This window comes from Elaeis guineensis, chromosome 7 (genome assembly GCF_000442705.2).
Source record: "Elaeis guineensis isolate ETL-2024a chromosome 7, EG11, whole genome shotgun sequence".
NCBI classification, from domain to species: domain Eukaryota; kingdom Viridiplantae; phylum Streptophyta; class Magnoliopsida; order Arecales; family Arecaceae; genus Elaeis; species Elaeis guineensis.
The window spans coordinates 68,066,293-68,138,381 of record NC_025999.2 but is presented as its reverse complement, the minus strand read 5'-3'; the positions used below and the strand labels follow the sequence as shown (position 1 = coordinate 68,138,381).

At 35.2% G+C, this 72,089-nt stretch overlaps 2 protein-coding genes and 1 non-coding gene across 4 annotated transcripts; 1 reads left to right on the top strand and 2 right to left on the bottom strand.

Annotated features, from left to right (window-relative positions):
• Positions 1–35,246: 35,246 nt before the first annotated feature.
• Positions 35,247–48,166, top strand: LOC105035235 (uncharacterized). The gene is made up of 7 exons (XM_010910715.4): positions 35,247–35,458; positions 36,511–38,295; positions 38,411–38,662; positions 41,387–41,467; positions 46,777–46,912; positions 47,015–47,493; positions 47,971–48,166. Exons 2-7 carry the CDS (start codon positions 37,009–37,011, stop codon positions 48,025–48,027), a joined length of 2,292 nt encoding a protein of 763 aa, XP_010909017.2. The 5' UTR covers positions 35,247–35,458; positions 36,511–37,008; the 3' UTR covers positions 48,028–48,166.
• An 8,158-nt stretch (positions 48,167–56,324) lies between these two features.
• Positions 56,325–58,300, bottom strand: LOC105035236 (leucine-rich repeat protein 1). Of its 2 annotated transcripts, none has more exons than XM_010910717.3 (7): positions 58,144–58,300; positions 57,893–58,025; positions 57,734–57,805; positions 57,491–57,634; positions 57,091–57,171; positions 56,693–56,745; positions 56,325–56,580 (listed from the first exon to the last, which is right to left on the bottom strand). In XM_010910717.3, the coding sequence occupies exons 1-7, from the start codon at positions 58,214–58,216 to the stop codon at positions 56,534–56,536; spliced, it is 603 nt and encodes a 200-aa protein (XP_010909019.1). In that variant the 5' UTR covers positions 58,217–58,300; the 3' UTR covers positions 56,325–56,533. The 2 variants fall into 2 exon arrangements, with proteins under 2 accessions (XP_010909019.1, XP_073117523.1); XM_073261422.1 differs by having other exon boundaries at positions 56,325–56,571.
• Positions 58,301–63,915: 5,615 nt separating this feature from the next.
• On the bottom strand, positions 63,916–64,022 carry LOC140859533 (small nucleolar RNA R71). Its single transcript, XR_012143070.1, has one exon. It is a non-coding gene; the product is annotated as a small nucleolar RNA R71 (small nucleolar RNA).
• Positions 64,023–72,089: the final 8,067 nt, after the last annotated feature.

Genomic DNA, 72,089 nt, shown 5'->3' with positions numbered 1-72,089 from the left:
TGATTTTAGCATTTAATCATGCCATCATTTTATCATGCTCATTCCAATCATTTTTAGGTTTGGAAAGGGACACTCCATCAACAATAATTGTAGATGTGTGTAGACCATTAGTTATAACTCCCTACATGTCATAATCTAAAGTTTGTATAAATATTTTTATTCTAGCTTTTCAAAAAATGTAATTAGTGCCATTGAATAATAGTGGTCTAGATGTAGATTGGCCTTCGGCAAATGAGAAACCAATAAAGATTGTGATGATTTTAACTTAAGATTGCTAGGTCAACAAATAATATTAGAGCACCTGCTCTGATACTAATTGTTGCCTAAAAATATAGTAATCCAAGAAGGAGAGTGAATTAAGTTATTTAAAAATTTCTATCGAATTAAAATCTAAGCAATGATGTGCTTCAGTTAACTTAACTAAAGTGCTTATGATGTGTTTGATATATGTAGTAGTGGAATCAAGATATAAGAGAAGCTATATAAGAATTAAAATAATGCTAAGTAGGAATTGACAGCAAAGTAAAGCAAGGAAAATCTGATTATAGTGGGTTTACTTTATCTGGGATCACAAACAAACTCAGTTAGTTTTTTAAGATCACCAACTATATACCAATTATTTTTCAAGATCACAATTCTCATACCTCCGATTCGAGATCGTGAGTCGAGGGTCATGGCAATTGTTGTATATTTATGAAGAACTCTTCCCACAAACATGCAAGGCATCTTATCATGATGTCACAAAGCAACAGTAGAATAAAATTTTAATAATAAATATTCAACTTTAATTCAAATAACTAAAATAAATATCTTACAAAATAAAATTTTATGGTCTTACCTCAAATCTCTATAAATCTTAATCTAAAATAAAATATCAAAGTCTATCTCTAATTCACTTTCCTATTTCGAATTCCTAAGTCAAGCTAGATCTCTAAATCTGTAAAAATAGTAAAATAAGGGTAATGACCTGATAGTCCAGTAGCAATGCACACTTTAACTAGATAAATCAAATAAAATAATATACTAAAATAAGTATGCAAGATGCATCAATTCAAAATATACATCACTAATCAAATAAAATTCATACAAATTCACTTTCATGCATAAATCAAATTCTTTCAAAATATCAGGTTCATCTCGATAATCATGGACTAAATCAAAATAACTAGTGCATAACCTCCACTGGTAGGATGTCAAATTTTTAGTATTTAATCATTCCATTGGCAGGGTATCAAAGTACCAGTGTTTAACTATCTCACTGGTAGGGTATCAAAATAATCACCAACATTTAACCACCCTACTGATAGGATATCAAAATAATTACCAGCTTTTAACCCCCACTGATGGGGTTCGATATATAATTAGGCTGTAAGTCAAAATCCATCTCAAATCAAAATACTATTTCATATTCCAATTTAGAAAGTTCATAAACCATGCAATAATGAAATCAATGGAACAATTGATATCCAATTCACTATGTACGATCATAAATCATTCAACATTTCCAAAAAGAGCATAACTAATAATTCAAAATAACATGCATCAAATCCATAAATCATGTATATTTTAAAATAAAAAATATTTAATAATTTATTGATAAATCTAGAAAAGTAAAGCATTACTTACCTGATATGCACTCCAACAAATCCACATAAGTCTATAATTTTTTTTTTCAAAATCTTGAATGCATAAATCAGATCATAGTATCCCTCTATTGGATAGTTTTTTTTCGAGACAAATACATCCCTAAACATAATTGAGTCTAATAATCAGAAAAAACATAAATAATCAAGAAAGACATGATGAACAGAAGTCATATCCTATGGTCTGGATCGGATTGATCATGTTAACTTTATCTAATTAAGGATGATCAAATCTAAAGATACCCAATCTGATCAAGGTGAGTGCCGGCATGCTGTCCGATAATCGCAAATCATGACTCTCTTTATTGGGATCGGATCAGAATCATTAAAAAAACCCTTCATTGGCTAATTTTAGAGAGAGAACTTCTAAACAGAGAAATCCATCAAGAGAGAGAAATGATCTAAAATGAGAAAATTTTAGAGAGAAATTAGAGAGAAAAATAAAATTTTAGAGAGAAAAAGTGAGGATTCAAAATCAAAGAAGGAAAAAGGAAAGAGAGAGAGAAATTTCCTCTCTCTTTTCTCTGTCTTCTTTTTTTTTTTCTTCCTTTGTTTTCTCACGGAACAAAGGACCCGCGCATCCTTTTTCTTTTCTATTTTCTTTCACGAAATAGGGGACCTTCTTCCTCCTCTGGCCAGCAATGCCCAGGACCAGAGGGCCAAGTGATGGCGACAACAGTCGGCCTGGTCCAGTGACCGACGGTGGCAAAATGGTGCCAAAAAAATCAAGACTAAACATGGAATAAATAGGGGAAATCAGAATTAGACTTTTGAGGAAAAATCTCAGCACTAATCAGTTAAAATCTAAGCTTTAACAACTATGGAAGATTAAGGGGAAGAGGTTTAGATGATTTACCTGATCTTTGACGAGAACTGGTTTAATTTCTGATAGCCAAATCAAGATATAACCATCCATAAATCAAGAAGAAAATGAAAAGAAAAAGGGCGATAAACTTTGACGATTTTTCGATGAGGAAGAATCAAGGGAGTGGAGGCCTTTAAATAGATCTTAAAGGGAAGAGTTTTAGTTTGATTTTTACTCAAATTTTCGAGTGATTTTGTTTTTTTGATTGTAAGAGAACTCAAATTTTCAATGTAGCTCTCACAAATTGATGGATTTTTTTTTCAATCCTTTTATCTTACTTTTCAATTGATTCTTTAGCTTTTAATAGACGTGAAAGAGGCTGGAGAATGAATTTTGACCGTTGGAAGTGTTGAAATAGCAATTGAAATTAAAAAACTAGCCATTGAAGTAATATAGAAAACTAACCATTAGTTCAATCTCATGCCACGAGTCGACACTAACTGCCAAACAAGTTGACTCACAGAATTCCCGAGTCAGCTCTTGCAGGGATCTTAAAAATGTAGTCTTCTATCTTAACTGAGAGAGTCGGCTCTTACTTATCACAAGTCGACTCGTGGTCTGTACCAGTGAATTTCAATGTGCTAGAGTCAACACTTCTCTTCCAACAGTCAACTTCTCTTGGCCAAATAAGTGAAAACTTTTTCTTTAAAGTGCTTTAGCTTTGCAACTTGAGAGGATTTCTTCTATGGATGATTTTTTCATTGTGAGCATTTAAAAAATCTTACATCCACCCTTGAAATACATGATTAGTATATAATCACTCAATATTTTATAATTATCAAAATCAATCATAGGGTCAACAATGTCTCTCTCTCTTTGATGATGATAAAACTTTGAGTATACGTACAATAAAACTTAATATATTTTAATTAATTTATTAATATGAATCATGAGGTGAATAACTAAACACTTATAAGCATATACTTTATGAATGCTTCAATTTATCTTCAATTTATCTTAAATTTATATTTTAATTATTTGATACAGGATGCATCCAAAATATATATTCATTTCAAGTGATTGTCTCAATGCAAATAAATGAACATTTCAAGTATGTAATCAACTCAAGCATATATTCTACATAACCTTCTCCCCTTTTAACAACATCAAAAATATAAGAGAAGGATTCAAAATTAATTCAAATAAAATGTACACACATTCAATTTTTAAAATTTGATTTGAGTTTTTTTTCTTTCAAATTTATCTTGAATTCAACCTTCAAATTCAAATTAAAAAATTAGACTTTTTTTTTTTTTAATTTTTAAATAATATTGAAAGAATAATGCCCTACAAGTCAATCGCATGGGGATGCGAAGGAACTTTTCTGTGATATTTTCTACTCATTTGCATGGTATTAGTTATTTTATTTATATGAGATATTATATTTTATCATTTGCTACATCATATTTTTATGATTATGATAAACTCCATAGATTAGGATAATAATTTTAGGGTCATGATAAGATCATGCTACTGAGACCTAAAATTTTGATAGTCTCAATCTAAAATATTTTCAGTCGTTGGATCATCGAGTCAGAGATCGATGATTTTGGTAAGACTAGTACATCCTATGTATGCTCGATGGAGAGGTGGTTGATCTCACAACTACTTGATGGTGACACTAATACAAGGATGTAGGTACTTATTAGAGAATGAGTTCACTAAACAGATCCATAAAAAAGAAATCTGATGGAGACTTACAGTATGTCGATGGATGATTCTTCAGTGGAGTGGTACATTTGATCCTTTGACCTGAGATCACCATGGTACTTTATATGCATGGATCTTTGATTTATTTTCTAGCACACCACTTTAGATATGTGTGAGATATTCTGGATATGGTAAATATATATGGAGGTTATGAGTGGCCAACAAAGAATCGATCACTCCTTATAGGAGGAGAGAACATCCTATATGATCTCATAGGATGGTGACTCTGAGAGTCTCTGACCAGAGCAGGGATGAACAGTAGAAATAATTTCTACTAGTTCATTAATCGAGTCATCATTAGTAGATCGAGATACATATAGTTAGATATTTGGTTTGACATATTTTCATACCCAGTCTTTCCGGGATGTTGTGTGATCGAAGGATTGAATTGCATCGTAACTCATCATAGAAGGATAATTTTGATATTTTTATTAAATTTTAAATCTTTCAAGTAGTCATGACATGTTGCTAGACGTCAATCTGACTTATGGATTGGGAAGAGTCCTAGTTGATTGGGACTCTTGAGCTGACCTAATCCAATAGGATTAGGGTTACGTTGAGAGTCTGGGTCCACTACTGGCTAGATTTAAAACCCAATAGGTACACACAATAAAAATTTGATTTTGATCCAATCAATTTGAATTTATTATAAATTTAATGTTTAATTAAATTACTAGCACATGAATTAACCCAAGTTCTCAATTGGGTTCAGTGCAAAGATGTTTGTGCTAACCTAGTCTTGTTGCTTGACCTAATATGATTGGGTTTGAACCATCTAATTAATTAGTTATTTTATTTGATTTTATGAAAGTGTTCATATGGTTTAAACCATATCCATTAAATCCACATGCCAAAATATTTGGCATGCCAAAAATTAATGGTGATGAGAAGGAAGAGTCCTTCTCATTTACTCTTAATTTTATTACCAATATTCCACACATTCCTTATTTTGTATGCCATCTGATGGAGCTATGGAATGTGTGGGCATGGAAGAGGATAAGGAGTCCTTCTCTTGGAAGAAACTCCATGCCATATTAATTATGGATGCCACCTTATTTTGGGTGATGAATTGGAAGGTCCAATTCATATCAAACTCTTTCCTTCCTTTAATTCTTCATGCATTTATTAATTCATCATGTCATTAGATGGCTCTTGGGATTATTGGCACAGAAGAGAAGGAAGAGTCCTTCTCTAGCAAGGAGTTTGAATGCCACAAATAAATGGAAGCCATTTATTTATGCATTGGATTGGAAGAGTCCACCTTGTCATGGACTCTTATTATTTTTGTGTTCTCCCTTTCCACATGCCATATTTTGGTGTCCAAATTTTTTTACATAGAGGAGGAGTCCTTTTACTTGTTAAACTCTTCCTATTTCACACCTTAACCCTTGGGATTCCATGCTAAAAATTATTTTTAGCATGTAAGGGAGTTGGGACGCCAAGAGTTGGCGTCCCTTGGTGTCTTGTGTGGTGCCTCTTCATCTCTTATAAAAGGGGCACCCCATATGGCATAAAAATCATCCAAAATTTGTTTTGGATGTGGGATTAGATGAGAAGTGGTAAGAAAAATTTGAAGTAAAAATAGAAAGGAAAAGGGAGAGAAAAATGAAAGGAAGGGAAGAGAGAAAATGAAAAGTATGAGATACTTGTCCTGAAATCAGATTGTTCATGTGTTGAACATAAAATCTGATTTGAGTGTGGTGAGATATTTTGGGAAAGAGCTCTAAATATATTTAATAGATGTTATGAAGGCATACAAGCAATGGTGCAATGAGTTCTTGCAAAAAATGATCGGCAGTGCACTTATGAAGAAGGGTGCAGCACCATATCGAGTTGGGAAGGGCCCTGATCAATCCTGTGTGGATCACCATTGGAGGATTTCTAATTTAGAGTCTTATGAAGATCTCAAAATTACCAGTTCATGATCTTCATGGTGGTATATGACTTCTGATCTTTTTCTCATATGCATGATTTTGTGGTTTGATTGTAATCATCAAGGGGTTCCTAAGGTTTTGAGTTCTGATGGTTGAGTTTAATTGTTAAACTTTTTTTCATTTATTGAATGCATGTTAAAAATTTTTAAAATCTATATTTACTACATCATCAAATCCAACTGTGGTATCAGAGCCATCCTTGATTGATTCAGTCAAATTTCATATTATTCTTGTGATATGGATTTGATCCAGTTCAAACTATGTCAAAATCATTTTTTTGATTGATGTTTAGTTAATCTTCTTGATGTATTTTTATTTTTGATAAAGTGTTATCAATCTATGATCGAACCTTGAATTTGAAATTCCATGGTCTATAGACTTGTGTAACAAGTTTAGTTTAGATCTTATGATCTATTTTTCGATAGAATTAAAATCAGTGCATGTGATGCACGGGGTCTTAGAATGTTACATATGGATGTACATTGCCAAGACTAAGATTTTTGCATTTGATGCATTTACCTAAGATCCAGGGCCGACTACCACGTTATCGGGCACTCACCATTGTGGGTTGACCATTTTGGTGGTTGCCCGAGGTATGTGTGGGGTCGAAAAATTTTGATCATGAAAAGAATGCATCAGACATGATTAGGGTTTGTGCCATAGATTGGTTTAACTATAATTCATTATTCTAATGTGATTAAAGTTTAATGATTATAGATTAAATAAAAATAATTATTCTAATTTGATTAGAAGCCTTGTTTAATTTTGGTTATCATATTGTCATTTACCTAATTTGATTAGGATTTGAGTCATGGTTGATCGAGTCTATGCTAACCTAATTGGATTAGGATTAATATAAGAATTGATCAACCTAACTCAAATGGATGATGAATGATTGACCTAATATTGACCTTTGGATCAAAGGTTGAACCCGAATCAAAAACCTTTGATGGGTCCTATGCCCATAATTTTGAACATCATAATTGATATGTGTTTGAATGATATCGCAATTGAAATAACATGAGTTGTTTGTTATAATATTTTATAATTATTATGAAATATTATGTTGATTTGTTATGGACTATGGAACATCCATATGATGGATATATGTATGAATACTTACATGCTAGTTGATTATATTAATGCATTTGCAAGAGTTGGAATAAAGGCTGGGTGTCCCTGATGCATTATATTATCAACTGAACCTTTTTTTCTATGTTCCCAACTATTGATTGAAATTTTTACATATTGATGTAAAATAATAGAAAAAAAATTATTTGAGAATAGATAAAATTATTTTTTCTATTTTTAAATAAAGATCAAGCATTCATGGTAGACTTATGGAGATGAAGACTGGACTACTAGGCTTTTGGAGAGCAAGGCATATTAAGATTGACCATGAGATGGTTCAATCTATAATGTACCTAGGGTTAAACCCTGAGATCATCCTATGGCTCGGATGATTTTTTCAAAGTCCATAACTATTTATTTTTATTTTATATGTCTTACATGCTAGTAATTAGTATTTAAATTTTATAGCATATGATGCGTGATTAAATATTTAGGATATGCATGAGACTTGAGTTCCTCGATTAAATTATATTAAGTCTTAATGGCAAAGTGTTAAGAACACTACCCATGCCTTCCTTCATGTTAAGTCACTATTATGTCAAGAACCATAGTAGGCTTGTTGTGTTGTCTACAAAGCTTGCTATAGGGACTGGCTTAATACTATCTTGGTGCATAATGAAGTAATGGTATTTAGCTCATATTAAGTCAATAGAGTATATTAAAACTGTAGTAAGCTTGTTGTGCTATCCACAAGCTTGCTATAGTGATTGGTATGATGTTGACCTAGTGATGCTTGTGGCATATTTGATAGTGCTGCCTTGTTGTGCTATCTACAAGGGTAGTATTATCCAGATATGACCATATAGGATTGAAAGGTATGATTTAACTAAAATGCTATAGTTTGTTGTACTACCTACAAGGCTATAAGTGTTTTAAAGACAAAAATTATGTGAGAGTTGCATGAGATGCAATTAGTAAAAAGTTACTTATCTTTGAACTCATAGGAGTTTGTTGTGCTATCCACAAGGCTTTTTATGAGGAATTGATATCTCAACCCCACTAAGAAACTTCATGATAAGATTTCTCAATTTCATACTTGAGGGCTATGAATTTTTTAAAATAGTGAGAGACACAATTAGATAAAAATTCTCGTCTAACTTGTACATGTCATCATGAGTAGTCCTATTTATTTTCTTATATTTACATTTGTATCTTTACATTCACTACTTAGGATATTTTTATATTGATCGAATATCATGGAATGGTTAAAGAAAAGAAGATGAAGAATGTCTTCACTATATGTATCTAATATCATTACAGCATTGATGAGCAATAAATTATAAGAATTGTCTCACAAGCGTGAAGCAATAACAGGATACAAAAGTTACATCTGCTAATAGTTTGTATGTGATACAAATTAATAATCATTGAGGGTTTCAACTTCAGAATTTTTAGGTATATGATATCTTATATAGGTTCCATTTATGCAAAGTGTTTGCTAGACCTATAAAGCTGAAGTGAGGTGACTACTTGCTTTTGGTACTAATGGATAGTCCATTGATGCTAAGGATGTAGAAATCTACTTATTTAGAAACTAGTAGACCATTATTTATCAGAAACATTATTTCAGTCCTTATGTTATTGTAATATAGATTTGAAATTAATGTTAAGAGTAAAAATTACTCTCCTTCTGATAAATTTTATAGCTATGATCTTATGTTTCTGTCACTCGATGATATTCTTCATGATGAGAACAAGAAATAAATATGTGATGGTCACATATCTCATAGCAACAAGGTATTAGGTCTTGAATATATAAATGTTCGAAGACTAATAATATCTCAATCCAGAGATAGACACTTCATATGTGATATGATGTATTCTCTAAAATACTTTATAAATATTATTGTCTCATTCTAGAAATGTCTTAGAAATTACTGTAGATGTTTCAAATTAGATACTATCAAAATCTGTTACAAGTACTCCATATGAGATATGGCAAAGACAAAAGGCAGGTTGCTCGCTTATGTGAAAAAGTGTTGATGTACATAAGCTTGTGCTAGAATAGATTTTTTATAAGCATATAGGTTATCCTAAAAGAATAGTATGAGATACTACTTCTATCACCCTACTGGACAAAAGGTGCTTTGTCAATAGGTATGCCACCTTTAAGAAAAGATTTTTTTTCCTAAAAATAGATAATGGAAAGATAATTGAACTTGAGAAGTTCAAGATCTGTAAACTATCATATCTTAACCTGTAGAGTGTCTATAAGTTAATCCTCAACCAGATATGTCCAGCGATGAGGCGTAACCATGATACACACCTCCTCACTGAAAGATCAATTTGAGTATATAATATACCACTCAAAATATGGGTTTATCATTATGAATGATGATACACCATACATCATTGTGAATGATATTTTTTTTGACCCATTCAGAGATTGATATGAGGGAGACTCTGATAATTGGCCTGAAACCATGTCATCCGAAATGGATTCCCTGAACATCAACCAAGTGTGGACTTTGGTTGAAGCACCTATGGGTATGACCCAACAAGTTGCTATCAGGGATACCTATTTGGATTTTTGCTATTGCCATACACCATCTAGAGAAGTTGTCTCTAGTGGGAGGAAAAATACTTTTATGATTTCAGGCAGTTTATGAAGAGTAGATACTTCTATATTTGATGAGACAGTCAAAATGTTTAACTTTATCAAATATAGATGAACCATATGTGTGTGCAAGAAAATAAGTGAAAGTTTCACTAACTTCTTCGTTATGTATGTGGGTGACATACAGAATATTGAGAAGGTAGTCCCGATATTGCACTCGATCAATGGCTTGCTTATCACAAAAATTTTCATGGAATAGACTTGGGTTAAGCATCCAATATACTTGACATCTATAGGATAAGTATAAGTGGATGCAGGGCTTGTCCCAATCTAGGTACATAGAATTTAATATTGAAAGGATTCAACATGAATGGGTGTAAAGAAGTTTACTTATCCATATATTCAATGTACCAAGCCTGATGTGAATTATGTTCTATACATAATTATTGATTTCAGGTAGATCCATATTAGGATCTTTTGAAAATTTGAAAAATATTCTCAAAATACTTGAGAAGTACTAGAGGAGCAGTGAATTGAAAGAGTTCCAAATAGTAAACTGTGTTGACTCAGTTATTTACTGTTAGTAAAGATTGCTTAGGAAAGTTGCTTGATGAAAAATTCATCATTAAGTTGGGTGTCGTCTCACCAAGTATTCATGACATCCTAGGCACTTTCATCTCATTTGTGATTTGATCATAAAATGAGTTAATATTAAGAACATTATAATGGACCAGTTCACTAAGCCATACACAGCAGCAGTGTAATCACCATCTGATTGCATGGCATCAGGTACAGGAGTGATTGGCTTTAGTGCAAGTGGAGATTGAAAGAATAGTATTCTACAAGCCAATCGCATGGGGATGCGAAGAACTTTTCTGTGATATCTTCTACTCATTTGTATGACATTAGTTATTTTATTTATATGAGGTATTATATTTTATCATTTGCTGCATCAAATTTTTTTCTAGCTGCACAAGTGTCCGATCTCTATAGGTATTCACTCGGGATCAGTCTACAACAGTCATCTTCAAGTTAAATTTTTTTCTCTGAGAAAATTCAGCCTGCTGAATCTGAACGAAGTTTGGATCACGATCAACTCTTGATCTCTTTTTTTGATCTTCTTCTTTTTTCTTCTCTTGCCTTTTTTTCTTGCTTTGTGCTGCTACCAAACACTAGGAACCAGCAATAAGTAGAACCCCAACAGCCCTTGGGCGAGATGAAGAAGGGACGCCCCAAGTACTAGGATGTGTGGACGTCCAAGGAGAGAGGGAAAGGAGAGGAAGAGAGGGCGTGGGGGTCTCCAAAGGTGGGCATGGACTGCTGGTTGGATGCTTTAGGGATCTTAGAGAGTCCCTTTAAATAGACACAAGGATTGAATCCTATTCAATCACATAATACAAGTCCTACTTGTATTAGTTTTTTATAACTTAAATTATTTGAATTTTCTTAGGAAACCTATTAGTCGCCAACTCTTGGAGCCCTTACACCTATTATTTACATCCTCTTTTGCACCCAAGGGATGCCCCATATGAAATCAAAAGGCCTCTAATCATGGGACACGCCCAACTTGATCAAATCAAGGTGGTGCCTAAGAATAACTATCAAGAAAATTAATTAGGATCTTGCACCCTTAATTCATATGATCTAAAACCTTAGATATCCAACAATTGGAGTTCAATGAATCTAATTTATTTAAGTTATTAACAGGTAATTAAGTTTGAATTATCTTATCAAATAAAAAATCCAAAAAAAAGAGAAAATTGGATCCAACCATGTGCTAGCAAGGTTACTTTGAACCCAATCGAGTTTTCTAAACCCAATTAACACTTCATAAGCTCAATTGCTTATTCAGGCCTAATCTCTTTATTGTGTGACCTCATAGGTTCAGTTCTATCTAGTAGTAAGATATACAATGATCTCTATCAAAGTATCATTGAAACTCTTTTCAATGAGTCGAATAATTTCACTCTAAATCATCAAGGATTGTCAATCCAGAACAATCCTAGTGAGCTCTCACAATCCACCAGTAACACCTAGCAGTATGTAGTAGCAATCCAGTAGAACCAAAATAACCTTTAGATGTAGTTAACGTGTGATTCAATCTCTCTATCATGAGTCCCGATTAGATGGTAGGTCATGGATAAATCATCAAACCTCAATATCAGTCACATGATAGATTCGATCAGCTTAAGTTTAATTATGATTTTTATAAAAAAAATTTCATCAATCACACTGCTGTGCCACAGACTCTTGGATTTAGCCTTTCAAATCTCATAGAACTACTCTCTATCAAGGTTGATAGATCCCATCTTGATGTACATCCTACTTCTACAGTAGACCAACTATCACCAACATCCACTACAAGGGCTTATTGAGATCCATATTTATGTATCAATCAAACTCCAGCAGCCTCACTACGAGCAGTAGTACCATCTCAGGTTAAAGACTAGTCACACAACTACAGCATCGAGATAATCATTGACGATTGAATAAAATTTAAGTAATCTCTCGTATGATCATCTCATTACTAGTTGTTCTCTAACAACTATCCGTACTCGTCGTCTAGTTCTCTACACTATAGACTAAAGATCCATCTATCTCAAAAAAATAATTTATATGTCAGTCTATCGGATCGATCACCATCCTCATGATGATCCTATGATCGAGTGCATTTAGAAATTAAATACATGTCTTAATTCTCAACTCTTTGAGAATATGTATCGAAAGCTAATTTCATAGATGATTCAAGGATACATCACACTTGAATGAAATATAAATTGTCTTTTATTGATCATATCAATGTATTAAGTATAAAATTATGTCCTGATTTATTACAATGTGTCAGCCATATTGGCTTCTAGGACATATATCTAATAAGGTTAGCACAATTAAATACTAAAGCTATAAATATTTTATATTATGTATTAGATGTAAATGAATTTAATAGAATATCTAACTATTCATCTATGAAAGAAATATGGGATCGATTTGAAGTTATCTATCGAGGTATCAGTTAAGTCAAAGAATCTAAAATAAATATGCTTGTATATAAATATGAGCTTTTTAAGATGGAACGTAGTGAAAATATCACTGATATGTTCACTAGATTCACAGATATAACTAATGGATAGAAAAATTTTGACAAAGACTATACTAATAGTGCACTTATTTGTAAAATTCTTAGCTCATTATCAAAGAATTGAGAGGCTAAGTTGACTGTGATTGAAGAAGCCAGAGATCTCAACAAATTAGCCTTAAAAGAACTCATTAGCTTACTTATGACTCATGGATTGAGCATGAACCAAAATGACGAGAAAGAAGTGAAGAAGAGGAAGATAATTATTTTAAAATCTTGACCATAAAAGAATTAAAAAGTGATACTTTAAAAGAATCTAAAGATGATAATAATGGCCATGATCATAAGGACATTTAAAAGATTCATAAGGAAGAAGAGGTCTGAATCAAAGAAGAAAGGATATTTTAGAGGATAAGGAAGCAAAGAAAAAGAAAAAAGGAACAACTGGCAACAGCTATGAATGCAAAAGGCCTAGACATTTTAGAGTTATTTCACTCTACTAAAAAGTTTAAGAAAAATCAGAAAAAAAGCTATGATGGCAACTTAGAGCAACAATGAATACTCAAGCTCTGAGGAAGAGGAAGAAATCAAGGAAGAAAAGCTAACATTTTCCTCATAGCTCATGAGGATAAGATAACTAAAAATACTTCTAATGACTTTACTTTTGAAGAACTATATGATATCTTTTATGAATTGCTTGATAACTTTAGAAGGCTATCTCTTAAAAATAAAGAACTTAAAAAGCTAAGTCAATCCTTGACTAACAAAAAGTTAGCTTTCAAAAAGAAAAAAAAATCTTTTAAAGGGACAAATGAATTGATTGAAAAGAATAAAAGTCTTTAAAAAGAAATAGATAAATTAAAGCCTATTATAGATAAATTAACTCTTAGCTGACAAAATTTATAAATTTGTTAAAAAATAGAAAATTATTTTTGGTAAAGCTAGACTAGAATTTAATACATTAATTAAACAAAAGTTTTTGAAAAATATTTTTATGAAACCTTCTTTTGAAAAGCATAGAATTACATGCTATAAATGTAATAAACTAGGTCATAAAGCTATTAATTGCAATCTAAACAAACTTAAGAATATTAAAGTAAAATAAATATAGATTTCAAAAAGAATCATTCCAGCTAACCTCAAAGGGTCCAAGCTAGCTTGGGTATATAAAAAGACAATGAATTTTTTGCAGGTGTGCTTGGCATCTTATGGATCAACTAGATAGAGATATTTTGATAGTGGATGTTTAAGGAACATGATGGAAGATAAATCTTAGTTTATCTCTCTTACGGCTAAAGATGGAAGAATTGTAACTTTTGAAGATAATGGTAAAGAAAAAATAATCCATCTCAATAATATCAAGATGACCCCTACCATTTTTATTGAAAATATTTTGCTTGTAGATAATTTGATACATAATCTTCTTAGTGTTAGACAATTATGTGATAAGAATTTTGATATTTTATTTAAATCATTTTATTGCATTGTAACTCATTCCACTGACAATGGAATTAAGTTTTCATAGAAAAGAGACATGATAATGTTTACTTGGTAGATCTTGATGATCTTGGTAAGGATAACATTGAGTGTCTACTCACTATGAATACCAAAGTCAATGAAATTAGTTGGATTTAGCATAATAGATTAAGATATGCAAGCATGGATTCTGTTGTAAGATTAATCAAAAAGAATTTAGTTATAAGTTTGCCAAAACTTAATTTTAAAAAGAATAAAGTATGTAATGCTTATCAATTAGGTAAACAAGTTAGATCTTCATTTAAATCTAAAAATATTATTTTAACTACTAGGCCATTAGAACTTCTGCGTATGGATTTGTTTGAGCCGATTAAAACTACTAGTCTTGGTGGCAAATATTTTAGTTTGTAATTATCGATAACTTTTCTCATTACATATGGGTTTTATTTCTTACACATAAGGATGAAGCTTTTGAATTATTTATAAAACTCTTTAAGAAAATTAAAAGTAAAAGAATTATAATATTTTGAATATTAAAAGTGACCATGACATAGAATTTGAAAATTATATTTTTAAAAATTTTATTTAAAAAATAAAATTGATCATAATTTTTCAGCCTTAGAATATCTCAACAAAATGGATGATAGAAAGAAATAATAGAACTTTGTAAGAAATGGTACGGATCATGCTCCATGAAAATAACCTACCAAAATATTTTTGGATGAAAACTATAAACATCTCATGCCATATGCTAAATCGAGCATTGATTAGATCTATTTTAAAAAAAATTCCCTATGAGCTTTTTAAAGGAAAGAAACCAAATATTTATACTTCAAAGTTTTTAGTTGTCGATATTTTATTTTGATAAATGAAAAAGATAAGTTAGATAATTTTGATGCTAAATCTAATGAAGATATTTTTCTTAGATATTCATCTTCTAGTTAGCATATAGAGTATTTAATAAAAGAACATTATTGTAGAAGAATCTATTCATGTCATTTTTATGAGACTAATATTTTCAAATCAAAAAAAGTAGATGTAGATCATGATGCATGTTCTCTTAAAAAGGAGATGAAAGAAATGACTTTGAAAAATCCTTCTCATGATGAAGAAGATAAAAAGCAAGAACAAGAAGATAAAATTAAAGAGACGCAAGAGCTTCCTTGATCTACTCAACAAGATATACATGATCTATCAAAGAAAGGGAGGTATGCTCATAGTCACCCAAAAGAACTCATTATAGGTGATCAATCTCAAAGAATTAGAAGTAGAGCTTCAATTAGAGATGCATTAAATCACTTTGTATTTATTTCATATATTGAACCTAAAACTATTTTTGAAGCTAAAAATGATGCAAATTGAATTATAGCTATGTAAGAAGAACTAAATTAATTTGAAAGAAATAATATTTAGAATTTAGTTGAACAACCTAAAAACTATCCTATTATTGGTACTAAATAGATTTTTTAAAATAAATTATGAGTAGAACAATATTATTAGAAATAAGGCAGATTGATTGCATAAGATTTTAATCAAGAGAAAGAAATTGATTTTGATAAAATCTTAGCAACTAAGCTTAAGACTAGTAGATTGCTCTTTGCATTTACACATTTCATGGGCTTTAAACTTTTTAAAATAAATGTAAAAAGTACTTTTTAAAATAGATATGTTATAGAGAAGTTTATATAGAACAGCCTCCAAGTTTTGAAAATTATGAATTTTTATATCATATTTTCAAGATAAACAAAACTTTATATGGTTTAAAGTAAGCACATAAAGCATGGTATAATAGATTAAGCAAGTTTTCACTAAAAATATTTTTTAAAAGAAAAAATATGGATACAACTCTTTTTATTAGAAAAAAATCAAATGATCTTTTAATTATTCAAATATATATAGATAATATAATATTTGGTGCTACTAATAAGCTTTTTTGTGAAGAATTTGATAAGCTAATACACAGAGAATTTGAGATGAGTATGATGAGAAAATTAGTTTTTTTTTTGAACTTCAAATTAAGTAAACAAATAAGAAAATCTTCATAAATCAAAGCAAGTATATAAAAAAATTTAAAAAAAATTGATATAGAGAGTGTCAAAGATATTGGCATCCCTATAAGCTCAAGTTATAAGTTTGACCAAGATTTAAAGATAAAGCAATTGATCCAAAGCTTTATAGAGGTATGATTAGATCACTTCTTTATATACTTAATTATAAGTAGGTCTGATATTATGTTTAGTATTTGTATGTGTACTCGTTATCAATCTAATCTAAAATAATTATATGTTATGGCAATTTAAAAAATTCTCAAATATTTGATTCATATTCAAAGTGTTGGTTTATGGTTTTCAAAATAATCTTTTTAAACTTAATTGATTATTCTAATGCTAATTTTGCTAGATGTAAATTGGATAGAAAAAGTATAAGTGGTATTTATCAATTTTTAGATATTAATTTGATCTTATAGTTTAGCAAAAAATAAAATTCAGTAGTTTTATCTATGGTGGAAGTTCAATACATTATAGCTGAAAGTTGTTGTGCTCAACTTGTATGGATCAAACAACAACTAGAGGATTATGGTATAACTTGTAGTAAAATTTTTATTAGATATAATAATATCAGTACTATTAATCTAACTATGAATCTAATTTAGCATTCAAGATCAAGTATATAAAAATTAGACATCATTTTATAAGAAATTATGTTCAAAATAATGATATAATGCTTGAATTTATATCAACTGATGATCAAATTACTGATATTTTTACCAAATCATTAAGTGAAGAAATGTTCTGTTTAATTAGAAAAGAATTAGAGATCTATAATCTGTGTAGTTAAATTATTTTCATACAAATTTATGAAATGGCTAAGTTGTTTTAAATTGTCTCTATGAATGTTTACTTCAATTTATTCTTGTTGAATTATATATTCGAATGTGCAATTGATTGATTTTGATGTACATTATTTATTGACATATTTGATTGCATTATTTCTTAGAAAGTCAATCCTTGAAACTTTTCCTATGCCAGACTAAGCCGACTAATCTATAAACATAGTCAATCAACCATTTGCCAACTAACCTAGAAGACTTATTCGACCCTCGACTGAGCCGACTCACCAATAATCTGAGTTGACTCAAATGTAGGGACTTAGTCCTTAAGATGGAAGCATTAGAGAATCCCATTTACTATTTCATTTCTATTCCTCTTAGTCATCCCTTTTCCAAAGCTCTTGCCCCACAAAATAGTTCCTCCTTTATCCCATTCTAAGGTCTTGTGGTGGGATTTGATCGTCAAAGGGCTCCAAAGAAGTAGCTTGCCTATCGAATGAAGAGGCCTTGTCAATTTTCACCTTCTGGAAGAGGTTCTCATGGTCACCACGGGGAAGAGAGGAGAACCAAGTTTTGAATGGATTTAAGACTAGAGTCAACTGTCAGGGATGTGTATCAAGCTTCATGGTCGGAAGTAGCACCACCGCCAACTATTCAACCACTAGCACCTACTCCTCCAGCATAGTCTACAACTCAAAATTCATCTCTTCCGCCATCAGGTCAAGTTGTTCCACTCTCTTCTAGATTGGTTTGTACAAGAAGAAATATTGATTTTGAATTTCTAAAAAGAAAGGTTTTGAAATTGAAAGAAAGATAAAGAATCTTGCTGGGAGTTTTTGTGCACCTTAAACCTTCTCATTTATCCAAATTAGTTAAAAAATTTTATGAAAATGGAAAAGTGAGAGACAGCACTATAGAAATAGAGGTGAAAGGAATTAAGATTCTTTTGAATGCTACATCGCTTGGTCATCTTCTTCATGCACCTACTGTGAGAGCTGAGCTGAGAGCTTAGAGGATAAATGCACTAGACCGAAAATCATTCTTGAAAGAGAAGATGTTGTTGAATTTGAAGAAATCCTAGGGAGTCGTCTATCAGTTGAATTTAGGCTATTGCATCATATGACAGCTAGGATATTCATCCGTCGAGTTGGACATTTTGATTTTGTGATAGAAAGGGATGTGACCATCATGCATCATATCATCAAAGAAATTTTCTTCAACTTCCAGCCCTAATGATCAACGTAATGCAAGATGTAACTTCCGTGCAAAGCCAGCTCTGTCACATGGCATGTTTCTCATAGTAATCTTCAAAGAATTTGGATTCAGCTTGGATGGGGAACCTTCAGGAAGTTGTAGCATTTTGATACTTACAATGATCATTCATTGCAACGGATGGGACGGCCATTAGAATAGGAAAGGAGGAGAAAAAGACAAGGTAGATAAAGAAAGAGAGAGTTGATATTGAGTCAAAAATCCAACTAGAGCAAGTCCCTTGCTCTACTACTCGGCCAGAGGAATCAACTCATCAAATGGTCAGATTGAATGAAGATCAGATGGAAGAGTTAGAGGAGTAGATTTATGACAGACTTTTAAACTCCATGGAGATTTTGATGCATCGGATTCTTGATGAGCATGGATTGATCAGAGTTGCTTCTGAGCCCTTGGAATCCCAAAACCCTCCATCCTTTTCTGACTGCACCATCTCTAGATTGAAATCCTAGGATCAATCACATTTTGTGTATTTTCATATAATTTCTATTTTGGTTGCCTAATCTTGTTATGTTGCTTTTTGCAAAGGATTAGGATTATATGTTTATGTAGACTTTATGCTTATGAATGTTATTATCCTTTTTTTGAAATGAATGAGCCCCTTCTTGGGTAAATATTTTGATTGAATGGCAAAATGATTGATATTCCATAGATATTACTTGTACTTTGTTTTGAATGTTTGATTAAATAGTACTTTATTTGATTTTTCCTCCCTGTTCACCTTTTTAGATTATGACAGAAAGGGCATAATGAAATATAATGATTAAATTAGAGACTAAAGACAAAGGAAGAAATAAAATGGATCACTAAAAGAAGAGAAGAGAAGCAATGGATTAAAGTTAAAAATTTTGAAATGTTGCTCATCTGTATAAGAAAGGAGAATCTTTGTTTGGCAAATTTGTCTCAAATTGCTTAAAATTTGATGTGATCTTAAAATTGGACTAAATCATTTTTCATATCAAGAACCTAGCATTTTTTACATGAGAAAGGGGGAGCTTTACTGAAAATCTAATATATACTTGTTAAAATTTCAAAATCTTTTAGTACTTGAAAGGTCATACTCAAAAGATTTTGTCACCATAAAAAAAAGAAGAGATTGTTAGCCCTAAAATTGATTTTGATGATATTAAAAATATTTGAGTATAAATTATATTTACTAATGATATTTTTGAGAGTGATTGTAAAATTTGTCAATGTGCTCGATTGGTTTACTCAAAAAAAATCCTCTTAAGAAAATTCATATTCTCAAGTTAAAGATCTTTGGTTCGAATAAAGTGACTAAGTTTTCAAAGAAAAGTCTAGTATAGAAGTACCTCTTAACAAGTCTATATATGCATAAATTAAGTTTAAAAAGATAAGTCTAGCCTCGATATGATCAATCTAGGAAAGCTATTTAAAATATTTTGTGGCATGCTTGGCATGTCATTGAGTTGATCAAGTGAGGAGCTTAGCTAATCCAGTCTCAGTCAGAGGGAAAGATAGAAATAAAAAAAAAAATTAGATAAACTTAACCGATCATATATTCATCTTAGTCGATCAAGACAAATTTTAGCCAACTCAAATTTTTAGATAGTTGACCAAGTCTCAGACTCAAGATGAAGATAAAAAGGTAAAGACTTAAAGTATTTTTCTGAGCTGATCCTGTGATCAAATTAGTCGACCAAAACTGGAGCTTAGCCAATTTAAGAAGAAAGATAGCCGACTCAATCTCAGAGATGGAAGAATATAGAAATAATATAAATTAGCAAGTCTTCTAAACTGATTAAGAGAATCAGTTAGCGAACCAAGTAATCAAGTTTGCCGACTAAGAAGAAATTTGAGCTGATCTAGTCTCAGAAAATAGAGCATACAGAATGATAAAATTTTGGCATCTATTGATGAGCTATCTCAAAGTATTTACTTAACCGACTCTATATTGAAAGTTAGCAGACTAAGAGTCTGGATGAGCTGACTCACAAAATTCTGACAAATAATAACTAAGTTTTTAAATTTTTAAAATATATCTAAAGTAATTTTAATAGTTATTTTCAAGCTTTCAATAGCTAAAGCATTAATTTAGATATTTTTAAAACTATAAATGTCAATAATTCAAGGAGGGACCAAGTTTTCAAGTTTAAGGAGTTTATTTGAGTTATTTTCTTTAAGCTAGTGGATAGAACTCCAAAAAAAAGAGGAAAGAAATTTAAAGAGTACACTAAATTCAGTCCTTCTTATATTTAATCATTTTGAAAGAGAGAAATATAGCATTAATCAAAGCCAATTACTCTTGTGCAAAAGTATTAAAGATTTACTCAATCCTCTCAAGTATTCAAGAAAGAAGTCCAAGTATTGAATAATCATCTATCTTGACTTCTTCAGAGCTTAAAAGAGTTTTATTATTTTAATTTTTATTTTTATATTTTTTTATTTGTTATTACTATAACAAGTTTTTGAGTGTAGAAACTAAGGATTGGCCTAAGTCTAAAGTTGGATGGTGTATGGTTTTGATTGATATCTCTACAAAAATCAGTTGGAATTAATTGTGAGCTCGAGATAAAATAATCCATTGTATGGTTGTGGTTGGTGATCCACATAAAACCAACTAAATTGGATTTAAACTAGAAAAAATAATTAGACTATAATCCTAAAAAGGTTATAGTTATAATTTTTAAGTGGGTTTACTGGGAGAGTGGATGTAGGTGCTAAATTTACACTAAATCACTATAAATCTTGTTATGTTTATAATTATATTTTGCTTTGCTTATATTATTATTTTTGCTATCTTTTTTTATTATCTGCTTAGCACTCCACAAACACTTCTAAAAGTTATTATTGGGCACAAGTAGCTTAAGTTTTGTTGCCCAGCTAGACAACCCAAGAGGGGAGGAATGAATTAAATTATAAAAATTTTTCAAATTTAAATAATAGTATGCAAAATAGAAGTGAATATATACTGAATGTGCAGTGAGCAAATGAACTAAAACCAAATGCAAAAGAGGAAAGAGATCACACACACAAACACACCGAATTTATAGTGGTTTGGTGCACCTCAAGCACCTACATCCACTCCCCAAGTGATCCTTTGAAAATTTTCACTATAATCATTTGGTTACAGCATATTTATTTTCATCGGACTCATAAATAAATCCAATTGATTTTAACCTAAGTCAACCAATCAAAATCTTTACAAGTCTTGTCCCAAGGTTCCCCCAAACTAATCCTAGTTTGGTACAAATTCAGTCCTTCAAGTTTGAGCCCTTGCTAAAATTTTTACAGTGAATAGAAAAAAAAAATTCAATACAACAATAAAACTCTGTTGTCGGTTGAATTGTTGTCGTTGAAGCTCTCTTATAAGGATGCTTTGAATGCTAAAAGTGAATGCTCTTTCTTTTCTTTGAATGCACTCAGAAAAGTTAAGAGAATATTGATTGGAAGTTGGTGGACTCTCTTGAAGTCTATTAAATACTCAAAGTATTCTTTTTCTTATGAATAGTACTCTTCCTCTTATTTCTTGCTTTTCATTTATCTCTTATCCATTCCCTCCAAGCTTTTAGTATTTGGACTTGATTCTAGCCATTTTAGACTATTGAAAGTGAAAAATAACCATTAGAACCTTTTTCTGGATGAAAAACATCTTCTCTAAAACTAGTCGTTAAGCCTATCAAACAGCATCGAGTCAGCTAGAATTGACCTTGAGTTGGCTCGAATGGCATTTCTCAAAATTTCAACGTTCTATCCCACTGAATGAGTGGCTCGATCTTGCTTCGAGCTAGCTTGAACTGTAGAAATTAGAATTTTGCCTTTCTATGAACTGAAAAGCTAGCTCGAATTTTGCTTCAGCTGGCTCGAACTGCATGCTTGAAAATTTATTTTTCTGTTGATCTGAGAGAGCCGGCTTGGATCTTATTTTGAGCTGACTCAAATTACAGAATCCAAAAACTCCTTCTTTGTCATCCTGAGAGAGTTGGTTTGGATCCATTTTGAACTGGCTCGGCTGCATGTCAAGCCAAAATAGTAGGTACGTACCGTGTCAGAGTCGGCTCAATTTTGGGTGGATCAGCTCGAATTCCTTGAGATGATTTTTCTTGTGTTGATGCTCTTCAAAATTAGTTTTTCTTGACTCAATTAATCTTCAATTGTATTCGGAGTCTTTCAATCATCTTTTTTCTCTACAAAAATATTCTTTGACATATTTAAAAAATATTAGTATCAAATTATGCTCTAATATTTTGTGATCATCAAAATCATTTCTGAGATAAGAAGTTTTATTTTTAAGAAATCCAATTTATCCCTCCTTTTAGGTTGTTGCCTCTGGGAAACATCCGAGGACCGAGGTTGAACTTGGTTGTCTTAGAATGCTTTTTCATGGTGTTCCTAGTAGCTTTATAGCTGCTATCAGTCCAATGTTTCATTTAGTCACTTTAATCGAAGACCTACATCGAGACTTAAAGAAAATATTTTTATTGATGTAACCAAAGGGATATCCGACATCGATGATACACTCTCATCAAAGAGGGGAGCAAAGTTCCCCACTCATCATTCCTTTGCCCCCAGTAGATCTTCTAACCCCCCCCCCATCACCTATGAGTCCGAATATCACATTGATGATACTAGCGATGGGTTGGTTGTTATTGTTCTCCTTATCAGGCTGATGCTGTGGTGACCCTTCAGGTGCTCGGACCTATCACTCTAAGATATACTTTTTGAGGTAGCCTCTTTGGATTAGGACTTCAATTTTATCCTTAAGTTGGAGGCACTCCTCAATGTTATGACCGTGATTAAGGTGGAAATGATAGTATTTCCTCTTGCTCCTCCTTGTTGGTGGAGCGTTCATCAATTAGGATCGGTGAAGATACCCCTAGCCCTCAATGTCCATCAGGATCTGGGCCTATAGAGTAGATAGGAGAGTATAGTTATTGAAGCATCGAGGAGTCACTCCACCTTGTTGGTGGAGCCTTCATCAATTGGAATCGATGAAGATACCCCTGACCCTTAATGTCCATCAAGATCTGGGCCCAGAGAGTAGATAAGGGAGTATAGCTATTGAAGTGCCAAGGGAGACTCCTCGGCTTGGATCTCTTTGATGGTCGGAAGGACTTTTTCCCTTTCCGATCTATGTGAGGTTCTTCCCAACCTCACTTCTTATGGAGATTTCTTTCCTTCGGCCTGCTTCGCGCGGCTCGAACTTCTTCTTTTTGTATGTACTTTCGAGCTCACACGAGCAGGTTGACCTAGTCCCTCGAAGATGTTTCATCGAGAGAGAGGATGAGGTGCTCAATTGGCAATCCTTTCTTGAGTGCCAATATTGCCACTGACTCATCGAGGTTACTCATTTTATAGTGCACCACATAGTCATGTAGTGACTCACTTTTTTTCTACTAGATCAAGAGGAGACTATTGATATTCTTCAGCTAGGCTAGGTTGTTATCGAAGTGGGTGAAGAACGGCCTTTCAAGTTGTTCAAATGAGTGAATGGACTTTGACTGGAGTCCCGAATATCCGTCCGCATCGATTTTTTGAGGATAGCCGAGAAGACAAGGCAGAGAAGGGCATCTGAGGTGTCCTAGAGAATCTTTAAGGCTTTATAGCCTTCCAAATGATCGAAGGGATCCAAAGAGATATTGCATAGCTCTATCTGAGGTATCTTGAAGTGTCTCAGAATCGATTTCCTCATGATGGGATGGGAAAAGGGGGGCCCAAAATTGAAACTAAGGCCATTATTGCTCTAATGCACCCCATTCTGGACTTCACCAAGATGGCGCTTGATGTTTCAAACCATCATTTTCCAAACCATCTCGAATCAGATGGTTCAAGTTGTGTTGAACCGTACCACCAAAAAACTAATCTGATCCCAACGTATAAAATGGCATAGCGGCTATCTCAGAGAGAGGGAGAAGAAATAGAGGAAGAGAGAGAGGGGGAGAAAAGGAGAGAGAGAAGAATAGAGGGCCTCGGATGGCTATTGGAGGCCATTTGAGCTCTTGTCGAGCTCGTTAAGGGTGGAGGGAGGGAAGGAAGGAGATGGGGAGAGTCTTACTGGGTGTCCAGAGGCCATCCCGAATAGATGGCGCCATCATCACGACATCCCTGACAGCCAACGAGCCCATGCTAAGGGACTTGAGAGTGACCAAGATCAGAGGAGGGCCTCCACCCTCCTCCCATATGAAATAGGGGTTCACCCTTGTTTCATAAATTTTATTTTGGCTTTTATCGCATGAAGTCGGCAACTAGATTGCCCACTTCATCTTTTTTTTTTATTTTTTTATAATTTTGATTGAAGTCGGCAATTGGACGAAGTCGGCAACCCACTTGCCGACTTCGCATGATAAAAGCCAAAAAAGTTACAAAATAGAGGCAAACTCATGTTTTGCACGAGAGGAGGGCGAAGGCCCTCCTCCAGTCTCAGCTGCCCTCAAGTCCTCCGACGGCCTTCGACGATCGTCGGAGGCCCTCTCTTCCTCTCCCTCTCCTTCTCTCCTCATATCTCTCTTCCTCTCTTTCTTCTCTCTCTCCCCTTCTTTGTCCTATCGATTCGGCCTGGCATGGAAGGATATGGACTCGTACCAAATCGTAATGCTAGCCAGCAGTGCATGGGCTCCAATTCTGATTCGATGGTTCTTGTTCCAAACCTTCCATTCAAGATCCTCTTAACAACGATACCTTTCAAGAGGCAATAAGTAGCCCAAGGTGGAATCTCTATCGGAGGAGGAAGGAGATCGTCGCCGTTGGTCTTCCTTCCTCAAGTTATGATGGAAAGATGGCTGGTAGGGAGAATAGGCAAGAGCAGAGTGGAGGGTATGCTTCAGGGCCGATTCTAGATTCCCAGGGCATGACCATCGACTATGCTAAGATGGAGCCATTCGAGGTGGCAGCTTTGAGGATCGAAGCCACTCCACCACTTGTTGAAGCTATTGTACTATATGAGTCAGCATTTGGATCTACTAGACCAGAGCCTTTAGTGGTTGCGGATCGACTGTGGTAGGGGGTTGCACAAAGGCTGACTCTTATATAGCACTACTTTGGCTATGATGAGAGGATCGTCAGTGGGAGGCAATGGAGTTATATGCTCTTGTTCTCACCATACTCTCTTTCATTTTTTGACTGGACTGGTGGCCCTTCTTCTAGCACCAAACTATTACTACAAGACTCCGATTCGATGATGATGTGGCTAAGGTCGGATGCCATCTAAGGATCAGAACACCAAGAAGGAACCTACAAGAGAAATCTATACTTGTTGGATTTTCTATGATGGGGGAGCCTCCAATGCTCAAGTCAGCGAAGCTTGAGAATAGTAGAGCAAAGAACATGTGAGGGTGGAGAGCACAAGGGCATTCTTTAAAGTTGAGCTTACCGAGGATCTCCTTGTTACCTCTTTATGTAGAGATGGTGTGGTAGGTGGTCATGCTAGAACCTGGTAGGCCATTTGGCCCCTAGTCTCTTGTTACATTGCTAGGCCACAATATGTAGGTGGTTGGGATGAGGAATCCACCCACTAATTCGAGGATTGGGGTTGTTAGTCATGGGTATCATATGTGGATCACGTCCATGTTTTGCTTAAAATTTCAAAAATCGCCTATATGGAGGAATAGTCCGATGTCCTGAGATCAGTGCTGAGCTGAGGTTCTACATTGACTTAGCACCCATGTAGGTTGCCAGACTATGTTCATCGTCGATGCTCGGGATCGATAGATATCCAATTAGGAGGTCAGACAGAAACTGATAGAAATGGCATTAGGTCAAGTTCGGGATGGGTTTCTAACCATCCAAACCTAAACCTAACCCAAACACTATCGAGATTGAATTTTTTTTGCTCAAACCTATCTCAATCGAATATCAGATAATTCAGATTTACTCGATCCGAATCCAATTGAGTTATATTGAGCATTTTTTTATTTCCATTCCATATCTCATACTTACCTTAAACAAATAAAATTCAATAATACTTAATTCTATATTCAATCAAAATAAAATTTAAACTATTTAAGTAAATAAAATTCAATAATGCTTAGTTCAATAATATTTAATTCTATATTCAATCAAAATAAAATTTAAATATAATATAAATTTAATAGATCAAGATATTCAACAATAATACTTAGTTCCAATACCTCTGAAGGATTGACAGACTAATAGCGGTGTTACTATTAACCAAAGAAAAGAATGATGGGACGGTTGATGAATGGTGGTGTCGATGTGGCCAACTGGCCGTGTGGGACTATGGGTGAGGAGTGTTTGGTTAATTGGTTTGCTATTTTGTGTTTGTGCTTGTGGGATGGCGGTTGAAGAGAATAAGGAAAGAAAGAATGAATAGAATGAATAAGTTAGGATTTAATAATTATTAGATGGTAATTAATAAAATATTATTATTATTATTTTTTTTTTTTTTATTATTATTATTTTATATATATATATATATATAATACTAAAATAGTGTAGGTCTGGTTCGGATCAGGTGCGTAACTATTCAATTCCGATTTAAACCCAAAGTTAAGCATTCAGATTTTATCCAAATCCGGTTCAAACCCAGTCAACGCATTGACCATCCGATCCAATAGAATTAGGTTGGGTTGGATATCCACAGGTTATATTTGTGTGCACTAGATTGAGTCAAAATGTACCAGACCTTGCAGATTGGTTTTGCCTTTTGTGTTATGTGTAATATATGAATGCGATTCATGCTTGTTCTTAGGAAGGACATACTAATCTTATGCCCTGCCATGGGGATTGGTGTGACTGGTTTATGGATTAATGACCATGATCCATTTGATCGTGGTAGACCTGAGTTGACCAATTTGTAACAATAAATAATTTAGTTCATCCTAGGATTTAGTTGTATTTGAGTTGACCAACTGCAGATACTGAAATCTCCCGTGGCCAAGGTTTGTATTGATAAACTTGGTCCGACAAATGACTTGTAACGCCTACAACCTGCACACCCAGCTGACTCAAGCTGAATGAAGGCTGACATATTATAGTTAAGCATCACATTAAATATTTCTATCTATAAGGGGTAGGAAGATGAAAGAACTATGAAATGCGGGTAACAATCAAACAATTTTTGCGTGTAAGGAACCATTATAAATGCATATAGATATGGTGCACTTGCAAGTGGATGTCTTCTTTTGGCTCATCTATTATGCTATATGACGCATATTAAGGATCATATGGTTGCTAAAATGTCACATCTCCAATTTAAAATATAATACGGTATGCAGGATATGATAATATAAATCAATTAACCATCTATCATAAATAAAATATAATAAAAAATTTAATTTTATTATTCATCATGTAATTAAATCAAAATTGATTTAAAGCATCTAAATCCAAAATCAAATATCAAATTTATGTCTTAAAATTCATAAATAGTTAACTACAAGTCTATGATTATCCAATAATTTTCAGCTACAAAATTTTCAAACTTGCTACGCAGACCTCCAAATCTGTATTTTTTATAATTTCTAACATCATTCCTCGATAACAGAAAAAGAAAAATAAAGAGATATAAGGTGTCCCAGCTTAATAAATAAATCCTACACCTCGTTAGTGGTTCAAATATAATTTTTTCCATGATACTATAATATTTAAAAAAAATAGATATTAAAAAATAAAATATTTTATAAAATATATAATACAATAAATCGTAAAGACAGTCATACATGTATAAATAATAAATATTTTATAAATAAGATTTATAAGTCATTTTTATCATGTGTTTTCAATAGTGAAAATAAAAATAGATAATGAATGAATCATGATGCAACGTGCTCAAATTCTAGAATGATTAGTGGAACAAGCAAATAAATCTTGATTTCTTAAAGCTTATTGTCTTTTCTTTGACATAAGCCAACGAAGACGGAGATACCAGAAAATGATGGTCACTGTTCTGTTTCTATAGCCCATTGAACACGGGTATATTGTAACCGGCTAGCCCATGGTTTTTGAGTTATATTATATTATTATTCGGCACCGAACCTATTAAAGGCTGGCCTAATCTTCATGTTTGAGGTTTGCAATCTCATATTATCTTCCAATCTAATCCCCATATCAAACAAACCAAGAAATAAGCTAAATAAACAACAAAAGTAGCATAAGAAAAGAAGAACCGCAATACTAAACAATTAAAGCTGCTTACCTTCCCATTTTTAATGGCCCGATGAGCAAGTTAGAAAAGCAAAAGAATGGGCATTTCTTTCGCATATGATGACTGAAAACTCTCCGGTCCTTTTCCCATTAAGCGGTCCTAAACAGCCGTGCAGATTTCTGCAACTTTCCGGATCCAAGAAATTCAAAAGGAAAAAAAAAAAAATCAAAGGGATCGGCCCACTTTCTTAACCTTAATTGATCTCTAGAATGTTAACTTTCAAATAAAATTGAGATATGTTTGATTGGAAAAAATTAGATTCTATGAATAGAAATAGATATAGATGATTCCTATTCTAACTATTTAGTTAGGAAGAATTTTATTCTTAGTCCCATTACAAAGAGGAATGGAAATGCCTCAATATTTTTAAGGAGGTTTTTGGTTCGCAATCGAAATCAAAATGATTGAAATCAAAATTGGAATAATCAAATCTCCTAGGATGTTTGATTTGCGATCAAAATCAGAATCGAAATAAAAATTTGAATCCTTAGGAAATAGTTGGGATTGAGTTTTAGATAATTGGGTCATATCTATTTTATCTTAGAATCGAAATCAGAATGAGACTTCTTCCGAATAAATAGTTGAAATGAGAGTCATCCATTTTCATTCCGATTGCAGAACTTAGAATTGAAATCAGAATGTGATTTCTCCCGAGTAAATAGTTAAAATGGGAGTCATCCATTCTCATTCCGATTGTAGAACCTAACTCTCTCCAATGAAATACTTTCTAAAACTCAATCCCTAATCTCTCTTGCTATTCAAATTTTATTTTAATTTTAATTTTGATCAAAAAATTAAATATGTCGAAAGATATGACCATTCCAGTTTCTGTTATCATCTATTCCAATTTTGATTTTGACCATAAAGACATGCCTTGGGCTTTTAATACGAAGGAAACTCATCTGGGCATCAGAAATGGGAGGGGTTATACCATTAGGAGCTTTATAGTAAAGCAAATGGGAGTCTCAACTCATGTAGGCATAACAGAATCAGATGAAATTTTAGAAGGAAACATAATTTTGATTGGAAGCACATTGGAATCACAAAAAAATGGAAATGCCTTTAGGCTGGGAGATTGGACCATGAGACATCAAGATGGACCACTCTTTAGTGCGCCTAACTAAAGCCTATGGCCAACGTAAAGCTTTTTTTTTTGTTTTGGTAGAGACGAACATAAAAAGTTTTCAATGATAACAGGAGTCCGGACTCCAACGTTGGCCACTCTAAGACCTCTGTGGCCTGACCTAGCATGACGGACCATTAGGGATGGCAAAATTAATCCGACCCGATGGGTATACATCCTACTCGAATCCGGTCAAACCCGAAAAATAGGGTTTGACTGGGTTTGGGTTCGGATTTGGGTAAAACCCGAAAACTATAGTACGGATATGGATAGGATATGGGTAGTGCTATTTTCTATCCGAACCCGATCCGAACCTATGGGTATGGGTAATACCTGAACCCATATATATATATATATATATATATATATACATATCCGAATATACATATACATATACATATATATATATATACATATATATATATATATACATATACATATACATATATATATATATACATACATATACATATATACATACACACATATACACACACACATATATATGGTCTCTCTCTCTTTCTCTCTCTCTCTCTCTCTATATATATATATATAATTATATATATATATGTATGTATATGTATGCATGCATATATGTATGCATGTATGTATGTGTGTTAGAAGTGTGTATGTGCGTATGTATGTATGTATATATATATAATTGGTAATTCTATTTTTGATTGATAATATGCATAAAATTATTTTACTTTTTTTTTGGGTATAGAATGGACGGGTATGGGTTGGGTATAGGGCCGGTATGGATTGGATATGGAGAAATGGGTTACCCACTGGTATCCCCGAACCCATTGGGTATGGGAATGGGTATCTCTTTTCTTACCCGATTGGGTATCGGGTAGGGTTTGGGTATAGGGTATTAAGTTCGGATTTGGGGATGGGTAGTATACTATCCGACCCAAACCCTACCCATTGCCATCCCTACGGACCATCTTTTTTTTCGGCTTTTCTCTTTTTTTTTTTGTTTTTGTTTGGGCTGAACACTTTGGCCTTTTCCTTTTTTTTTTTTTTTTTTAATTTATATTTTAATAACAAGCTGCAACCCAAGCTCGATCTGGACCCTAGTCGAGTGTCCATTCAAAGATTAAACCATTGTCACTAATTTAACAAGTTCCTAATCTCATATTACAAGCAAGAGGTTATCAGGTCATCAGCCTCTACCAATGTCTTTGGAATTAATCAAATATTACGTCAGCTCAAATTTTTTTTAAAATTATGAGAGGTTAATTCCTATCATGTTGCGTATAACCATCCCATTTTGAGTCGGAGTCTTGCTCAAGTAGAAAGAGATGATATTATTTGAACAAGACGATGATTTATTTATATAAAAAAATTGAGATGCAGAATCTTGTCTCTTTTAACTTAGTTTCTAACTTTTTTTTTTTTTTTTAATAGAGAGGAAAGTTTATATATTATATGGTATACCTAATATATACGTATCCAGCATCACCTATATGGCAACTAACTTAACTAGAAAGCCTCTAAATACAATAGGATAAATTACACTTGACCCTTCTCAAGATTTGGCATACATACAAATTTCCACCAAATATTTTAAAAATATATGCATTGCATTTACTTCTCCCTGTATTTTAACAGACCTTTCTGACGTCATCGCTCTCTAACCACTTTAAGTTTCAAATATGTTATATTTTTTATTTTTATTATCTTTTATTATTTAGATTTTTTTATTTTAAAATTTTTATATTTAATCTATTTATTTTTAAATATTAGACTTGTGATGATGACGATAATCCAGCCAAACAAGTGTGCTTCTAAAAATCTAAGATACTTGAATATCATTTATTAAATTTGAGCATTAAAATGGGCCATTCTCACTTGCAAGCCATATATTCTAGTAGGCATGAATGACCACTTAATATATTTGGGCTCTGGAAAGTTAAATCTGGTAAATTGTATAGATTTTAATAAGCATAATTTTTTGGTCGAATCCTAATTATCACCACATGTTCGGAATTTGGGAACAATATGGCCATACATACAAATATAAAGTTTGCAAAAAAAATTCAAATAAAAAGAGAAATAATAAAAAATAATAAAAATAAGGGATACAACTTTTAAGATTTAAACAAGTAGAAAGTGACGAAGCTAGCAAGATCATTAGCTTATTAATAGACAAACAGTGGAAGGGAATTACGTATCATGCACATAGTAAAAATTAAAATAGTGGAATGTATATTTTTCAAACATTAGATGAAAAAATATAGTTACCTCAGACCTAGTAAGAGATTTGTGATTTACTTAATGCAATATTTTTATCAGATAAATTTTAAAGCAAAAGGATCACCGTCTATAAGCCAGAAACCCAAGAGCCGGTCCGTCCAAGAATCTACGCAATCCTGTTTGAAGGATTCTCCATCCCTCAAGTTGCCAACTCAACATTAGATGAGCTCAACGGTGAAATGGACCTGGTTCCCAAACGCCTCTTGGTTCACAAACCTCATCCCACCATGGCTTGTGGCACTTTCCACAGCCTCAGAAAGTGGAGGAATTCTATGCCCATCCACAAAATCTCCATCCACCTCCGGCACGGCCCTCCATCCACACCTATTCCCACGCTATCCCATAAAACACGTGGGACCCATGCGGCATGGAGTGGAGCCCCTTGTGAGAGGGTGCAGAGTTGGGTGTCGACCAGTTGCTCTTCTTGGAGGACTATATATTGAAGCCATCATGCCACCCACAGCAAGGGCCGCAACTCCCCAGCGTCCCCTCCATCGCGCAGAATTTAATAAAGAAAGGGATGTACGGACGAACATCCCTAGGGGCGTGGTCCCCACGTGACCTCGTGACCTCCCAACCCCATCTCATCCCTCGACACGTTTGGCCACTCCCTCCAGTCCCTCGACACGTGTTAACCGACTTCCTCCGTTTCCCGTGGCTGAGAAGAGAGAGATATCGAGAGAGCCCGTGTTCCATCAATTGTCAACACTGATCAGACGGCCGACACGCGGCCTCAGCCGTCATCGTGGACCCCGTCCCGTCCCGTGCACCCGGATTTCCTAATGACGATTTTGTCCTCCTGCGCAAGTTTGCATCTGCTCGCAAGCGTACTAGATCAGAGGGTGGCTATGTCAGTCAATTTTGAGAAGGGAAAGGGTATACATGTCTTTTTGTACATCAGTTGGTGTTTCTAGGAGCCCCGATGATTCATGTGAATGGACGGCGAGCGAGAGACGGACGCAACCATTCTTTCCGTGTGTGGAGGACCACTTGTTCCTCCTGATCTCGGTTTGTTAAATGGTTCCCGATAGCTGAACCGGACTGGTCCATGTGACCCAAAGAGTCCGGCTGGTTTTGTTTAGAGATTTTGAATGACTCGGTGAAGCTTAATTTTGGAATTTATCAGTGCATACGCTGCTCGGAAGCTGGGTCCTTTGGGCAAGAGGAAGCGTACCTTTTAAGCAAACAGTGGGTTGTCTCTTATCGATTTGCTTAATACATTGTATCTTCAATGTGGTAGGCCAGGATATCTTGCAAATGAAAATGAGATAAGGTTCATACAATCCGGTTGGTGACAGCATCCATCATGACAAACATTTAGAAGCACCTTGGTCAAGGACTGAGTGGTCATGTAGGCCTTGTTTGATAGCAAATTAGCTAGTTTTGAAAACTATGATCTATGTAGTCATTTTATATACATTTATTATTTTATTGTTTGATATAAGAGATAATCAACTTGCTGAGCTCTTAGTCACTCAAAATAATTGATAGGAACCCAATAACAATTTGAGTTAAAAAAACCTATTGTCTTAATTTTTTTGAATATAACCTCCCAACGTTCATATCATGGCCTCTAGCAACAAGTGTTTGCCTGCTTGATTTTAGATAATCTTTGTGTCGCTCATTTTTATTTGAATTCTATAATAACATCATATAAATATGTAAGTACAAACAAAATGTCTATTCTCTTGCAATTTGTAAGTTTGTTAGAGATGATAAAATTCAAGCAAATTTTTTATAATGCATCACCAACTCTAGCACATGTCACATCATGATATTATTGATAAAAATGGTTCCAAATATTTTGTGATATATGAAAAGAAGAAAGATACCATAAGCAAAAAAGCTGATTTTAAATACATGTCCTTATATAACTTTAGGTCCATGCTTGCTTTCACTAATGCAACCATACTAAGCTACAATTTTAATGAATCAATTATGGCTTTCTCCTTTTTCTCCTTTCAAAGATAAATAAAACATCATAAAAAATGATCCATCTATATTAATTTTTAAAACTATTTTTTGTTGACAAAATGAATACAAACATAGATAATATTCATGCATTGACTTTTGATGACACTCAAAACCATAACTCCTAATTAGTGAAAATTGAAAATATGACTCATTGCTTTAGAGAGAGTGGAGAATCATAACTCTTGAGAAAGGAAAGAATTTAAATAATGTAGATAATTACTCGATAACAAATGAGAATCATAGAGTGACTATTAATATCTTTTTCTGTGTAAATTATGCCTTTCCTCTAATAAAAAATAAAGAAAAAAGTGTAATTTAGCATCCACATTCACTATTTGGATAACTATTCACAAGCATTAACCTAAAGTTTATGATTTAAAAAGTGTACATGTTTTCTATTCCTGACTCATATCTCTAAAAATAATATTTATTGGTGACACTTAATACCATGAATCCTAATTGGTGAAAAGTATGACTTATTTCTTTCGAAAAAGCGTAGAATTGTAAGTTTTGAAAAAGAAGAAAATTTACATAGTATAAGTAATTATTGGATAGTAGATAAGGATCATGAAGTGATTTTTAATAGTTTCTTTCTCTAGGTGTGAATTATGAATTTCCTTCTATAAAATATAATAAGAGAAAAATATAATTTGGTGGCTACTTCCTCTACATATGTAAATTAAATTTGGTGCATTGGAAAGTGTATGCATCTTCTATTCTTAATTCATATATCTCAAAGAAATCTCATTTTTTCATAGGAAAATATTATCAAAATTTTAAAATTTTTTATAAAAATAAGAAACAAATTAACTAATTTGATCTGAGTTAAACATCGTATGGTAATGAATCTCTGCAGTTCCTTTTCATGATCCCTCAATTTGTTTGTGATTTTGAAAACATTTAAAATCTCATTATATTATAATGATCAGATTACATGAATCAACATCATTTTTCACTTGAGATATAAAGTTTCAGAAGGCAACCTATGTGAATATCCAAAGTCTCCTTTGCATATATCGTGAAACTATCTCCTTGAATTTTTCCATTGGCAATAAAAACCGAACAACAAGGTAGAACCTCAATTTGATTGTGTTTTGTGCCCGGTTCAGTTAAACCCGGTTCAACATCAAACCGGTTGGTTGATTTTGATCCCGTGCTGGCGTACGGAGTTCTGGCGACGCACCGAAAGCGGGCCACAGTTTCTCTCCTAAAATAATACCAGAAAAAAAGTACTGGTTTTAACCAATGACTCAAAATTATTATAAACAAGGAAGAGAGAGAAGAAAGTAGAAAGAGAGAGAAACGAGAGAGGGAGAGAGGAGAGCTATATAAATGGGTTTTGGAGAAGGGAAAGGGGAGGAAGGAGAAGAGAAAGAGATAGAGAGAGAGGGAGAGAGAGAGAGAGCGCTTTGCGGTGAGGGGAGGTGGGTTCTCTGTTTTCCTTCGATTTGATGGGGCATTAGTATAGGAAATGGCCGTTGGGAGCAGGTTGGTAGAGCCGCCCGATCTCGGAATTTGATCTGTTTTCGTGTTTATTTCTCCATTTATTGTGTTTTTTTGAGTAATTTCTCGGTTTGGTGGCTGACGAGGGGGGAAAGGTGGGAGCTTGGCGGAGGAACTGGTGCCGTGTATGGCACTCCTGAGAGCCTCTGTGGAATTGGCTTCCTAGTTTTCTTTCTATTTTTCGTTATTTTTGATTTTCGTGGGGTAGAAGTGGGTGATTGGAATTTTGGATGCTGGTGTTTTATTTATTTATTTATTTTTGGAGTGTAAAGTGTTTTATCTAATCATTTCTTATTTTATTTTAGTTTATTTGCCGTGATGATCGATGGAAGAAGGGTGGTTATCTGATGCATTTGCTTTGGTTGTTAGAAGTACTTAACTTGATGTGCATCTTCGCTCAACTGAGATGAGAAAGTTCATGATTTCTATTTTTTTAAATTTTTTGTTGTTTACTTTTTCTTTTTTGCATGTTTGCAAATATGAGCAGACAAATTGGGAAAAGAGTTTTTTTATTTTTTATTTTTTTTATTTTTTGTTATGTTTTCCCCTTGTGTTGCACATGTTGATCAATCAGCAAGGAGTTGGTAGAGTTCATGCTATGCTAATGCTTTCTCAATGCTGTCCCCTTTTTCAAGTGTGCATATGAGAAAATAAATAATTATATATCTTTTTCTTGTTTAATGGGATGTAGTCAAGGTTGGTTTCACAAATATTGATTTGGGAAAACAATTTGTCCCTTTGAAATTTGGGTTTTATGAGCCAGACAGAAGAATCTCAGTTAGTTATTTTTTCTGGTTCTGGTGATATATTGCTGCATTTTTATTGTTTTATCTTGAACCAGATTCTAGAACGTATTGTTTGTGGTTCATTCTTTGAAGTGCTGTGGAAGTCTTTCTGGTAATTGTCAGAAAGGGGATCTTCGTCTAGCTTAATTCGGTTTCTTTAATTTCTTGATGAAACTTATAGTTTTCTGAGATTTTCTTCTTGCAAATTCAGCATCTCTATTTTTTGATTTGTCCTTTCTTTTGGTCTTCCAGGATTTTGATTGGTTTCTTGAGCTGCTATCAATGAATGACACCTCCTTCATAGCTGTTATGGGGTTGGAAGCTCTGCAGTTGTCATACTTGGTAGATTTCGACTCTTAGCTTCAGCTGGGGCTAAATGACAGTAATTGGTGAAAAGACGGGCCTTGTTTATGAATGGTGGTAACTTGATGGTTTATAGACATCAGACTCACATAATTTACTTCAATCTAATTTATACATTGCTGAATTATATCAAAATTCAGTTCTAGTTCTCATTGTTTATCTTTGATTGGATTGGTCATTCTGGATTTGATCGTTTAAGAAGATCATGTGGGCTTCTTTTCTGCTTCTATCCATCAAAGAGAAATGGTGTTAAAAGTGGAATGAGGAATCCTGCCCATTCTAAGGAGCTAGGGTAGATCTAGTGGTTAATGGTTATAGGAACAAAAGGGAAAAGGAAGAACCAGAAAACAAGTGAACACTAAACCATCGGTATTAAAAATTTGTGCCATGGGCTTGCCTCAAGTTTCCCCCAAAGTAACTGATGAAGTGACAACAGCACTGAGCACATTTGTTTCAATGCCACCTCGGTTTGGTGGTTTAAGCAGCTGCAATTTGGATGGGCTTCATGGAGGAAGCACAAATAACAGGATTGCAGTAGATTTTCCATGCTCCTCGATCTGTGAATTTCAGAGGAAGACCTCTTTGGAACTCCCAAAAGGAACAGATGGGCCGTTTAAATGTAGAAATGCCATTGACGGTGCTGCAAGCTTTCAAGGGCTGAAAATTGATTCTAGGGATACAAATGGCTGGTTACTTCCGAAAATGGGACAGAGTGTTCAGCAGCCTGTTGTGAGGGTTGTGGGTTTTGAATCAAATCAACCAGGGTCCTCTGTCCATGGTTTTGAGAGGAATGCAGTAGATGGAATTCATCCCTCCATAGCTATTGGCGGATCTGATCCCTCAACTGATTCTCATGGCCCACAAGTGAGGAAACGCTTGCTGTCTCCTCTGAATAGCATGCTTCATAAGCAATTCCATGGCGACCTGTTAGACATTGCTTGTGCTGATGCTAGAATTGATTCCTCTGACTCATTTAGGAAACATAATATTTTTTCATCACATGATTTTAAGAAAGCCAATTTTGGAAATGCTGATTGCTCGGAACCTCGAGGTTGGCCTGTCTCTAGATGTTCAAATTGGAATAACATGTTATTAGATCATAGTAGTATGACTTGTGATGTGCTCACAGATGGCCCTTTGCTTGAGAACAAGGAGTCCTTTTCCCACTATCATCAATTATCTGCCTGGGGTGGTGATCCTAGCAAAGAAAAAAGTAAGTTAAGACCCTTTACCAGGGAAATATCAATATCACCGAAAAAGGTACAGTCACCACCACTCTCCTTGTCTCCTCTTGGTCCTAAATGGGCTGAAAGAATGAAAATTGCAGGAGTTAGCAGGGACATAGCAAACGACATTGAAAGTGATTTTTCAGTTTTAAAGGATAGTAAAAGATCAATTGGTGGGCATGGAACTAGAATGCTTACATCATCAGAAGACAATTTTAGAACAAAAGATACATTAGAAGAGACTGGCATGCTGCATGATGAATTTGATATATTTACCCCTCAAAGAATCTCAGATATAGGCCAGAACTGGGGTCCCGAGTCTGCACCCACATCTCATTGCGTGATTCCAATTAAAAGTTTGAGCATGCTTCCGGTCAGGAGATCATTGGTTGGTTCTTTTGAAGAGTCTCTCTTATCTGGCCGGTTCTCATCTGGGCAAGTCAGTCAGGTTTGCAGTGAGGCCTATTTTATTTCTGCAATAATGTTTGGTGATTAGGATCAAATCTCTGATGCCAAATTAGATGACCATACCCTGTTATATCATATTTTCTCCATTTCTGCAGAGAATTGATGGTTTTCTGGCTGTGCTTAATGTCACTGGAGGAAACTTTTTGCCGCCATCTCAGAAGCTTCCTTTTGCTGTCACGAGTATTGATGGTGATAGCTCCTTGCTATACTATGCATCTATCTATCTTGCTGGAAGTTTGTCATCAAACAAGTGTAAAGGCCCAAAATTGAGAAGAAGCCTGAGCAATGATGATTCTCGAGCAGTCAACAGTCGCTTGCGCATTCCTATGAAAGGATGCATACAACTGGTACTAGGTTTCTTAGCCTTCAAAAATTGATTGGTGATCAAGTAAGTTAGGCCAACTTATTATGCATGCTTATTAGTACCATAAACACTTCTTTAGATTCAAAATTTAATGTTTAACAGTTGGAGTTGGTAATCTGGCTGATGACAGGATGTTGATAGAGTGCAACAATCAGGACTCGTGTAGTATTCCAAGCAATCTGCTTCTTAGCAGCTTTAAAAATTAGTGCAGGACTCCATAAGTCTTTTGTTTTTCATTTGGGGTGTATCAACTGCGGTTCCAGCTCCTGCTTTCCTAGTATTGCAATATCTCAAATTCCTGTTGCTCTTTCCTGCACTTATCTTGCAATGTAGGACCCAATTTGATAGCTTTTGCATGGAAGTTTTTTTTTTCAATTACATGTGCTGGTGAAACTTGTAGCTTTATGTTGCCCGTTAGTAATTCATGCCGTCAGAATGAGTTCCCTTTTGGCTTTACTGTCATGATGACAATAATAATCTTTGCAGTTCTGCTTGACTAGGTTTTGCTTAGGATCATGCAACTGCAATTTAAAGGCCTTTCCATTGTGCTGGGTGGCAGCTTACTAACAATGAATGCATTACTTCCATTTCGTAACTAGGATACTGTAAGGCATTTTGACCAGGCGTGTTTGCATGACTAGACACTAAATTCAAACAGAAAGGTGTTTTCCTCTTTTGTTCTATAAAACTTTCATGATCCAAGGCAAGGTTTTAAATACTAGTAGTAGATCGTGTACTGTTCTTCTATTAGAACGGTATATAATAGCAATATCAGTGGTATGTACCGAAACCAACATATTTGGAACATTGAAAAACCATTGGTATTGACCAGTATGGCCTGCATTGTACTGTTGGTATGCACCGGTCTAGATTAGTATGGCTGGTATGTACTGGTATAGCTGTCTTGACACCTGTACAGGTGCTGGTTTCGTGTTGTAATGGAATGGTATCAGTTGTACCATCCCGTTTCGACAGTTTCTGAAACCATGCTTTGAGGCCTTCACATTAGTTTGAACAGTCAATATACCATGCATGAGTTATATCTACAAACAACTGAGTATTAATTGTACGACAGGATGATGAGCCAGAAATTAGATATACTTTCTTTATAAAAGCATCACTTCACAATTTTCATAGAAAGATCAGTGTTAGTAAATATTACTTTGTGAAAGCATCAGCTTATGATTTTCGGAGACAGATCATTATTAATAATAGTTTGTGCAAGTATCAGTTCATAATTTTGATAGAGAGATCATTTTTAGTTGGACCATTTTTCATGGTTATAGAGAATGCAGTCCCCTCAACATTTAGAGGGATTAATGAACGCTAGCATTAGTTCTTTAGGTCATTTTGGCATATGTGCTCGTGAACAATCTTGAAACCGAATCAACACTTTTATCCATGGCAATCTTGTGTGCATTGAATCTATGGTCTTGATAACTATGAAAATCAACATGGTATTCATGTAGGTTTTAGTCATGAACAGAGAAGAAAGGTGGAATAGATTTTTGATACTCAGATCAGATCCATTTCATGGGTGAAACAAAGATAAAAATATCAGAAATAAATAAACAAAGTTAGTGGTTGCAATGGAGACAAAAAGATGGAGAAGACAAAGAAAACAAAGTTTATTGATTCTTTGCTTTGACACCATGCAGTGACTCAAGGCTTTGTGCAATGTTAGTAGAATCAGGTTCTGTTCTGTGATACCTTTACAAGTAGTTCAATCTGACATTTGTGTGCAACCAGCAGAAATTAGCTCCCATAGTGAGTCCACTAAAGAGATCAATAGCAGAGAAAGGAAGGCTGAGTGGGTGGGTGTGTGTGTGATGCAGCGGGGGTGATAAGAAGCAGTATGTTGAAGAATCTGAGAAATAGAAGAGATGAAAAGTGAAGACTGCAAAAGAGAGGAAAGAAGCAGTATATTATATTTTGTCATGGCTTGAACTTGCCATCTTTGTTTGTGTAGTTTCTGACAAGGTTTTCCATACTGGCTGGTATATGCTCCATACTGTACTGGTAGGGAACCTGTACCTAGTACACCCCTCATACCAAGTGTCGGTACCAAGGGATGTACTGTTCCACCACTTTGTATGGATCTATAGGATGTAGCAGTTGGTTCCTGACACTAGCAAGTAACCTTGGGCTTTGAAGCAAAAATTTGGCATGTATTCTTAGGACTCACAATTATCACCAGTGATGTGGTTGGTGGTTTTAAATTAGCAAGGATTTTTATGTTATGAGTTAGAGAAAGGTTCATATTCACAGCCCTCGGCCCAAAAAGAAAAAAAAAAAAAAGAAAAAAGAAAATTCAACTTTTATTGAGGCTTTAAGGTAGGAAGGAGCGACCTGTTATGCTTGTTTGATGTGTCTGCAAAGATGTACAGATTTTCCATGAACCAAGCATTCAAGACATGGTATGCTTGAGTTGATATTAGACAAAATTTTAAGTAATATTGTACATGTTATGCTTCCAATTGAAGTAGGAAATATATTGCATACTTATTTTCTTAATCGGCTGGTTTTTGTCCTCTGTGTTGTTTCTCATTGATGCCTGGCAGTAATACTACTTTCTTGGGTTCCGAGTTGGTTGATTTCTCACTATAAGCTGTTTGTGGCTGAATTTATTAATGTGTAGATTCTAATATAGTGAAGAAGATAGAATGTCTGTTTGAGGTTTCATATCTTGATATGTTGGTTTTAACAGGTTCTAAGCAACCCGGAAATGACTCCTCTGCACACATTCTTTTGCAACTATGATTTGAGTGATATGCCTGCTGGAACAAAGGTATGGAAAATGTGTATCTCCTTTAGTACGTGTGTCAGAGCTTGCACTTTTGTTTCCTAGCTGTTTAGGAGACTGGTAATCTGTAAAACATGAGTACCATTTTCACCTCAGAATATAAACTGCCTATAAGTTGTGAAATATTCCTGTTCAATTATAAGACAGAAGGCTAGCCTAACAAATAAAAAGCTAATTAAACATCTCTAACAAGAAGGTGAGATTGAAGGATCTGAAATTCTGCTTGAGCAGCAAATACAGCTAACCTGGAAGAAAGCTTAGATCAATGGAGCCTCCTTTAAGAGGTCCATAAAATCCATTGAGTCAACGGGCCATTTTAGATGAATCTTCCTTCGTATGGATATCTGCAATAGCCTAAGCCCATGAATAGCCAGAATTAGCATAATGGCATTTGGACTACAATACTTGATTGCTGTTTCTAGATTGATAACTTCAGCATGATAGTTCCTTAGAAGTTGTATGAAGAACTTTCTAGTTTGGAAGACCTTTGAGGATTGGAATAACGCCAATGCAGGATCCAAAGTATTGATTCCAGAATGATGGAAAGTTCATGAAAATTTGCAAACAGATCTATAGGTAGGCATAGGGTTAGAAGGCAAGCTGACAAGTTTAACCACAGAGATGGTTTGGATTTTAGTTGTAACTTGTAAGGCTGTAAAATGCCTAACATGATTCTGAATGACCATATGTTGGTGTAGATCTGACCAGCCAGATGATGTTAAGAGTTCTTTGGTGGTCACATAGAGACTTGACATCGGGACTGCTACAGATGTATGCTTGTTTAGGTTTAAGAATAGTGCTAAGAAGACACTAGTTGTGGGTGTTAGGTGTTCAGATGTCTCAAACCATCAGAAACATTAACATCCTAAGACCTGATATGGAGCGATTTTCCCTTAAGGGCCTGTTCTTTGGAGGATAAATAACTTATCTGGAAATCTCTATTTTTTTAGATAAATATTTTTTAGTTAACATTTATACAGAAAAATAATTTATCCATATTCTTTCATGCATTGGAAAATGACCCCAGAATCTACTACCTATGTTCTTTTACAATACTAGTTTTCTAGATAAGGTACTAAGATGTATCCATATTTTTCATAATATCCTTTATTATATAAATATATCTATTATATATATTCTCTAATTTATATTATATTATATATAATTTAATATATCATAATATAAATGATATATTTTATTTTACTATAATATTATATGTGATAATCTACTATTATATTATATATCATATAGTATATTAAATATATTATATGATATTATTATACATTATATTACAATGATAAATTGTCTTATAATAATAGATTAATTATAGTAAAATAATAATATATTATGTTAGAATAATAGCATTGTGTATTATAATATAATACAATATTATATTATATATTATATTTCATTATATTATATATTAATGTATTAGATTATATTATATAATGATATATAATAATATATAATATATAATATATTATATTATATATCATTGTTATATATTTTTATTTTATTATTTTGTAGTTAGGGGTATTTTGGGAACAAAATAAAAAGCTTATTTTTCTTTCTAATGGGAAAATGATTTATGCACCTCCTAGGTGGGTAAGACTTTCCTTCCACTTCATAAATAAATGCTATTCGTGGGAAAATAACTTACCGACCTAATGAAGCATAAGAACCTAAGTAAGTTGGTCAATGGAAAAGTTGGCCAATTTTCTTATGATATTTGCCCACCAAAGAACAGGCCCTACTATAAATTTGTGAAAACAAGAGATATATATAAATATATTGGTTACAACAAGTAGTAGATTATGTTGATTGCCCCTTTTTTTTTAAAGGAAATTTATCTTCATGCCATATCATTTTAGCTTGAAAAAATTGCGGTGATTAAGTAGAAGTATCTAGACACTATAGACTCGCATGTTTTAGCAGTTGTAACAATTGTAACTCAAAGCATCCTCACTTTTTGGTGTCTTTGGACTACATATTTTAAAAATTTTTGCAAAATGATGACACTTCTAGTCAATCTGTTGGGCAAACTACTTTTGGAGTATGAAGAGTTGTTGCTAGGGCTGCAAATGGGTCGGGTCAACTTGTGACCGACTTGGTACCAACTGGATTAGACTTGATTTGATCCATATTTGAAGACCCATGGGCTAGGTTGAGTTCAATATTTTGAACCAATCTAAATTCTCAGTCATGTTTGGTTTGGATTTTATATTTTTCAAGCTAATTCAACTTGACTCTCCTGTATATTATTTGGGTCTAATTTGGGTCAACAAAAATGGGCCCGATTAGACCCAAAACCCAAAACATGTAAAACTTCTTCTCTTCACTCTAGATTTCTTTCCCAACTCATTGTTTAAACTCTCATTTAAACTAATTCCTCTGTTTCATCTCCACAAGTGCATCTCCTCTCATCTATTTTCACTAATTATAATTGAACATTCATATTTTATTGTTTGTTATGGTGAATTCTTATTTATATTCCCTCAAGTATATCAAAATATATTTGTAAACTAAAGAATTATCAATTATTTGGATGAACTAAAAGTTTTTGAATGAAAATTCAAGTTTAATTTGGCTCGCTCTTTGTAGTTTTAATTAAATTATCAATTATTTGGATGAAACAGAAAGTTTTTGAATGAAAATTTCAGTTTAATTCGGCTCTTTGTAGTTTTAATTAAATTATCAATTATTTGGATGAAACTATAAGTTTTTGATTGAAAATTCAAGTTTAATTTGGTTCTTTGTAGTTTTAATTAAAATTTTTAGTGATTTTATACTTAATTATCAATAATCATATTTAGGTATAAAAGAATAGCTAGATGCTTGTCTCAAATTGCAAACCCAACCCAACGGTTCGGTCCAGATAATACTTGACTCCAAATCGGATTAAATAACCTATTGGGTTTAAAATCCTTCCATGGACCTGATCTGACCCAACCCAATCAGCTAATGGTTTGGGTCCAGATCCAAAATCATGACCTGAATATGAAATTGGGTCAGGTCAGGGTTAAGCATGCCCTGACCTAGCTTGTCTGTAGCCCTACTTGCTGCTTTATGTGTTGAAAATTTTGTGCTGGCACTGTGTTTTTGAAAGCCAAAGTAGATAGGTTAAATGAGTTTTCAGCTATCATTACTAGGTCGACAAAGCTTGTAAAAGGGACATCATGAGAGTTGAAGATCTATATCGAATTCAATGTTACTATTCTTTCGTTGTAGGTTCTGCAGTTGCTTCTAGTAGTGCACAGCCCTAGTCTTATATGGAGTCTTAATTTAAGTTGGTAAACATTGGCTCATTAGATTGGATTAATTTCATAATCATTTACTAATTTTAATAATTTAGTGGTTCTATAGTAATATAGTGCTTTGGGTTCTGAATCATGGTAAAGTTTATGGCCTACGTAATCAGTACCAGCATTGTTGTAATGGAGAAAATAATTAATCATAACTCATCAATTATACTTTAGATTCTCACACACACACACACACACACACACACACATATATATATATATACGTACATACATACATGCATACATATTTTGGGCTTCTAGATTAAGGAATCTCATTATTGGTATGGGGAACACTCTGTTGAAGGAGATAGTGGTGTTGCTTTTCTCTGTGAAATCAGAATTATATGTCTTCACGCCCACCACAATATGCTATGGCCCCATTTGGTCATTAAGAAAATTAAAATAGGAAAATAAATAAGGAGAGGGAATGAAAGAAAAGGTATTTTTGCATCTGCTTTGTGAAATTTTAAGCGTCTTTGTAAAAATTTTGGCCCAACATTTTCTTCTCAATTTTATAGTTTTGATGTTTTTCTCATCACCAACCAAAGGAAAGAAAATTCTACTTAATAAACTTTCTTTCACTTTCTGAGCAACTAAAATAGAGCCCAAGTATAATTTTTCACAGTTTTCTGGTCATTCTTCTGCCTGATCACTGATCTGTAGGTTGGTACAGAGAGCAAGTCTGCAAAAGAATTAAGCTCTACTGCAGTCAGCTAGACTAAGTGTAATAATATGATGGAGAGCATAGAATAATGCCTATTAATCTGTATGGCCCATCATTATTGTAATATACAAACAACAGGATCTTACGGCTAGTCTTTAGATAGTTGAGGTGCCTGTTTTTGATATTTTAATTAATGGAAATTGACACTGTCCGAACAGAAGAAGATGTTTATGACATAAAATATACAAAAATAAATGGCTAACATGGTGCTTGGGGTGCTATGCTCAAAATGCAACACTATGCCTAATTATTTAAAAATAATTTTTTGCATTAAAAATCTAAGGTTAGATGCTATTTGGGAACAAATAATAGCAAATTTTAGATTTGATCTTTATATCAATCATTCTATATAGTTTGTGGAACTGGTACCATGACCCATACCGGTTAGGTACTCAATTGGTGTGGTACGATGACGTACCGTGTTGGCACATGGTATGGGGTTCAGTGTCGATACAACCATTTTAGATTAGATTTAGAGAGACTAAGAGATAGAGGGTGATGGAGGGAGGCACTAGGGCTGGCCATGGGACTTGGTGGCAAGGAAGTGGCTGAAGTAGGACATTGGGCTATTGAATTCGTAGAGGGCGAATGGAGAGATCAAAGTGGGGATTGAGTGGTACCAGGCATCCTTGTCCATCGATGATGGTGTCTGTTGTTGTCAATTGGACAAGGAGAGCCTCTGGAGGGAGGAGGAGGAGGGGGGGTCGGGGGGCCGCTGTGGAGGTGGAGGGATTTTTTTTTTGGGGGTGGGGGAGGGTTTTAGGGTTTGGGATCAAGGGAAAGAGGGGAGAGGATTTATAAGCCGGTTGGTTCAGCCTAGCAAACTGGGCCAGTACGCGTCAAAATTGGGTGGAACTGGCCTGTTTGGCCTAATTTTGACTGGTACAGTCGAGTTCATCTTCTTTGCCTTTTGGAAATGCTGATTTGTTCTGATTCTCCACTGGTTTGTAAGGTATGTCATGAATAGGGTGGTTCAGGATGGTGCTGCGAACCTTGATTCTAGTTTTTAGTATCACACTTTTAAAGTGGAAAACTTATAAATTCCAGTGTAAGACTCAAGGTTGAGTTCTCTTTTGGTCCTTGGCTTTGGAGCACCTGTCTGTCATGACTGTAGTTCCACCCTTCAGAAAAATCAGTTAGCTTTCGCAACATTTTGGATCTTGAATTTTCGGACAAACAATAATGCCAACAGTTTTTAATGACCTGGTATTAATTTTTGAGGTGTTATATAGATGACCCAAATTTCTGCTTCTTGTAAAATAAAGCAGACATTCATGCGTCAGAAGGCTACTTTAGTGTCTTCTCTGGCTCCTCCAAATCCAAGGAAAGAAGAAGCCAAGGATCATGACATCAATGTTGGACCTAAAGCTATACCAGATTCAGATGGAAGTGTACATAGCAAGAGTAATGGCAAACCTTCTGAACATATAAAATTTTAAATCAAACATAGCATGATTTCCAGGGATATAATTCTTATAATCTAAAATGCATTCTCTGATTTTGCAGGTTCTGTACATAATGGTGATGGTCAGCATCATGACATGGCAAATATATCAGAAAGCATAGAAAAGATTAACTCGGCATTTTTCTCACACGAGGACTGTCTTGGAGAATCAACTGGATTTGACTGTCTTATGAATGCAAAAGCTAGTACTAAATTCAACAACAGCCAGTCTCAAAAAATTGATAAGGGTTGCTTTAGTCAATTGGATATGTGTCATTTAGGAAATAGGAAGTGTGTTAATAGCTCTTCAAAGGTCAATGATAATGCAACTGGTGCTGGTGCTCTCCGTTATGCTCTGCATCTTCGTTTCTTATGTCCTCCTCCTAAGAAATCTTCAAAGTTGATGCAGAGATGCAAATCCGATCCTTCTTCGGTACCCCAAACAAAAAACATGGGCATTGAGGAGGAGCGACGCTTTTATTTGTACAATGATCTTAGAGTTGTGTTCCCACAACGTCATTCAGATGCAGAGGAGGGCAAGGTATGAATCTGCAGTTTTTTGGTAATGTAACTTCTTGTGACCTGCGCATATTACAGCTGCTATGCTTTGCATTTTGATCGATATGGCCAGTTGCAGTTATACTAATAAATTTCTGTCCTAGACGTGCGTAATTGTAATTTATTACATGCGTCTAGATTTTTTTTAACCACATGAACTTTGGAGCTTCTTTGACATTGTTATCTATCATTTTATTATCATGGGAGCTATGTTCGTAATGGATCTATATGGACCAAATACACTGTCTATTTATTGTGATGCTTTTGTTCAGCCGCAATGTCAACTTGTAAATTCTTGTTAAATGATATGCTTTAATCTTGCATTTCTCAATTAATGGATGACATGCATTTTTAAATTGGCTAATAACATCATAGTATGGGAGGTCATTATTTCATGCTCTAGAGTTGCTGTTCTTTCTTTTGATCTGGTTGCCTAATATAAGCTTTTGTTGTTGGGCAGCTACGGGTGGACCACCATTTTCCAGCTGATCCAAAGTACTTCGACATTAGCAACTGACAGGGTTCAATGACCTTCATGGCTGCCTCGGCCATGGTCAACTGTACATGTCTCTGACTACATCAGTGGTCTTGTTGTTTACCATTTCACAATCAATCTGTAAAGAATTTTCGTTCTTTAGTGATCAGTTATCTCCTCATCTCAGTATTCTTTCCATTAGGTTGAATTTTATTGGTCTGAGGAATTTGAATGTTAGTTGAGGACTGGTCGCTTCCCTTATGCCACTGATTTTTAATCCTAAGCAGGATGCCACATAACTGAAAGTTTTGTTTAGGACAACGGTTGCTGGCTTGGTTGGTTGCTATCGGCCTCTCCAAGTGAGAGATTTTAAAATAAAACATATTTTAAAAAAGAAAAATTTCTCAAGTTTTTGACCAAGGCTGGGTGGAGTTAACAATTAGGGTCTGTTTGTTGGTGCATAAGTATCGTGGAGAAGTTAAGATCTAGGAGGTAGATTAATCATTTCCCATCAATTGAAAAATAAATTTTTTATTTCATTCATATTATATTTCTAATTCTATAATAATATTATCATTATATATAATATCTATTATTTTAATATATTATATTATTATAATAATATAATATTTTAGTATAATATTTTATTTTATTATTATAGTATAATATTAAGATCTTATGTTATTTTTATATATATTAATATTATATACTATATTATAATATATATTTTATTTTATTATATGTAATATAATTTATTATATTATATTATATATAATAATCTATATTTATGAATATATATATTATTATAATATTTTATATTATAACATACAAAATATAATGTCATTATAATATAAAATATTATATTATATTATTATATATAATAAAGAGTATTATGAAAAATATGGATAGATTTTAATAATTTATTTAAAAAATTAATAATACAAAAAAATATGGATAACAGATTTTTTTTTGAATTATTTTTTAATATATAAAAAATATAAATAAATTATTTTTTATTTAAATATTATTAGAAAAATATTTATATAAAAAAATATAGATTTTTAAATAAATTTTTTATCTAAAAAAAATAGGCATTTAGCTGAATCAAAATGTAATGAATATCCTTAATCATGTACAAGGCATCAAGAGTAAAGCTTCTTCAATCTCGGTAAATGGTCATGACAGGTGAACAGATTGAGATGAACCAAGGTGATGTCTTGTTGGCTGACATACCCAGCTGACATGATAGGTGGAAAAATCTGGAGGCAATTGAGATTTTTTGATATCTTAGCTGGTTTTTTATGAAGAAATTGAAATTAAAAGTCATGTTTAAGCATTGATTTCAAAATTTTGTTAATGAAAAATTTATTTTTTGGTAAAAAATTAAAATTTATTTAATTGGTCGAGATGCATAGTATTTATACCAATCTATTTTTCAGATTTAATTGATTTATATCGGCCGAGATGGTAGGGCTAAGTTTTTTTTGCATATATCATATCTGAAGGTGCTTGAGATATCAAATCAAGATTTTGGTTGAGATGAAAATCTTGATGGAGAGATAAGAATGTCTAATAAATTCCCATTTCATATTTTTGATTCTAGCATGGTGGACTAAGAATCAAATTAAACATGGATAAGTCTGATTAGAAATATATATATCACCAATTGGAGTGAAGCAAAGATGGAACTAATGGTCGATAAGAGAACTAGATTGGATTAATGAATTGGCCTAGAGTGGGTGAATTGGATTAGTCTCGATTCAAGTGAAATTAGTATAACTTGGGCGGATTCTTGCTCAATTAAGCTCGAAATTGAGCAATTAGGATTGAAGTTAGATTTAAGAGTGAATAAATTGGGTTTGAATGAAGTGGGATGAGAGGAATTAGATCAGAATTATAAAATTTAGGGTTGGAAATTAGTAGATTGAAAGAATTAGATACGAATGAAGGAGTTAGGATTGGAATCAATCAATAGATCCAATTGGGTGCATTTTGGCTCATCAAGCATGTCCTTTGAAGGTAGGATAACGTTGGGTATTGATCAATTTGAAGCTGATATGAAGCAGGAAGAGTAAGTTTGTGAGCTGAACATCCATGAAAACTAAAGTGTCTACTGTCTAGTCTAGGCACCAAATGATTTTGGGCCCACTAACTTTGAAGGGGATGCCCAGGAGTGTCCACACTATCAACTTGTTGATCTCTTTTAATTGGAAAAGAAATCAGACTTTAATTTGGAGACTTAGATATTGCTGGTGCGAAAAAAGATTATTAGTGAAAGCAAAAATGATTCGAAAACTTACTTTCACAATTCTCTAGATTTGAGAGGCCTGAAAGATTTGCTTAGGGTCATCATGTTTTCTTAGCCGGTCATAATATGATAGGAGTCCAAGATATCTAATTAGTGGGAATTGCATTTCATTGTAATGGTAGAAGGCAAATTTTGGCCCCTTGAAACATTTTCTCACAAGGTTCAAATCTAAGATATTGCTTAAAAAAGAAATGTTCTCCGCAAGAGAACCACAAAATTTTTAGTTAATTTTTCTTTTTAAAAGAATGGGTTAACGAAGATAAATTCAATAATGAAAATATGGTTCAACAATAGAAGATTGAGATGTTATCAATGTTAGGATTTGATGCCTCGAGATCAGTCCATATTGAGCCCACAGCGAGGTTCGCGGTGAAAAATGGAGTCCAACGAGACAAAGATCACCCGAAACGGAGCTCGGATGGAGGAGATACGAGCTTTTGAAGTTGGCACGAGATTCGAGGCAGCAAAGGACCGCCGACGGGCGGCGCAGGCGGCGGCGCGCTGGATGCGCGACCCAGGCCCGCGCGGGATGTGCGGCCCAGGCGGGCGCGCGGCCCAGGCGCGCGCAGGTCCGCGCGCGGGAGCGGGCCAGCCCAGGCCCAGCGGCCTGCTGGCCCTTTGCCCCGGTCCATCGTGGACTGGGCGGTCCACGGCTGGGCCTGTGGACCGCGCGGGCGTTTTCCACGCATTTTGCATGGTCCACGGTACTATTTCGTAGACCGGTCGCGATCGGAGGGCGTGGGTTGATTTGTTTTTTGATCCGACGGTTCAGAAACTGATTTGGATTGATTAAGGACTCTTAAACCTAATCTAATTGGGTTTTAACCCTTTAAAAAGGGCCTGTGCGTGAAACAGAGAGGGAGGTTCGGTTTTTCACGCCGTACGAGCCGTACGGAACCCGAGAGAAGAGAGAGGCGGAAGCGTTGCTGTGAGAGGAGCAGGACTCCTAGACAGCGGTCGTCAGGCACTTCAGGGGTTCAGAGGGTCTTCCAAGAGAGAGAGCTTTTGTGAGGGGAACTTCTAGTGAGAGAGAATTGGGTGTACAAGGGTTGAGGGTGAGATCTCCTCTTGTAAATTTTTTTTTTTCATAGTGAAGTTTGCATGCCCCGTGGAGGCGAGCCCTTTTGTGGCTGATCCACGTATTTTAATTATTTTTCTTTTTGTTTTGTTTCTTCTTTCTTCCTACTGCTTCGCGTGGTACTGAAAGGATCTTGGGAGATGGTGTCCTGGCCATACATCCACCCAACAAGTGGTATCAGAGCAAGGCGGTACAAGGACGCAGATTGCAGTGGTGGTGAGCAAAACTAAAGATGGAGAAGACAGGAACAATCAAGATGGAGATCAACAAGTTCAATGGTAAGAGCAATTTTTCTTTGTGGCAGGCAAGGGCGAAGGACGTACTCATCCAACAGAGGTTAATCGATGCTCTCTTGTGCGATGAGAAGCCGATCACCATGAAGGTGCGGGATTGAAAATAGCTACAGATGCAGGCGGTGAGTACCATCTGCATGTACCTGGCGGATGAGGTGGTGATCCATGTGCTGAGCGAGACTTCCCCGACGGTGCTGTGGTCGAAGCTCGAGGAGTTGTACATGGCGAAGTCTCTCACCAACACACTTTTTCTCTGGAGGCAGTTTTACCAACTGCGGATGACTGAGGGACAGAGCGTGCAGGAGCATCTAAGTCACTTCCAGAAGATCCTTACCGACCTCCTCAGCGTTGGTGAGAATGTTGAGGAGAAGACCAGGATGCTGGTTTTGCTGGCGTCGCTTCCCCCTTCATATGAGTCCTTGGTGACTGCTCTTCTAGTGGGGAAGAGCACTATCAAGATGGACGAGGTCACCGCGGCGATACTCCAGAACGAGGTTCTCAGGAGGGAGAACTCAGCTTCGAGCTCAGGTGGCGGTAGCTCAGCTTTGGTGGCTTCTGAAGGAGCAGGAGGCGGTAGACGGAGCGATAGGAGATCGCAACGAGGGCGGTCCAAGTCCAGGAGAGACTTGAGCAAAACCAGGTGTTACCAGTGTGAGGAGTTGGGGCATCTAGCCAGAGATTGCCCTCAACTGAAAAATCAGACGGTGGCTGTTGTAGCGACGGTCGGCAGTGATTCAGATGGAGATATCCTGGAGATATCTGATGAGGTATCTACTTCTTCCCAACAGTGGATATTAGATTCTACATGCCCCTATTATGTATGTTGCAGAGAGGAGCAGCTTGACTCCCTGGAGAACAGTGAGGGCACTATATATCTGTCGGATGGATCGAGCTGTGCGATCAGAGGTATTGGGACGATCAGTTGGAGGACACATGATGGTGCAGTGAGGAGATTGGGGAAGGTCCGATACATACCCAATTTCAGGGAGAATCTTATCTCACTTAGCAGACTGGATTCGAGAGGCTACAGGACGGTAGCTGGTGGAGGAATCCTGAGGGTGCTACGCGGCAATAGGATTGTGCTGGAGGGGAAGAAGGGGAGCAGAGGACATTATTACCTGACGGGGAGCCCAGTGCGAGGTGGAGCTTCGGGAGCCAGGTGGAGCCCAGAGCGAGGTGGAGCTCCAGGAGGTGGATTGGTCATGAGACAGGAGACTCGAGAGGACGAGAGGCAATGTCGCAAGGTGAGATTCCTATTGCCGTAGGATGATGCCTCGAGCAGATCTCAGGTTAGGAGGAGCACAGCATACGATGGAGATGGGATCGAGTAGCCTAGCTCGACTCCCATGTTTGCCCATCCATGATCAGCAGACGATTGCCCCAGGGTATGGGGGCGAGGAGATCCAGAAGCTCTCGGAGTTTGGAGGAGGCCGAATATCGAGTCGAGGTGGAGATTGTTAGGATTTGATGCCTCAAGATTCAGCCCACATTGAGCCCACAGTGAGGTTCGCAATGAAAAACGGAGTCCAACGAGACCAAGATCACCCGAAACGGAACTCGGATGGAGGAGATACGAGCTTTTGAAGTCGGCATGAGATTCGAGGCGGCGGAGGACCGCCGGCGACCGGTAGCGGGCGGCAGCGGCGCCGCAGGCGGCGGCGCACGGGACGCGCGACTCAGGCCCGCGCGGGATGCGCGGCCCAGGCGGGCGCACGGCCCAGGCACGCGCAGGCCCGTGCATGGGAGCGGGCCGGCCCAGGCCCAGCGGCTTGCTGGCCCTTTGTTCCGATCCATCGTGGACCGGGCGGTCCACGGCTGGGCCTGTGGACCGCGCGAGCATTTTCCATGCATTTTGCGTGGTCCACGGCAGTATTCCATGGACCGGTCGCGATCGGAGGGCGTAGGTTGATTTGTTTTTTGATCCGACGGTTCAGAAACTGATTTGGATTGATTAAGGACTCTTAAACCTAATCTAATTAGGTTTTAACCCTTTAAAAAGGGTCTATGCGTGAAACAGAGAGGGAGGTTCGGTTTTTTTGAACCGTATGAGCCGTACGAAACCCGAGAGAAGAGAGAGGCGGAAGCGTTGCTGTGAGAGAAGGAGCAGAGCTCCTGGACAGCGGTCGCCAGGCACTTCAGGGGTTCAGGGGGTCTTCCAAGAGAGAGAGAGCTTTTGTGAGGGGAACTTTTAGTGAGAGAGAATTGGGTGTACAAGAGTTGAGGATGAGGTCTCCTCTTATAAAATTTTCTTTTTCATAGTGAAGTTTGCATACTCCATGGAGGCGAGTCCTTTTGTGGCTGATCCACGTATTTTGATTGTTTTTCTTTTTGTTTTGTTTCTTCTTTCTTCCTGCTGCATCGCGTGGTACTGAAAGGATCTTGGGAGGTGGTGTCCTGGCCAGACATCCACCCAACAATCAACATACCGTAGGATAATCATACCACTAATTTGATTCTTTGGTCGAGACGTCTAAATAATATTAGCATTTTGGTTCTAATGATAATACTAGGAAGCTATCCCTATAAGCATAAACAAATAAGGTGAAAGAAGCCTGCTAGTACTACTATCAAGCAATGGTTAAAGGTTTAGCAATTACACCAAATGGTGTACTCCTATTATGGTTTTATTATATATATTTGCTTTACTTCCCTCCTCTGAGTCAGAAAATATAAATACAAAGAAATACATTTATTGACAGGCTGATTGACCACAGTCATATATGGAGGTATAATGTTGCCATATGGTCATCTAAAGCTATTACTTACCCTCTATTTGGTACAAAAGATGAATTGAAGAAAAGATGGATAGAAGAGAAAGGATAGATGAAGAGAAGGATGGATGAAAAATCCATCCATCTTATAAGTTTGGTGGAACATGAAAAGATGGGTGGAAATGATTTTATCCTCTATTTGGTATAGAAAAAATGAGAGAGAGAATGAATGATATTTGTATAACATTTTTACTACACTATCCTTTGATAACAATATTATTATTATCAATTTATAATACTTATTTATATAAAAAATAAATAATATATAAACTTATAATCTTTATAATATATAATTATATAAATATTTAATTTAATACATGATTTTATGAATTAATTATTAACAAATTTATTATATAAATACTAATTAATTTATAATTTAGTTTAAATAGTTAATTAATATTATATAAATAGTTAATTAAAAATAGTAAATATAAATAGATAAAAAAATAATATAATTATTTAATTATAATTTTGAAAATTATATATTAAAATTAGAATAATGACTAATAAAATTTAATAATATATATAAAAATATATAAATAATATAAATAAAAAGGTGAAGAAGTGTTATAATTTTATCAAAAAAATTAATGAAGAATAATTTTGTCCATGCAAAAGTTTATTTTTCAATGCTCCATCCATCCTTTCTTTATTCTCTTTATTTGACAGGATACAAAATTATGGCTAGGGTAGATGGATAATTTTTTTTTTATCCATTTTTTCTATAATTTTTGAATCAAATGGTGAATGAAGGTGATCCATCCTTCCAATCTCATCTATCCATCCTCTTATGATCCCAATCAAACATAAAATTAATGCAATCAAAATAACAGATGCGCTATAGGTTGTAAGTGGTAGCAATGATAGCATGCACAATCCTCAAAGTGCAATTTCACTTGAATGATGGTGGACAATTAATGAGGGGTGAAGCATGAACAAAGAACGTGGAAGTGTTAAGAAAACTAACTAAAAATATGTCCAGATCAATATCATCCTTAGGAGGCTTGGTATTTTTAAGGAGGGAAGGGGCAGACACTAGGGACATCAACTCCAATAGCAAAATAGATCAACTATCATGGACTCCTAGTAGTTATCTTTGGGGCTATAATCTTTAAATCTAGTGTGTTGTTGTAGTGCTCTTTGCATGCTTGTGACTGGGAGGAGCCCCATTCCCTTCCGACAATGCAAACTACTATTTGTACTACCTTTTGAGTTAGGAGCAAGGTTTATCATCTTTGTATCGAATTTCATACCAGCATCATTCTATTACTTTGTCAATATGTTGGAAATGAGTCTCGTTCAGTGTACCATACTACATGTTCTCTGTTCTATACATATATAATATGATATATTTGGTATGCATCGGTACCGATCGATATAGTAAACCATAAACTTAGAGTAACGAAGGCATCACTTAATTGCACCACTATCCCTTTGCTATTATATTAGGACCAATGACGTCTTAATTAGTTTTTCAAAAAATTTGAAGGTGATTTTTTTTTTTTTTTGTTACAGAAAAGGAAGAGGGGGAGAACCTGATGTAGCTACCTCTCCACTGAGGACCTCTCCCATCAAGGAATGTTCGATTCGTAGCGTCGGGCCGCTACTCCCCACCATGAAGGTGAGTACATCATCTTGGTGCCACATGCGAGTGCCAGTCGGATCAAATGCCACTCCACGCACCCCGATCAAGGCTTAGGGCATCCGCTCCTCCATTTAATGGACGCACGTGCGTTTCGAACCGTGGTCGGGAGAGTGGAAGTATTTGGTCCGTTCCAACTGGGCTACCGCTGAGGCGGCGGCGAAGGTGATTCAAAGATACCATCCTTGCTCACCAGCCTAGCTCATCAACAGCCTCCCATGCCTCCATAATCAGAGGGTCAACGCCATCATTTAAAATAGGTTGCATTCAATAGAAACCAAGTAGAGTTGAGAGTACTCTAAGAGGCAGAACAGAAATTCCAAATGATGCAGGCAATGAGCAAGGGATCCCAAATGCTTTCCCTTTAGCTAGTAGTACAGGTCTTTGAGTCACTTCGATGCTAAACATACAACGCTATTTTATCATTCTGCTGCAATCGGTGGAGCTGTCTTTGAGTCAGTTGGATGCCCTTCGGTCTTGGATGATCGTGGTAACTGTAAATCCTTCAAGGAAACAGCATACAACAACATTAACACAGAACTGAATTAATGATGTTGAGAGAAATTTGGAATCTAAATAAGGTATAGGCTTGCCAAAAGGGTACTTTTTCTATACCTGTCTGCTCGGATCTTCTAATTGTGCCAACCAAATAGTTACCAGAAACATTCCTACCAAATAAAAAGAGGAAAGAATTGTTAACAAAATGTATTGCTTGACTGTGTGGTAGCACATAAGAACCATTTATCATGAAACAAAACGATTATAATAATTTTGTGGCTGTGATTGTTTCAATGCTTTTCATATCTTCGCTACTTATGAGTGATATGATTTATTAGATGGGGAAGATAATTTTTCTTTTATCTTTTTCAATAAAAAACGATTTTTTCTTTTATCTTTTTTCAAATAAGAAGAAACGATTTACTGAGCCATTTGGTTTTATTAGCTTTTTATTAAATTCTCCACAACCTCTAGCAGTTAGGATTCCAGAAGGTAAAGGAGGGTCTGGTACTCACATGACACGCAAATTGCCAGTGCGGATAAGATTAAGAATCTCGATGGGTATCTCGCCAGTAAGCATGTTTCCATTCAATCTCCTGCAACAAATATTCATAGATCTCTTCAACATAATTATAAATATAATTAGTATAAAAATAAATAATTAACTGGTGAATGAAGGATATGCAATGATATGCTCCAATTTATGGCATTTTTCCTCTTATAAGCAACTAGTCAGGTCTATGTTTTAGCTTCCAAGAAGGCCTTAGTCTAGCAACAGTCTAAGCATGCCTTAAAACACCACTAATTTTACATAAATGAAGATATCTCACATAATCATACAATCCTACCGGCTGATAAAATTTAGATCATATCTGCATATCAAAGTAGATAACAGAAGAAAAGTGCAAAACATACAGATATCTCAGTGACTCAATGTTGCCAAGAGAAGATGGTATGGGACCAGATAGTAAATTCTGTTGGAGATCCAAGCTCACTAGGTGGCTCAGTTTTCCCAACTCCTTTGGTATTGATCCACTTATTCTGTTTCCAAAGAGCTCCCTACAAAGCCATTCATCTCTGATTAGCTCCTTTTTCAGGTATATATCGGCCATTGTATGACAGTGTGGGAAATTTCTTGTTGAAGAAAAAAAATCTTACAGGTATTGAAGGTTTGCCAACATTCCCAGCTGTGGGATAAGAGGCCCAGCCAACCCTGCCTCCCCCAGATCCCTGTGAAAAATTAACTGCCTTATAATCATATTAAAAAATTAAAAGCTTTTAAAGTTGCCCTTTGAGCTTAGGGTTTGAGGCACATACACCCTTATGACCGAGTTGTCGTTGTTGCAGGTGACATGGAACCATGTGCATGGATTAACCAAAGTAGGATCCCAGCTCTGAAGAACATTATTTGGGTCAGTCCAAGCCAATCTTTGACTGTAGAGTATATCAACTGCAGGTAAGAGGAAGAGGAGGATTAAGTCCAAGCTTAAACATGTTTGGCTTTGGACAATTCCAAGTTAGAGAGCACAGTTGCTTGGAAAAAAAATTGAAATATAGTATATAAATACCTTCTGAATTGCCATCTACTACTGCTAGAATAGCAAGCCCTAGAAGAAGAGAGACCATGGCCTGGTTTTCCATTGGTTTTCAAGTAACAGATAAGAGAGAACTCCCTCCCTCTCTCTTTACCTCTCTCTCACTCTATCTCTGCACATATGCATATTTATGTAGAGAAGCGAGGGTTTATATATACACTCAGCCTGAAGTGCACTCAATTGAATCAAAGCCATGGGTTATTGACTAGTCAAAGTTTGTGGTCTTGGGTAGGCGAGTGGAACGCTGAAACCTCGTTAAAGACTTGCATGTCTCAGTTTTCAATCATTAGACCAATCTCTCATGAACTTTTTATAACATTTATTTATTTGGTCAAAGATCATAACTTAAGCTAGAGAGATTCAAGACAGAGAATTCCTTGGTGATTTGGAATTCCACCAACCAATCAAAACCAACAGGCTTCTGGAAGAACAAGTGGGGAAGAAGTAAAAGATTACTTGGTCCAGCCTTTTGACTTGGACAGCGGCTCATCTAGCAGTGGAAATCGGTTCAATTTTTGTAGCTAAACGCAACAATCGACAAGAACAGACTGCACTGAATGGGTGTGAATCAGGACATGGATGAAATAGCTTAGATTAACCGATTAGCCTCTTAAAAAAAAAAAAAAATCCTCATGCATTGGTTATTCTTCTATTATTATGTATGAATGTTTGCGCTGCACGACTGAGCAAGACCACATGCATGTCGCATTGGGTCTGGTTGACCATCAAGAATTCATGACCCTGTTGTTAATGATTGACCATGAGAAGGTAAATAGGGTGGCAATCAGGGGGATTAGGATAGATATGGGTCGGACTAGATACGGATCAGATAAAAAATTTATGAAGCCGAATCCAACCTATTTATTAAATAGATTAAAATTTAAATATGAACTCCTATTTATTAAATAGTTATCCGACTCCGTTCACATAATCGATTTATTAAATAAGTTAAGTTAGGTTAAATAGATTAAATAGATTAAACAAGTTAAATGGGTCGGTTAAATATGTAAGAAATAGATGAAGCAGATTTAAAATAAGTTAAATAGATAAAATTATGGTTCGACCTAATTATTAAACAGTTCAAAATGAGCTAAACATGTCGAAGTCTAAACCTAAACCCAATGCATTTAATAAATATATCTAGATGGGTTAATCTATTTATGATTCAAATCTATTTATTTTAAACTCAAACCAACTTAAAGCTAGTTGTTCGTAGGTCGGATTGATGAGTTGGACTATAAATTACCACCCTTAAAAGGTGATAGATGCATCCAGGTTTCGTTGGGTGTGGGTTACATGTCTTAAATCCTATTTGAGTATTTTCTGGATCTAAATATGGAAAATAGTGGTCCTAAGTTATCTAATTATATTCTAAACTGAGCTTATCTAGAAGTAGAATAATGTCTATCAAATACTCATTTTTTGCTATTAAATAGAAAAGATAATGGGCAATGCTGGAAAATAATGATGCTATTTGATCATCCCATTTAGGCATGATAATCAGGTCTGATGGATCATAAACAGGTTGGATTAGAATATTCTAAATCTGAATCCAATCTATTTATTAAATATATCAGATTTTGAAATATGAATTATCCTGTTTAATAAATAGATAATATGACCTGACTTGTTTGACCTGTTTATTAAATAGGTAATCTATTAATCTAACCCAACCTGACCCATTTTATCTGTTTAACTTTTTTTTTTTTTTTTTTTTTCTATTTTTAGTATAAAATGATTGAACAGGAGATATCTTGTGAAGGCCCTCTGGCACGGTGGTGGTTGGGGGACCATTGAGGAGGATGATGAGGCGATTGTGTTGGGGGGAATTGGATAAGGAGGAGTGGGCAAGGGTGTGGCGGTCGAAGGCAGCGATGGAGTCACAAGAGAGATGAGACGAGGAAGAAGACAAGCAAGCGATGAAGGATGTGGAGATAAGGTCCAACAAGTTCCATTGTTGCCTTCGGCCACTATACCTCGATGGATGGTGGCTGAGCCAGTTGTTGCTGTGGGGGGTCCTCATAGGGCATGTAGTTGACCTCCTCAGAAAGGAAGGCATCAATGACACTATGGTGACCACCAGAGGTAAGGGGCAATCGAGGAGCACAATGAGATGGCTGCACTTGTCATGCCCCAAATGCAGCATTCGGATTGGATACATGATGGCCTCACACTCCCTAGGACAAGTCCTAAAGAATATGTAAGGCCTATAAAAGTACTTACTGTTAGAAAATCGCTACGATTTTATACATATAGTTTAAAAATTTTTTAAATCTCATGCAGCAGAAATAATAAATTAAAATATTTTTAATTTAAATACGCACCAGATCTGATATGAAAATCATAGCTAGGATCTTGACACGAATATGCTACCATGATCTGAATTCTGAAAAGAAAAACAATCATTAGTAAAATTAAATCGGAGATCAGATTTCTATATTTTGGATCCTGCAGATGCCTTGGGTTCTTATCGTAGCCATGCACGTGTCCGACCTCTTTTGATATTCACATGAAGATATCTGATCGGAGCACCGAGATCACCGGTGTGCTAGCACCTTGCAGATCTCGCTCCTCAATCTTAGATCTAGATCTCTTCTTCTAGATCTCGAAGAAGGAGATCGTTGCGCAAACTCTTTCGCATAGATCTGATGGGATTTGAACCAGATACCAAGAAGCAAGAAGAACCTTTCTTCTTCTCTCTCTCTTTTTCTCTCTTAGATCTGATCTCTATCAGATTTGGGTGTTGGGATGTTAGGAAGAAGGGAGGAGGAGGCGTTGAGATGATTTAATGTTCTAAAGAAGCCTTACGCTACATCTTACACCAAAACTCACACCCTCAATTCTTTTGGTCGCACAAAACCAACCACTTCTTCATGCCCCCAAAAGATCTTATCTCCTTTGATCTCAGCCATTCAAATGAAAACCAGGTGTGGAGATAATGTTGTGCGGCAAGAAAGAAATCCCACAAAAAGATTAGCGCATGCCAATTCTTTTTAGATTTTTTTTTGTCGCATAAAAACTTTCTTACACACCATATCAGATATGATATAATCCTATTTAAAATTAAATTCAAATAAAAATAAAATATGGAAGAAAGAGAAACCCAGATAAGATGGGGCGCCAACTATTGGCGCCCTCTCCCTTCATGCACGCAAGAAGAAAAAAGAGGCACATCTCAATGTGTGCCCTCCCTTTCTTGGCATGAAATCTAGAGAGAGAGTCTCAAAGAATCTGAGCTCTCTGAGTCATGGTTCATCTGATTTAGATTGGGTCTCAATCAATTCAAATCGAGTCCGAATCGAGTCAAATTTGAAAGGCTGTCAAGTCTGATCCAATCAACTTGAAATCCAAATCTGATTTGGATCATTGAACCTAATTAATATTAAATTAAATTAAATTAAATTAAATTTTATTTAAATTAATTAAACTTAATCCATAATTTAATCTGTCTCAAAAAAATTACAACATTTACAATTAAATCTCTGCACTAATAATTAGCAGCTGCCAAAATAGTAACGCTTATAAATTAGCAGATTCTAAAATTCAAACTATCAATTCGATTGATAATTTGAATATGATCCAAGCTATTGATCAGGTTATGCTCTTTTTGTGTGTGACCCCTCAGGTTCTATTCTGTTTGGTAGTGAGACATATCATAATTTCTATCACAGTATCATCAAAATTCTTTTCGATAGGCTGAATGATTCTAACTCACTTCAACAAAGATTGTTGATCTAAAAATGATCTTAGTGAGTTCTCACGATCCACCAGTGACGTCTAACAGCATGTAGTGGCAACCCAATAAAATAAAAAAAAATGAACCCTAGGTGTAGTTGTCGTGTGATACAATCCCTCTATCGTGACTCCTGACTTGACGGAGGTCATGGAGAATTCATCAAATCTCATCGTTAGTGATTTATGTCACAAATTGACATAAAAAGTATCAATTAATATCTAAATTATCTAACTTTATTAGAAAATTGATACTTGTTATTATATTTTGTAGAAGAAGAGGTCATCAATAGAAAGAACAAGGAAAGAAGATTCCAACGATGCAAATTTTACGCAAAACAGAGTTAAATTGACCCAAAATTGAAGAATGAAGAAAGAAGACTCAATTGGGTCAAACCCGAGTCAAATCAGGTCAAAATTGGTCAAAAATCAACTGATTTGATGATCTGGTTAGCCGTCTGGTCCACAGCAACAGGCGCCTGGACCATGGACCCATCGGCGCACCATAAACCAGCCAATCAGCGAGTCTCGGCTCATCACAATGCATCGCGAGCCCGATCCACACGCGCGGTCCAGGGCTCATGAGGAGAGAGAAGAAGGTCCGAAGGGCAACCTGGTAACTTCACATCAAGTTTTTGGCACCGTTGTCGGGGATTTGGCATTTTAAATTGTTTTCAAATATTTGTTCTTCGTGCTTTATAACTATCTTTCTTTTTCTTTAGGTTTCTAGATTTAGTTGGTGATTGCTGGAAAACTCAGGCACGCTTCTAATTTCTCTTTTATTATTTTTAGTTAATTACTTTTCTTTTAGACCTAATCATTTGAATTTACTTAATCATAAAAAAAAAATAAAAAAAAATAAAACAAAACAAAAGATATTTCATAATCGTGAAGTAAAATATCAAAATAAAAAAAAAATTTCTAAATTAAAATCTTTTACATTCTTGGTCATCTTATTTATTTGCATTTGCATTTTCATAATTAATCTAAGGGCATCAACCCATTAACAAGATAAGGTGGGATTTCATTACCCTTCTTAGCCCAGAAACTATCTCCATCATATTGCATTACCTAGACCTTTAATCTTAAAATCAATTAGATGTCAACCTTAAGGAATTCGAGCTCAATAGGACAAGGAACCCTAAGAGTTCTACCAAGTTTGAGTTGTTTGATTAGTTGGTGTCTAGGCAAGTCCCTGAGGGTGGTTTGTTAAATTGGTTCAGTTGCTGGCCTGGCCAACTCGTTTGGTGTCTAGAAAGGCAACGATGAGTGAACCTCCCACCTCTTATACTTACCTGGCTAACTAGTTGATCAATCTCTACTTGGAAGGCTTGAAGGGTCATCTTGGAACAGTTAGAGCTGTCTAGATTTAGGTTAACCCTAGGATAGATTGAGTTTAATTTATTGTTTCACTTGTTTGAAAAATAAAAAAAAATTATTAAAATTTAAATTAATTTGGTTACTTTTCTTTAGATTTAGGACTCCTTAGGATCTTTTCTTTAGAACTTTTTCTCTTTTCTTTCTTTTTCTTATACATAAAAATTTTATAAAAAAAAATTATATAAACATCGAGAACCGTACACCTCGTGTGTGGAGAAGAGTTTCGGATCGTCTAGTTAGAATTGAATCAATTCTGTTGTTCCAATGGCTGAACCAATCCAACCCATGATCCTTAAGGATTTGTGTTATCCAGTTGGCTCCATCCAACCATCTTGTATCAGGTTGCCATAACCCACAGCTAACAATTTTGAAATCAAACCTCAAATCATAAATATGCTTCTAAAATTCACAGGATTAGAGGATGCTTATATATTTATTAGAGAATTTGAGGAGGTATGTGCAACCATGAAACTGCAATTAACAGAGGATGAGGTCAAACTTAGATTAATCAACTTTGCCCTTAAGGATAATGCTAAGAAGTGGCTTTATAGTCTGTCAAACCATTCTGTCACTACCTGGGAGGGCTTTGTGAGAATATTTTTGAAAAAGTATTTCCCCCATCATAAAACAGCTAGGATTAGGAATGAAATAAATCAATTTTACCAACTAGCTGGTGAATCATTTTGGAAGTACTTTGATCGTTTCAAGAATCTTTTGACCCAATGCCCACACCATGGAATAGAAACTTGGAGACTATGCCAGATCATCTATGAGGGGTTAGATTCAAACTCAAGAACCATGCTAGAGTCCATGTGCCAAGGCCAATTTATGGACAAAGAAACTACTGAAGCTTGGCAATTCTTAGAAGACCTAGCCGAGAAAAATTTACAGTGGGAAACAACTAGGGAACCCGATAAAGCTACACCTTCAAGAGGAGGAATGCATCAAATTCAACCAATCCTAGCATCAGAGGCCAAGATTGCAATCTTAACACGTAGATTGGAAGCCTTAGAATTACAGAGACCAGCCAATGTAAATCAAATATCTGCACCCATGTGTAAAGGGTGCAATGCACCAGACCATGTCTTAGAAGAATGTTCCTACTCGAATGAGTGTGCACAGGTGAATGCCACCTATCAAGGATCATTGAACAATCCTTATGCACCCACATATAACCCAGGTTGGAGGAATCACCCGAATTTCTCATGGTCCCAGAATCCTAATGTAGGCAATCCAAATTTCAATCAGCAAAATCTAAGGTCCAACCCAGTGATGAACAATCCGTCAGGCTTCCATGATAATGACAAGAAAATTACCTATTTAGAGAAAAGCCTAGAAGCCATGATGAAGACACATACTAGCTTTATGCAAACCACGGGTCAATTCATAAATAATAACACCCAAGCTATAGCCCGTCTGGAAATGCAAGTAAGTCAGCTGGCTTCGACCATTAGTGAACGAGAACATGGTAGGTTACCTAGCCAACCTGAGCCAAATCTTAGGAACCAAAATGGTCCACGACCCCAACAAGGAAATCAAGTTAATGGTGTAAATGCCATTCATACCTTAAGATCGAGAAAATAAATAGACAATAAGGTAGTTTCACTTGATGATATAGAGGACTCATCTGTCGAGTCACCTTCTAAAACTACTACCTTTCAACCTCAAGCACCAGAAACTGAAAATTCACCTAGTCCAGTACTTAAAAGTCCTAGAGCTCCTTTTTCAAACAGACTGAAATCCAATAAATCTGAACATTTAGACAAAATTTTAGAGGTATTTAAACAAGTCCAAGTTAATATTCCTCTTTTAGATATAATCCATCAGGTTCCAACTTATGTCAAATTTTTAAAAGATCTTTGCACTAGGAAAAGGACCACTAATGTACCAAAGAAAGCATTTTTGGCTGCAAGTGTCAGTTCATACCTATCTAGCCATGTGCCAATTAAATATAAGGACCCTGGAGCTCCAACAATTTCTTGTGTTATTGGAGAAACCAATATAAACAAGGCTTGCTAGATCTAGGAGCTAGTGTGAATATCCTTCCATATTCAGTGTATGAGCAACTAGGATTAGAAAAACTTCAACCTACTGGGATCACATTACAGTTAGCCGATAGATCTCTCAGGATCCCTAAGGGAATGGTCGAGGATGTTCTGATAAAGGTTGAAAATTTTATTTTCCCTGTAGATTTTATTATTTTAGAGACTGAGCCAGTTGCGAATCCTAAAGGACATATACCTGTCATTTTAGGAAGACCATTCTTAGCTACGGCCAATACTGAAATCAATTATCGAAATGGTCTAATGAAGTTATCCTTTGGGAATATGACCATTGAGCTTAATATTTTTAACTTAGAACAGGAATCCTCTTCTCATGCTGATGTCAATGTAGTCCAAGATGGTATTTATGAATCCATTGACATTAGTGATGATGAAGTCGACCTAGAGTCTAACCCCTGGTTAATCCATGAGTTTGAGGATGTCAATGAAATACTTAAAGAAAATCAGATTAATCAGGAATCGACACTTCCTACTGAACCAATCATTGAGATGGTGAAATCATCACCTAAACCATCGATAGAGGAAGCACCCATTTTAGAACTGAAACCCCTCCCAGAACATCTCAAGTATGCATATCTAGGACCCAAAAAAACTTTGCCTGTAATTATTGCATCAGACCTAGATCTCAAGCAAGAGGAGGAGTTAGTGTCAGTTCTAAAAGCAAATCAAGAAGCAATAGGTTGGACCATAGCAGATATCAAAGGAATAAGCCCTTCTATAGTTCAACATAGAATATACTTAGAGGAAGAGGCTAAACCAACAAGAGAAGCCCAAAGAAGGCTTAATCCAGCTATGAAGGATGTAGTTAAAAAGGAGATTCTGAAACTCCTAGATAGTGGAATAATTTATCCTATTTCTGATAGCTCTTGGGTAAGCCCAGTTCAAGTAGTACCCAAGAAATCTGGGGTAACAGTGGTCCAAAATGATGCAAACGAACTTATCCCAACTAGGACCCAAACGGGATGGAGGGTCTGTATAGACTATAGAAAGTTGAATGCTGCGACAAGGAAAGATCACTTTCCTTTGCCATTTATTGATCAAATGTTGGAAAGACTAGTCGGACAAGAGTTTTACTATTTTCTTGATGGATACTCCAGTTACAACCAGATCTCCATAGCCGCTGAAGATCAAGAAAAGACTACATTTACCTGTCCATTTGGTACTTTTGCCTATAGACGAATTCCCTTTGGACTATGTAATACACCGGCAACCTTCCAGAGATGCATGATCAGCATGTTTTCAGATATGATAGAACGATTTCTAAAAATTTTTATGGATGACTTTTCTGTTTTTGGCCTAACCTTCTCCGAGTGTCTGAATCACCTGCAATTAGTTCTAGAACGATGTAAGGAGAAGCACTTAGTTCTCAACTGAAAAAAGTGTCAGTTTATGGTCAAACAGGGAATAGTTCTTGGCCATGTCATTTCTAAAAAGGGGATTGAAGTGGACAAGGCCAAAATAGATCTAATTGTAAGTCTTCCACCATCTAAATCTGTGAAAGAAATACGTTCATTTTTAGGTCATGCTGGATTCTATAGAAGGTTTATTGCCAACTTTAGCAAAATAGCACGTCCACTGACTAATCTTTTGGCAAAGGATACCAAATTTGAATTTACTCATGAGTGCTTGAAATCTTTTGAATTTCTAAAAAAAGTACTTGTATCAGCTCCAATCATTTATCCTCCTGTCTGGTCTGAACCATTTGAATTAATGTGTGATGCGTCCGATCATGTTGTGGGCGCAATCTTAGGTCAACGGATAAATAAGCTGCCTAGAGTGATATATTATGCAAGTAAAACCTTAAATGATGTGCAGCTTAGCTACACCACAACTGAGAAGGAGTTCCTTACCGTTGTCTTTGCTTTAGAAAAATTTAGATCTTATTTGGTTGGGACCCACACCATTGTTTACACCGATCACTCAGCCATTAGATATCTCCTAGCAAAGAAGGATACCAAGGCACGCTTAATCAGATGGATTTTGCTCCTTCAAAAATTTGACCTAGAAATTAGGGACAAGAAAGGCACTGAGAACGTTGTAGCAGATCATTTATTCCGAATTCCAATCGCACCATCTAGTGAACCATCCATCAATGAATCTTTCCCAGAATCGCTTCCAGCTTGATTTATTAGATGAATTGGATCCTTTAGATGAAGATCGGACAGCTGAAATAATTTCTAGGATTTCTTGATGGATTTAAGTGCTTTTTGAGCGAGATTTGAGCCCCTAAACCCCCCTAACAGCCCTCTAAAATCTCTTAGTCCCACATCTAAAGTTTTGAAAACCTTATAACCCCCAAATGCCTATAAAAAGCCTCCAAAGGCCCTTGTTTGAATGATTCTTTCTTTCCGATCAAGCTTGTAACCCTAGATAGTGGGGTTTTTAGCTTTCTTCTCAAGTCTCGAGCTTTGAAGTTTTTGTAATAATTTTTTTTTATATAAAATCTTATTTTTATGTAATTTTATCTCTTTACATTATGCAATTTATTTTTCTTGCAATTAGGATAGTTTAATTTATGCAATTTAATTTTATGCAATTAGGTTAGTTTAAATTATGCAGTTTAAATTTATGCAATTAGGATAGTTTAATTTATGAAATTAGGATAGTTTATTTTTCTGCATTTAAATTTTGCAAGTAGATTTAGATCATGTCTAGCTAAGCATCCCTTCTAGGGTTTGCGATGAAGCTAGATCATGAGTAGGAGTTTTACATAGAGTTCTTTCTTTTTCTTAGGATTTCTTTTTCTTCCTCTTTTGTCAAGAATTTTTGATGAACTACAGTTGGGTCAGAGTCCCTTCATAGTTCATGCTTGATTCAGTGCATAGGAGGAGAAAACCCTAAGGGATCCTAGTTACTACTCCCTTGTAAAGAATCTTGATGGGTTATCGTTGGGCCTTAGTCCCTTCATAATCTATGCTTGGAAAAAATAAGAGGAGTAGTCGTTAGGATCAATAAGAAAAATTCTAGGTAGAATTCCTAATCTAGATCTAGTGGATTCAAAAACCCTAGATCCTTAGTCTTATTGTCTTTAGCAAACAACTTTCGATTTTCGATTTTCGTTAAAGCTCGCTTGAGCATAGATTTGAAAATTTTTTAAACTGAGTCTCTGTGGGATCAATCCGTACTCGCTGGTCGTGCTACTCTGCACACTGTGCGCTTGCGATTTTATTTACAAATTTTAAGATTTGCACATCAAGTCATATGCAAGATTGGCTTGACTCGAGTTTATTTGTGAATCTCATGAAAATTTTTTTTCAGTATTCACACTTACTTTGGTTAGAGATTTTCTGAACTCAATCATGTGAATCGTATAGGACTTCTCTTTTTCTATCAAGATCGATAGATTCCATCTAGGTGCATCCTACTCCAAATAGTAAATCTAAACCTACAATAGCCAACATACATAGCAAGGATCCGAATGACTAGGGACCAAGAAAATGTACAGTCAAACTAAATAGCTTCGCTGCAAATAGCCAATACATCACAGGTCAAAAGACCAGTCACACCACTGCAGCATCGAGAAAATCACTGATAAGTGAGTAGATATCCAAATAATTTTTTGTATTGATCACGTTCAGTATAAGTTGTTCTCTAATAACTACCCGCACTCTCACCCCAGTATCTCTATACTGCAGACTTGAGACTTATCTGCCCTAAAGAGAGGTGATCCATGCACTGATCTTAAATGGATTGATCACTATCCTCCATGATAATCCTTCGATCAGAAGTATTTAAAAATTGAGTACTAATGATGTATGTCTCAAATTCTCAACATCTTGAGAATATATAAAATCATCTTTGTTAATTTTTAAGATAAATTATGGACACAAATAATATAATTGGTTATAAAGACTGCCCATCAAGTACAAAATATGCCCTAGAAAAAGATATATGTCAGTCAAGATTGGCTTCTAAAGTACACATCTAACAAACTTTTACTTGCACTAAAGCTAATCTGCCATATTTTTGAGCCCCATCTTCTAGAGACATGCTTTGGTATTTAATTGGCTAAGTGACTCGGGCCTACAACATCTTATGTAGAGTTTACTCTCTGCACCTCATGTATTTCTACTTGAGGTAATCGCATATATCTCTGCTTTATATGCATGAACTTCTGGTGAGACCTTGGCTCCTTAGCGAGGGGTATGGACCATTATCTTTGCAGTACAATATCATAGTATCTAATATTATGACATTCAGTTCAACAACTATCATAAGAACCAAAATGCATCCTGCACATCTATAGCATATTCAGCTTTCATTGGTCAATTGCCTGAAATCCTTCCAACATACTAAACCAATAGAACTCAAGAATACATATTGATGTAGATATTCTACTATCAGCATCAGTGTATCCTCTCACTCTTAGCTCTAATCCTTCTTCAAAGATGAAGAATAATCTCTTAGTACTTTCTAAGTACTTAAGAATATTTTACAGCAATCCAACACTCCCAGTCTGGATTCGACTAATATCTGCTGTGATTTTTACAGCAAAATATACCAAGTTGAGTACATAGCATGGCATAGACCTATGCTCAAGAGGATAAAGGATCCCTTTTGGAGGTTTCAATACTGAACCCTTTCAGCACCTCTTCTATGTACTTATCTGTGAAAAATAAACATCCTTTCAGGATCTATCTTTATAGGCTTTTATTTTTGAAATGTTTGACCTAGGTCTTTGAAAAGAAAATTCTATATGCAACCACATCATAATCGATGCCAGTATGGGACCCTCCTACTGATCTTCATGTAACTACATGATTCCTCATATCACGTCACTATAGGTTTTAGAATCATTCCTATGTTCCCAATCTCTCTCAAAAAATACTTTCTCTTAATCCTTTGTAAGAATACCAAATACCTTTCTAAAGAAAAAAAGATCCTACTAGATCTACAAGGTGAAGGAGTTACTATATATACTGACTCATTGTAAATAGATTATACAGATCTTGTGACTCGTTGTTTTTTAGAGATTTTCTCTTTGAGTTCATCCTCCCACTATTTTCAAAAAAATAGTATGATTGCTCACAATTATATTGTGAACTACTGAAAAAAAAATTGACATCCCAAACACTTTTAGGATACCCCGTAAATGAGCTTTCACAAACTTATCCTCTAACTTGTCCACTATATCATATCTCATATGGTGTGGTAAAACCAACTTTAAAAAAAAATTTAATTTAAATTTCAAAAATTAAATTTTATTCAAAAAAAAAAAATAGTTGAACTAGTGATGTTCATGATGGACTGGACCATATCTCATACAGCTTCATTGCTCCTCACAGATACCCATTGAGCTGAGGTGTATAAGGATAATTCCATGATGAAACTATGCCATTTTCTTTAGATAATCGATAAAATTTTTATTTGATATTGCATCCTCGATCTGATCGAAGTACCTTTAAGATTTTTTTGATTTACTTTTCTACTTCATATCTGAATTCTTTGGATCTTTCAAAATCTTCAGATTTATATCTCACATACATATACCTATACCATGACTGTTCATCGATAAAGGTAATGATGTAGTGATAACCTCCTAGTTTGACTCATCAAATGGACCATACACATCGTATGTGTACTAAAGTAAGTATCTGAGTGGTCTCATCCCTTTAACCCATAAAAGATAGCTAGATCATTAATCCTCAAAAAGATGATTTACAGACTAGATATAACTTAATAGTCAATGAGCCCAAAGATTCATTTTCTTCAATCGACAGATCATTTCTTCTCATATATGACCTAATCAAAAGAACCATCTATATATTTTAGGTTATTTAGTTTTGAATCTCTTGAACCCAATGGTATTCACTATTTGCTCAATAAGTTCACAAATGCATCACTATGTAAATGATAAAGAGCTAAATCCAAAATGATAATCACTGAGGTTAGGTGCCTATGGCCACAGTGTAACTTTTGTGCCATTGCCGACTCAAAAGAGTCACTTCACCTTCCTTCAGTCCTCTTCTTTCCTTAGATCTTATATTAAAGTGCGTAATATGCACTAGAGTCTGATGAAAAAGAAAAAATTATAAGATCAATTTTGAGCAATTCGACATACCTTCTGAAAGTATATCAATATTTTTTTAGGTTCTTCAGGTATGTACCTCTGAACTTTTCAAAGTTCCTTAGTTACCAGCATATTGATCAATTTAGTTAAGGTGCTATAATATTTATTCATATAATAGTTTCATAAACTATTCGTATGACTCAGATCTTGTAAAATCAAATTCATTAGTAATTTCTTATGCATGATCATGTCGAGCTTTTCTAGCTCTTCAATATCCTTGATCATCGATCATGGACAAACTGTCCATCACGCATCTCATGCACTGCACGACTCTGATCATCTCACAACTATTGCAGCTGAATCAACATATCATTGACAGTCTATATGTCCTTATACATATATTGGATTTCATCAATTATGAAGTCTAATTTATAGCACCTAGCCTAATTGTCAATGTCCAACTATTTTGTCAAGTATAGCTCGTTGACTATGGATTGGATAAGCTGATGATATTGGGTTAATTTGATCAAAAATATAACTTAATTTTTAAAAGCTAAGAACCATTCTTAGATTTCTGAGCTAGAATATATAATTAATTTTGATTAAGTGGTTGATATCTAGGATTCGAGTTAGAGGATTGGAAGCTAACAGAATTGACCATAGAGAGTAAAGATTTAATTAGATGATTATACTTGTAATAGTTTGTTCTAGAGACTTTAAAAACAAACAAAAGG

Bases quoted from the DNA above. Each gene is read 5' to 3' on its own strand.
- LOC105035236 (XM_010910717.3), bottom strand. From the start codon at position 58,216: ATGGAAAACCAGGCCATGGTCTCTCTTCTTCTAGGGCTTGCTATTCTA. The intron at 58,026-58,143 runs GTATTTATATAC...TCTTACCTGCAG, and splicing joins AGTAGATGGCAATTCAGAAG to TTGATATACTCTACAGTCAA. The intron at 57,172-57,490 runs GTATGTTTTGCA...TATTTGTTGCAG, and splicing joins ATTGAGTCACTGAGATATCT to GAGATTGAATGGAAACATGC.
- LOC105035235 (XM_010910715.4), top strand. From the start codon at position 37,009: ATGGGCTTGCCTCAAGTTTCCCCCAAAGTAACTGATGAAGTGACAACA. The intron at 41,468-46,776 runs GTATGGAAAATG...AAAATAAAGCAG, and splicing joins ATATGCCTGCTGGAACAAAG to ACATTCATGCGTCAGAAGGC. The intron at 47,494-47,970 runs GTATGAATCTGC...GTTGTTGGGCAG, and splicing joins CAGATGCAGAGGAGGGCAAG to CTACGGGTGGACCACCATTT.